This window comes from Colossoma macropomum, unplaced genomic scaffold, assembly GCF_904425465.1.
Source record: "Colossoma macropomum unplaced genomic scaffold, Colossoma_macropomum, whole genome shotgun sequence".
Lineage (NCBI taxonomy): Eukaryota > Metazoa > Chordata > Actinopteri > Characiformes > Serrasalmidae > Colossoma > Colossoma macropomum.
Window position 1 is genome coordinate 1,179,526 of NW_023495818.1, and position 60,948 is coordinate 1,240,473.

Genomic DNA, 60,948 nt, shown 5'->3' on the forward strand with positions numbered 1-60,948 from the left:
TTTCTTATCTGAACTCCAGATAAGAAAACAGTAATACAGAAACATTCTAACTAGACACAATTATTCTCTTATTACCTTTGTGTATTAATGTTGATGAAAACTCATCAGGTAAAATATTACAGTGAATAATGAAGAAAAAGACTTGAACGTGTGTGTTTTATTAGGAGGAATAAAGTTAGCAAGGTCGGCTAAAGCATTTGGGAAATGGAAATTGAAAATGGGGAATGGCAACACTCTGGTAAACAGCACAAAGTGCTTTCACGGTATTCTTAATCTCCAGTTCATTGCACTTTAGTTTTGTTTTGACCTTTTTTACATCAGTAACGGTGGATGTAACTTACATTTTTAACATTATTTTGATTACATATTTATGCTCAGATGTGCGCTCTAGTAACAGATATGACAGTTGATTGTCGATTTCGATCGAGTAGGTAAAGATTTCCTACCTTCAGATAAGATGCTGTAAGATAAGATAAAAAAATAAATAAATAAAATTTGTTTCTGTAATACAAATTTGTGAAAAATCTTCTCTTAACCTGTCAGATCTTAATTTAGGAGAAGAAGATAGGAAGTTAGGAAGTTTTTGGAGGGCTGGAGTCCAGCACAGAGGGGTGATTTTCCAACACAAACACACTCAATTCAACTCAGTACCTAATTGCCAAGTTCAGTGGGTGTGTTTAGAGCAGGAAAATCACCAAACAGTCTTGACACCAGCTCCCTAGTACCTCAGCTCACCACCCCTGATGTAATACAGAACTTAAACCTATAAAAGACCAACAAATGACAGAGCTTCTGTCTTCCCTGAAGAAAGTTAATGTTCAGGAAAGGCTAAGGTCATTGATAGTTGGCCCTTCATAGCTCTCTGACCACAGAAGACCCTGGGGTGTTTTCAAAATTGAAGTCTATTATCTGAATCTGTTCTCGGAGTCTGTTTGCTCCAAGAGTTTGGTCAAGTGTGAAAGATGAACTGTGGTCCACCTGAAAACGGCAGACTGAGGATTGTTTCAACTGAACTCAAGTGAAGCTCACAGCTGGGGGAACAGTGGAATGATTACCTAGGGCTCCTAAGTGATGGGATTCCCTGAAGAGGTCTTGACTACGTTTGCTTTGGTGTACAATTTTAAATTTAGAAAGCTCATAGAGACTGCAGTTGAACAGGGCCCAGTCATCTGTGCAGCATCCCTGGCGGCCTGTGCCACATGTGAAAGCTTTGCTGGGTGTCAAATAATGTGATTGCTTTATGTTTATCATACTGCATGCTGTTTGAGGCTTTTCTCCTTCACGGTTGAAAGTACTATTATTTTTTTCAGTAGATGCACATTAACATGAAACCATCATGTCTTCAGTAAGTGCATAATTTTCTAATTTGCTACAATTTTGCTGCTGAGAGCGTCGCTCAAAACACATGTCTGCATGGTTAAAAGTCTTCTCAAGCAAGAAATTCAGAAGTGCATATAAATGATTTTATGTATATATATATATATATATATATATATATAGAGAGAGAGAGAGAGAGAGAGAGAGAGAGAGAGAGAGAGAGAGAGAGAGATAGAGAGAGAGAGAGAGAGAGGAAGACAGATATATAAAGTATAAAACAAAGTTATGACAAGTAAAATGAAAAAGAAATATTCAAGATTCTGCATCATTTCTAGCTCACTACTCAAACTTAAGCAAATTTGTGAATTGATCACATTCAGACCCTAAGGCCAGATTTTTTTGTCTTATCTCTTCCAGTGAAGCCTTGCGTTCAGACGATTCTCAAGTGGATTTGATCTACTCATCAAAGACTTTTGCACAAACTTGTGGAGTCAGTGCCAGCTTGAGTGCACCCTGTCATTAACCCCTTAAAATCCCAGGCTTATTAAATACTAAAGCTTATTATGCAGTAACTACAGGCACTTCAGTGCAAACTAGTCGAGCTATTCTTAGGTTATAGAAGTGTATAAAAAAAGAAGGACATTTTAAATACTGAGAATTCACATTGGAAAGGAATGCAAAATAGAAGACTTTTGGACCCTACTATATATGTAATAATGATTTGTCCTATATATAAAATCTCTTTACAAGAAAGAACCTACTCTTTGTTAATATGGACCTGCCTTTAATATTGCCTACATATGTTTTGACCCCTGCCTGTATGGACTTTGAGTATTGGACTGCAACTGAGTACTGAGTATTAAGTATTGCACCTGCAACCTTCAAGCTTCCTATATTACATACATTTAAAAACATGTCTTATATTATCATCATTGCTTGGCTGTTGGTCCCGAAGGAACATTTAGCTGTGTTGGAACCAAAGAAAGCATTAAGCATAAAAAATTAAAGAGTTGGCTCCTGTCTGTCGCAACTGTCATTACATCCTATCATCGGGAAATTGTGAGTTCAGTCTCTGAAGATGCCACCGCCATCCGTAGCTAGGAGTCCAAGAGATTGGCCTCATTCTCTCTGCTTGGGCAGACTGGGCCTCCCGATGCTAGCCAACATGGGTGTCTGTTGGCAAACGTGACAGAATTAGTGTTCTCCTCTTAGCATGTTGAGCTGTCCAATGACATTTTGTTAGCGGCACTTTGAGAAAGCACATGCTAGACTTCAACCTCCGAGCTTGACTGTGTGACTGGGGGAGACTTTGCTAGAGGGTGATAAAAAATAAGACAAACCTATTGTCTACCATTTTGTAATAGTGTGACATACATATAGAAATGCGCAGTTGATTCATGGTTCTGACGAAACGTTCCTGTTTCAAAAGGAGCACCTCCTCCAAACGAGCCCTGAATCAGCCCTAGGTGTGGACTGAAGCATTCAGCCCATCCTAAGATTGCGGGCCTTTGTTGGATGAGAGAGATCTGTTATAAACCTTGAAGAGCTTAGAGGTGAAGCATTAGGTTTACACAGCTCAGTTACCAGGAAGAACTCCAAATTGGGCTTGTGAATTCTGATCCTTCACCCAACCTGAGCTGCATACTCCATCGATTAGGAATGACACCAGTTCTCTTCCTGTACTCTGGATGAAACTAACTCTTTGGAGCACTTTCTTTCTCTCTTTCTCTCTATCCACTAAAGTTAACTTTGCTGTGCCATTGTTTTGCATGCGTTGTGCCTTCAGAATACCGACTTGCAACTCTATTGTTTCTAATCAGCTAAAATCTGGACTAAAAGTAAAGGTAGGTGTGCATAATCAGGTTATTAACATAACATATAATTAACATTTAACTTCCTGTCAAGGACTAAATGAGAAATACTCACAGTTTAGTCTGTTTTTTGTTCGCTGTAATCCCTTCCATGCCTCCGTCAGATTATTTTAATCATCCTCATATCCTTCCTCAGTACCAGGTCCAACTAATTAGGTGCTTTGGAACTGTCAAGTTTTCAGCTGTATTATTGACCCTGTCAAACTGTGAACTATGGAAATGTGACTGAATCATGAATGCTTGAGCCCACAGAGAAACATGCGGAGAGCTCTGCTTAAACCATGACAGTTTCCCGACTCTCTTCTATTCAGAAAATAGAAAAAAGCTTGAACTCTTTAAGCATCATATTAAACAGCATTATGAATCACATGCTCATGACATTGAGTGAGCTCATCCAGTCCAAAAATATGATAGACTCTTCTTTCACTACTTCAGCTCCCATATACTGGTCTTGAAGGGTCAGCCTCTGCAGATAACAGGGGGGACACATACACCACACTCACAAAAATGATGAAGAGCTCTTTTCATGCCATTGAAGAACCATTTTTGATTCCCTAAAGATTCTTTCAATGGATGCTTTTTTAGACAAACGTTTTGTAAATCAGATGCTTAAGAACATTTCTGAATGATTAGGAATTAAGGTAGAACCTTTAGAACCCTTTGTTTATATGGTTACTTTCACATTACAAGCCTGCATGGTTAATTGCTTAATTCAGAGTTTTGGCTCAGGTCTAACATTTTTGCCTTGGCAGTTCATCTTCAATGTTCTGAGGTAACTCACCCAACACACATGAAAGTGAACTAAAAAAAGATCTGAAAGAATCAGATCTGCGTAACATCAAGGCAAAATCCGATTTGTGCCACTTTAACTTGGTAATGTGAACACAGCCTAAGTATGAACCGAACTCAGTCTGGTTAAAGTGAACCTGAATGGTAACCAACAGACACCAGTGCTTGTTGTGTTCACAATGATAGGGCACTTGAAAAGGGACTCATTTCTCTTTCTGGTCCATTTAAAGGGGACAGCTCTTTCTAACTCCTACAGATCTAAGACCATAGCAGGGTAATGACTGAATTATGCATAGTGTGGTTCAAGCTCATCATATACAGTGAGGATCATATATTCTAGATTTTAGACTTGCTTATATTCTCATGCTCACCTATGCACTTCTCCCTTAACCTTTTCGCTTTCACAGATTCTAAAGTTAGGCTCTAATGTCTGATTGGCTAAGCCATGCCTGAAGCTGTTGCAAAATAATGTTCTGATGCTTATTCACTGCAATTGGTATTACCAGTTTGGATCATGCCTTAACCATATGAGAAAACAGTGTAGAACGGAAGCAGCGGAGAGAACTCCGAGAACTTGGACTGAAATTCTGGGAGGCTTCTGCTATGAGCTAGAAGGCTGCACCCCCTCTTTTAATAAACAGAGCCTTGCAGGGCAAGAAAATATCATAAAAATGTTATTTGTAATGAATGAGTCACAGAATTCAAACATAATAAAACATGAAAGTAAGGAAGCAGAAAGAAAAGAAGGAAGGAAGAGAGGAAGGAAGGAAGGATGGAAGGAATTAAATAAAAAACAGAGACAAAGGAAAAAAGAATGGCTGTAGTAAGGACAAGACAAAAAAAACAAAGGAAAGAAAGAAAGAAAGAGAGAGAGAAAGAAAGAAAAACATAGGAACAAAAAAAGAATGGATATGAGAAAAATGTCTGGAGAAAAACAGGTGAAAAGCTATCAGCCCATAGCCTGTGCTTTAGAAAACATCAGATGAGTTCATGTTTAATAAATAAATGCGAGGATGCAGGAATGAAAAAAAGGAATGAAGAGAAGTGAGGAGGCTGAAAAGGCTGAATGGGAGCGCAGAGAGCGGCAGCAGCATGTGAAACAAGCACAGCCAATCAGCTTCAAGGCCACTGTGACATCACCGGCAGCAGTGGGGGTTGAAACTGTTTCAAGAATCCATCATACAGATGAACAACTTCAACTAAAATATGTTAAAAACCACAAAAGTTATGAAAGAGAAAAATTTCAATGTAAATTATCTACTGAGTGGTTAAATGTTAAACTCTATATTAATTGCTGTACTGTCATGTTGCTGGTTTTAAAATTCAGATACTCAAGTAGCAAAAAAGTGATACAGCTCTGCTACCTGCATCGGCACTGAAAATTGCTGACGGCAAAGGGAAACACCACACTAACTACATGCGATGGTCGGTGGCGGCCTGACGGCAGCCGGCTTGGTATGTCAAGGCCTTTATATGGATTCTTGCTGTTCAGATGTTGCAGAGCAGATACAGCATATTTCTACAGAGAAATGCGGTAAATATCACAGCATGTCCTGTACAAGCATTCCTTCTAATAAATAAGTCGTTCACAGACAAGGGGACAAATGTTGACCTTGGGGAGGCCCTTTAAATGTTAGTGAAGCATCTCCTCTCTTTTTCCAGTAAAGAGATCAATAAAATTATCCAATTCATAGAAACAGTCAGCATCAGTGTCTGGAGCGATGTCTTCATTGATCTTCTTGTAAACGGCAAAGCGCTGCTCTCAGGGACGAACCAAATGATTTGTACTCTGAAAAAAAAAATCCTCAGACACCAGGACGGTTCGATTATATACTTTTTTCAAGTAGGTGGTGAAAACAGCAGATGACTTTATTTAGCACATTTTGGAGGGATTTGACAACACTTCTAACAAGTGCGAACAAGAATCAGATTAACACGCTGCTGCAACGGTACATGAGAGGGTATGTGCATGTGTGCCTGTGTGTGGTAATATAGCCCACTGAGCAATAAGCTTTGCATTATCAGACTGTTCCTATTTAAGGAAAAGGAAATCACGGCCTACAGCGTTACACCTCTTAAAGTGTTATATTAATATAATCCCTAAAGCTGGCTGAGACGTTCCTCATGGCAGCCCACCTGCAGGCAGCGATGCTGAACAGTTAATGCAGATCACAAGAAAGTTCCAGCAAAATCCTTTATCTAAAACAGGCAAATCAAATGCAGTGGCTTTACATGTAAGGAGAGCAGGGAATTCTGGTTTTGGCTAAATAATTTTAAAGTTTACAACTTTTTAACCCACTGACAGTGTTAAATGTAACAGCAAGATAGGCAAGTTGTAGCATTTGTTAGAAAAGCCTAACACAGTTCTATGTTGTTTGAACCAGACAAGCTTTCCCTCCTAAATGCATACAAATATATGCATAAAAATAAACATGAATAGTGAAAAGAGGCAAACGTATTCTTCCCTACAAAGCAGAGCAATAGATATCAGTGTCTGTTCTGATTTTATATGAAATAAAGTACATCACTCTTGTTGGACCAAAACCTCATATCTCCAAAATGGTAACTTTACAGGAGAAGGAAAAAAAAAACATACTTCACTTTTAATGTAAGTCAATGGAACCAGGCTTTTTTCCAAGTCATCAAATTTACACACAATGTAAAGGACAACATGTACTTGGAGATTTGTTCCAACAGCAGCGATGCTTCCTTTTGGTGGCTTCAATTCACTAGCATACCTGGTTTAACATAATGAAGTAATGATTAGATAAACCAGGTGTTGGATGAAGTCTACACATAATACTGGGCTTCCTTAAGGAGAGGTTTGGGATTGTTTAACCCCGTCATGGGCCCAAAGTTTTATTACCCACTTCTATAACCTAAGAATAGCTCAGCCAGTTTGCACTGAAGTCCCTGTAGTTACTGAATAATAAGCTATTATAATAACAAGCCTGGAATTTTAATTAAAAAAAAATACACCTCTGGACTGTGAGGAATCTTGTCTGTGAGCAGAGAAGGAGCAGAGTGGATCTTTATGGGCACCGTTATAGGAAATTCAACACCACACTTCACATTAAATGAATAGACTAAAGAAATTAGCACTTATTCCACGTCCTTTTGAGGACACGCTACAGCAGTGGGGGGTGTGTATCGTCTATTTCTCAAGGTCTTTTAGCAAACCTCAGTGATAGGAATGCAGAGAATGGTACGCGTGCCAGTGAATGAATAACTATCTTTGAGCCATACTGTACAGCCCCATTTGCACTCTCTGGTTCATTTTTTCCCCACCCACTCAGATTTATCAAAATTTCTGCATAATTAAACGGTTAGGATATAAACAAAGCCATTCAGAGTGGTTTTATATGAAATGTTCTAGGCCATGTCAGAATTGTTCACAGTGGTAGTGATGGGAATCAGATGCCTGAGAAGTTTAATTCATCTAAAAGCTCCCTCACAGACAGCAATTTATTGAAATGAACACATTACCTGATGCTTGAGACATTAATTTATAATAGTTTTAAGATAAGGTTTCAGCCTAAAATGTATTTTTAAAAAATGTGCTCATGGCAGAGAAGTACATGCAGGGCGTTGTAAGACAAAATAGTTGAAACTTATATTTGCAGATTTATAAATATTTTACTATTATCAATATTACATATAAGAACTCAGAAGACGTGTAGGTTGCCTGGTGGTTTTGGACAGTAAATAAAATGCACTACAATATTCAAAAGAAAAAAAAAAACATCAATGCTTGTTTATTAAATATTTTTAAATCAGCTCATGGCTGCAAACATGCTTGTTAGACAAATTCTAAAGAGGACTTCAATTCAGAGCTTATTTACATACACTGAAGGCCCTGCTAAAGACTGAGTAGACTGATAGATCAACGTGATGATCAGTTATTAATCTTTGTTACTGAGCTCTTTTGAGGGATGATCAAACTAGTAAATCTCCTCAGTAGTGAATATGTTTGCAAGTGATAAGCATCGGTGTTGTACTGGACTCTGGAGACTGTGGAAGCAACAGTGAAAGACCAAAAAAGCTGAGAATTTCTAGAAGTTATTTATTTATTTAAATGTAAAAAGAAACTATTTTCCCGTATGCATTCCCAAGATGTATTATAAATGTATTCTAAATGTTTCTGAATACATATTTATACTTTTTTATATATTGTAATGGAATACGTTACTGAATACATTTTGGACAGTGTATTCAGTTTGCAGCCGTCACTTCTGTTTCAAAGTATTTTGCCCGACCCTGGCTATATTTGTGTTGTGGTCATCGTGATCCCTTGTTCCTATCACCACCAAAATAAAGAAATCTGAGTTGTAAGTTTCTCTCCAGTGAACCACTTCACATCAAACCACTCTGATTGACTTTGTTTACATTTGACAGACTGAATTATGCTGAAATTTAGTAAAGTCAGTGGAATTCCCCTTTACCCTTAGCTTGTGCGCCATGCTGCACTATACTATCAATAATATACTGCAACATAACCAATGTAAACTGATTACTTTTGATTACAGTAGACAGCACCAACCAACATTCTGTGTCAACAAGAATTCCAGGGTTTCAGTCAATGCACATGCTGTTAGAAGCCTAGTCTGTTATAAATAACCCAGCATAAGGAGGATGGAACAACACAACGCAGAAGGAAGAAAGGGATTAAATGGAGAGAGCAGAGGGAGGGGTACATGTGGCGTAATTGAAGACACATCAAACACCGAGGGGAAGACAAGTGAGTAATTGACACAGTCATCAAAGCAGCACACCTCGCTGTGCCTAACACTCATTGGGAGTAGTAAACACACTTAAGCCCATTAGATGAATATGTGTCCGCTTCCGACAAATTCTCCCTCTCTCTCTTCCTCGCTCTCTCTCATTCATTCCATATGTTTCGGTTCACCAGGTTAATGACACCAAGGCGTGGGGAAAGAAAGCACAGGCCATTCGATTCTCAACGCCTCTCTAAATGGATTTAGCTAATATAGTGCCAAGTAATTGGGTTCATTTTGAACCAGGCTAATAGAGCACAGTGCTTAGCTGCAAAGGAGCAGATGAACTGAGGTCTACATGTCTTTAGAACAACAAAAAACAATCAATGACACTGAAACGCCTATACGTATGTGTTTGTATGGTGAACAGATTAATCTACTGCTTTAAGTGCATGTTGTTTTAGAACTGCTGACCTGGACGTTTGCTATAAGAAGATGGACAGCGTTTGAGCTATTGCATTCTCCTTCACAAGCTCTACACACACTTTAAACAAATGCAGTCAAATGCAGTCAAACTATTAATTTTGGCATTACTGATTTGACTAATAATAAAGTACAAGTGTAGGTTTTGAAGCACTGTAGAGAAAATCCTCAAGAGCAAATTTGTAGAATGCCACAGAACTGACAAGATGGATTTTAATGGCACATCAAGACATCAAGTGTGTAAGTGAGGTAGTCTTTAAAGCCACAATAAATCACTAATGTGTGATGTCATGCAGCCACAGCCTAATATGATTGACTACTTGACAATGCTTACTTATAAACAGCCTACAACAAAGGCCTATTAACCAAATGGGCTTCAGAGGCAGCAGTGCATGATTGAGAATGAACTAATAGTAAAAAGCAACTGGAAATGATCTTACAGTGATGAAAATTTGTCCTTTTACATTTTCCATTACTAATGTTACTTTTATGACGTACATTCAATCATAGACACACATAGTTAAGTAACATAAGCCAATGTTAATATAGAATTAGCCTGGTCTTAGACTAAATTACAGTGCCAATGCTGAAAATATAGTCTATGTTTAGGCTTAATCTGGGTCTGGGAAACTGGCCCTATGTGTATTTTACTTTACTTACCTCACTTTACCATTGGAAAATAGCAAGCAGTAATATGCAACAGCACTTTCATCTTTTTTCTGTTTGTTTTGCTGTCAAGAAATGACAAAAATGTGGCTATATATACATATGTGGTCTCCATTCTTGTTGTTTTTCATGTTTTAAAATCACCAGTTGCCTTTTACATTGTGTCAGCATTTCATAATAATTACTTGGAATTAATAATTTCCCCATAAACTTCCATTAAAAGTTGAGAAAAAGTAAGTTTTTTTACTTTAAATTTAAATTTACCTTCACCATAAATTTACCTTTCTGGAAATAGGTTTTGTGACATATATTTTACTTATGAACACAAATGTTGCATCAAGTAAAATCCAAACAAATTCAAATACAATCTCTCTGCTTGTTTCGGTGAGCTATGCATGAAACATAATAAATAAAATTACATCATGCTTTTGTTATCGGTGATAATCGCTACTCCTGAGGGCTAAAGTAATTGATATGTTTTATACGTGTTAATCAAATTGTGTTTGTAGGCTGCCTTTATGTAGTTGACGTGGTGCTGCTTGTTGTAAGTTGGCTGATCTATTGCCTCATTCAAAAAGAAGCTTGAAACTGCAGAGCTGAAATACTCCTTATATCCTCAGTGAGTGGGATAAAACGCCAGTCTGCATCATGCTGAATTTGATATGCTAACCTCTCGAGGCTTCAGTTAGCTTCTTATTCGAAATTCTGTTACCTCTAAATAGCATAGCAGTTACACATTTTTTTTTACCAATACCAAAACATCTGTTGCTAAACCTGAGTGTCAAAAAACAGTGATGTATATAAATATATAAATAACACCAATCTATGAAAATGATCTCTGACCTGTATTCTACTTCATTCAATAGACTGAAATAGTCTGAAGTAGTCTGCAGGGCAGAAACACTCCTTATAACTTTAGTGTGAACGGGTGGAGCTAAACTGCTTCAGGCCAAATAGCAGGATATATGTAAATGTGTTGGTTGTCACGACAAAAAACAATCAAAACAGGTGGTTTTTGAAACTTATTTGCCAATTATAGACTGTATGGACTGGGGATTGTACAATACTGTTTACACCAAACTCTTTTATTTCAAAATAGCAAGTAAAATTCAGTTTTCTGCGACATGGGGCTCTTGATAGTGGTATGGTAGGGTTCTCAAGATTGAATTGAAGTTTGAAACGGAACGCCTTAATATGAGCCTGACAATAACTGCCAAAAAATATTACTAGTTCTTGCAATATCTGAGAATTTGTGCCAAATAAGACGCTATGAGATTGAATCGTGTGATACATAGAACTGCATAATAATAAGGCAGCCGTGGGGAGAATCTGGGCTGGTGGTTGCTTACAGTTAGGCTGGCACTTTCATAAAGCCAGATCTTTTCAATAACATTTATGTATCTGTGTTAATTTGCCGGCATGAGTCGGCGTGCTTTCTCCCTCAACGCCGAGCAGATGTCCTGCGTCTGGAGTGCATAACAGGCAGCGACGGATCATCTGAATTTCAGAACTACGTGCGCCAGTGTATTTTTGGAAACAAAGATTAATATTTGATCAGGTCAAACACCACAGCCAAGAACACAGAGCCACACCACGAGGCTCCATGTTTGGGTTATGCATAATTCATTCACTTTTTATTTTTTTTCTTCTGTTTTCTCGCTGTAGTTATTTATGAAGGCATGGGAGAAGAACGAGAGGGGGAGAAAATACAAACAGAAATGTTTAAATGATGGCCTGTGTGCTCCATCTCACAGCTATGAATTAAAAACCTGTTCTAAATGTGGTCTCAGCTTACCTCGTCTGTCTGCGTTCTGCGCATGTTCTGGTTTTCCCCTCCTAAATGCTACTGTGATACCGCCATGGCAGTACTAAAGGTGTGACTCTGATGTTCTGCTGTTATCAACCTCCCAGTTATCCTTATTTGAATGAATTTGAGAGGCATTATGTGATTTGCCTGTAATTGTGTGCACGATGGTCCACATACAAAGGGTTAGAAGGGCATATAAAAGCCTTTGCATACCAAATCTAGTCTATTCTTTTCATTTAATGGATGGCATGTTCACAAGGATATTTTGGTATCTGTCAAAAATCTGCCTCACTCCACTGATTTCAGTGAGAACAGTACATTGATGGACAGACACCAGTGCATGGCAATGCGCAAAATTACACTCAAGCCCATTAAACTTTTAATGGAATGGGCAATGATGAAACCACACATTAGCCAATAGATCTCTGAAGCTGCATCATCCTGTAGACACTGACATGCTCATATTAGTAATTCTAATCAGATCTAAGCAGATTTTTTCTTTGGAAAAAATCAATGGCATTTTTGAAAATAGCTGTCAAAACCCTTATAGGACCCTAGTAGTACGTGAGCTCTTAAGGCAACAGTGAATCACATGAATTTAGGTACAAACAATGTAAGTGTACCCTCAAAGGTACAACAGTGGTTTTAAGGTCCAATTCTGTACCTTAAATACATTTTTCCTGGTGGAAAAGTATATATTTGTATCTCTTCATTACCTCATGTTTTAAAACCAAAAATAAAAAATAAAATAAAAAGCCTGGAGATAAGATGGGGTGTGTGGAGTCAATACAACTTTGAAAATATAATTTAAATGAATTATGGTACAGTTATGTTCCCTGACTAAAGGTATTGAGATGTACCTTTGAGGGTACCAACCCAGTGACTAGAGGGGTACTGACCCAGTGACAGATGCATACCTTTTTTTCTGAAACTGTAGTAAAGAACCCTGGCACTGAATAACTGACTGAAATGCAGTTAGGCTACCACTGATATTCACAGTCTGTGATGTATGTTGGACTTCCAGAAGGGCTAGCATGATTGGTTGATTTCGCTGTCAGTTCATAATTATTTTGCTGGTTAATCTGACATATTAGGCCTTCAGTTCAGCTCCTGAAGTCCTAGCCAGTGTTAGATCTTGCTTGGCTGCATCTATGTAGATACTATGGAGAAAAAAGTCTTGAATGTACTTTTCATTGGGTGTTTCAAGAATTTGTGTGTTATTGCGAATGCCATCATGGCTGTGATGATCTGAGGTACTCACCGTTGGCTCATGCCTGCAACCAAATCACAGTCATGATGTTACTCATGATTCACGCTCCTTCTTGTGTTCTATTGCTGAAATGAGCTACAACAGTCCCACAATCCCCATTAACCACATGATTATGACCAAATCAGGTGAGCAAGTTCTTCCACTAAGAAAATTACCCAGTTTGCACTTCAGTCAACCCTTATTTAACCCAGGAGTACATTGAGGGTGACCTTCATTTGTAATGTAGTGGAGCATTAGAACAGAGATCAAAGGAAAAGAATTAAGGAGCATGAGCTGTTTTTCAATTGGCCAGTCAGTTTTCATCCAAGATTAGTGCTGCAGATTGACATTTTTGGATGTGCAAGTTGTTGTAGTGTAGTGCATGTTCATCTAACATTTTTTGAAGTTTTCATCTTTTAATTTATTTGTCTGCAAAATTCTGAGAAGGCCCCTTAGTTACTGTTGCTACATCCATCAGGCTGCACAGCAGCCTTCCCAACACCTGTATTAACAGGCTAAAAAGGTTTAGAGAAAATTTAGAAGCTCACTTGAAACATCTGAAACATTTTTCAGCCCAAAAAAAAATAGGCTTTACAAAATATTCACATGTCTGAAATGTTTCATTACTAATATGCAGGAGGTTTGAGTGATGCAAGCTACCCCTTTAGCTGGGCTAAAGCTTTATATGCTTTAAAAACTTTTCTAGGCTCAGGAGGACTCGTCACCTTTAATGCAAAGCCTTTCCGCAAACAATGAAAAAAAATACAAAGAATTCCATATGTACAAATGAATGAATACTTAGCTTTACACAACATTTTCAATCACAAATGTGTGTGCTGGACAGACTGTAATTTATGCTGATTTTCATTGTCAGCAGCTGAGCTAACTACTTAGCTAACTGATCTTAACATTGTTCTGTAATGTTATTTATCATTAGACATCTTGTTGAAAATGTTTCCCAGCAAGTGAAGCAACCCAGATAAAGTTTACTTTACTATTGTAGCCAGCATAAGTCTGTCTGTTGATGGCATTGACATTGACCAGCGAGTGATCTTCCATAGAGTTTAGTCCAAAACTTTTTCAGCTTCAGGAATGAAACAAAAACACCTCCCACTATCCGGATGATCAGGATGACATATGTCAGACATTACAGGTTCCTCAGTAACACTTTTCCATTTTTTTTAGTCTAACAATTCTGACTGATTTACTGCCACAGCTGCTCTTACTGCAGGACTGCTTTGTGTATGGGGAAAGGAACGTTTAGAGATGATTGTGATTGGCTGAGAGGCATGTCAATCATATAAATGGTCAATTACTCAGCCAGTGTGCAAAGGTCTTAAGTTGCAGGACTGTGTCTGATCCCAGCATGTAAGTTGTATGCAATATAAATGAGGAGAAATGTGCGAAGAAAAAGGAACTGTCAGAGCCACACTCACACATATATATATAAACACACAAAAAGCCATTTCAGGACAGCAGAACAAATAGCATGGACAGGTTCGCAGCTTTCCACTCCGTCTAAACATCTCTTGGTAGCAAGATCAGGGGAAAAAGGTCGAGGGATGGACAAAACTGTACAGAGGAGTTTCCAATAACATCCATTTACAGCACAACCTCAAGGTCTTGCAGGAAGAAAGAAGCACTGGCTTCACTGGCGAGCTCTGTTCCTGGACTCAAGAGCAGCAAGGGAAGCAGACACACTTTGCTCCAATAGGAGGGAAAGATAAGGTAGAACATCCAGTTTTTGTGGCCTTGATGTGTGATGTCTGCCATGCTGATGTCTGTGAATCTGTTTGTGTAAAAGGGTGGTTTATCCATAAAGATGGTAGTTCAGCATTAATCACTGCATGGCAAGGATGTGCATTCTGACTAGTGTTGTTGATGTTTGAGCAGAGACCCTGCCCCCAGGGGGAGACATCGATCCTTGGTCTAAAAGGTATAATGGGGTGTGAGCAGGGAGACCAGAGGTTCAACCAAAGATTCTCTAACATAAGGGAGAGATAGCAGTCCTCTGCTATTTGGCAATGGGGAGCAGTGTAACACTCGAATTGGCCAATCAAATCAGATCTCATAAGTTGTAAGCCAATCATATCTGACCTTGATGTCAGTGAAGCACTTCCAAGTGTTACCACAGTTCTATTCAGCAGGCGATGGGCTGAGTACTGAGTCATTAAAGTTAGAACTTTGGAAAAGTTAGTTGTGAAGAAATCATTACTTATCACTGCTATTATAATCAATTTAAGTACTGATGGTTACAAACTACAGGCCTTTAGTCCTGCATATGCTTGCACTACAAAGGAGTGCTACTTCTGTTTAGCATTTAGAGTCACTGTTAGAGACCCTTTTCCGGGTTACTGTCCATTAATAGCTATTGTGTAATGTGAACATACCTTTGTTGTATAAAATTTGGTATATAAAATTGAGTTAGCAGGAAAAGAGTACAGTTTGGATGTGTGCTGACTTGCCAGTGAGTTAAACATTAGCTCATTTTTCTGGTATAAACAATGGAAATTGCAGTCAGTAAAGCTGATGAACATGACATGAACAAGCCGATGGGCTAATGTCTGAGAAATGACCCAGCATTCCAGCATACCAAAGTACCAGTCTTTTCCACAGTATTTAATCTTTTGTTGGTCAGACCATCACCATTTGGCGATGCAAGAAAGTGAGTGCTGAAAATAAGCCCCAACTGTTGCATCATCATTTGCCTCTGTACTTGTCTCAAAACTTGGCTTTGCTTTTTCACATTAGACACATTGTAACAAGTTAAAATGGACATGTGATAGAAAACCTGTTAATGAAAAAGGTCAGGACAGTCAGACTGTTATACTACTAACTATGTCCACAAAATCAGCAGTTTGATCATAAGTTTGATCCCTGATGATTGGCCCCGCTCCCTTTGAGTGGGTCGGATGGCCCTCCCTCTCCCCCCACCCCCCCATCACTCAACACGAAGCTAGCCAGTACAGGCATCTGTTAGCTGACATAACACACCTGGTGGTTAGTGTTCTCCTCCAATTGCATTCTCTTTCAAGCTGTTGCGTCAATTCGAAAAGATGTGAACGCTGGCTTCACATGACTCTGAGGAAGCTTGTGTTTGCCTTCACCCTCCTACTGCTGGTGGGATCATGTGATGGAGGAGTCCTAACTAGTGGGTGGAATTGGATATGACTAAATTGGGGAGAAAATTGGAAATAAATATCCCAAAATTAAAAAAAAACAACAAAAACAACAACAACAAAAAGAAAAACAGCAGTTTGTTGAGGGTTCTCCGGTATTTCCTCGGTTCACTGCTGTTCACTCACTCAGAGCCTCTGCTCGCACTCTATTATGCTCTTTTTTCTCCCACTGGTTCAACTGAGTGCATGGAAGTAAACCTAGGAAATACTTAAGCACCCTGAACAAACTGCTGTTTTGTGGACATACATTGCAATATAACAAACTGACCGTCCTCCCGTTCATCTTCTACATATTTCTACCACACGTCCATCTTTTTTATTGCACTTTGAGAGGCCTAATATGAAAAAAAAAAAACACTCTTTCCGAGATCAGTAATAGTAGGTCATGTTGCAACAGTTAGGGTTCTTTTACAGAACTGCACCAGTGTCTTGGAAAACTTTCTTTCTTAAATCTTTTCTTACATCATCAAATGTAATAAAGTATGGTATTGGCTGGTACATACCTGCATACTGTTCTTTTACCCCTTAAAATCCCAGGATTATTACATATTAAGGCTTATTATTCACTAACTACAGGGACTTCAATGCAAAGTGTCTGAGCCATTCTTAGGTTATAGAAGTGTGTAAAAAATGTTGGCCGCGCTCGTGGGACCTGGCTGTTTAAGGGCTGAAAAAAGTAAAATACTAAAATGTTACCTTGTGTGGACATTAGTCCATCATTGCTAAAGATGATTATAAATACATTGATGGCATTCGGAACAAATGAACGTCATGAATCTTCCAAGATTTAACTTACGCTGGCTCACACTATAAAATTTCCTATCCTAATTCTAATTAATGTTGAAAATGTGAAAGACTCCACAAATAATTATATTTTTCACTGATTTTTTTTGTCCTTGATCGTTGTTAGTCATCACACAACACAATCTACCCTAAATGAAACACCACACACTCAGATTGTGCACATGAACAAGAGCACTAGGACTGGACTAATGGTTCCGATCCTCAAAACCTCGCAGGAGTTTCTCGCAAACTAACGTGACTGTAGATCTAAACAAACACGACAGGTGACAGCAAGGCTATTACTTTGCTGGTGATGTGTAGCCAAGCCAAGCGTAAGAAAAAAATGGATGAAGCCATGGCTGACAAGCAGGGGTCAACAGGGCTTATACATACTGCCAACTCAAGCTTGAGGTGAATACATATATACGTACATACATGCATATACATACACACACGAGGTGAATAGTTCTCGTTTTAGCCACCATGCTTACAACTTCCTCTGCGCACACTGACAAGTTCAGTTCAGCTCGGCCCTCATTGGTTGACGGTCTTTCAGGCATGATGTTAACACTGTGTTTCACTACAGAGAATCGGCATCCACCTCACACTACAGGATACTGAGTCATAAATACTGAACATGTTTAATTTTTACAATTCACAATCGGGATGGCCCTGATAGCACTGGGAGTAGATCAGAGACGAAAGGTTGGATTATAGACATGTCACACCACAGGATGATCTGGGAAGATCATCGTTGAACATCACCTTGATATCTTTGGCAATTGTCAGGAGGAGCAAATCAGCCTAAAAAATCAACTTACCGACGATTATCCTGTATTGTGGACTAGGCATTAGCTAGCTAAGATGCGCTTACTCATGTCAAATCAGCATTACTAATAGCAATTTCCATTGATTTATATACAAAAATTGAGCTAAAACAGCAAAAATGTAACTGTAGGCTAACTGGTAAGCTAGTAAATATTCAAACTGTACTCTTTTCCCCTCTCATTAAATTTTATTCCACAACCTTCTGATGATAAAAACTGTATTCACGTTACACAGCAGCTTGTGGAATACAGTAAGAAAAGCAGTAACATTAACCCAGAAAATCATCTCAAACAGTGGCTCTGTCAAATACTATTAAGGTTAGCTTTAACAGCAGTACCAATACTTACTTATAGAGCAAGTGTTTGCAGAAAAAAAACGGCTGTAGTTTGTAAGCATTTCAGTAAATTCTAATAGCAGTGATACATATTTCTTTAAAACTAGCTTTAATAACTATGTTTGTGACATGTTTTGCATTGCTGAAGAGAACTGTTGTAAAACTTGGAAGACTTTCACTGATGTCAAGGTTGGATATGATTGGCTTAAAGTCCACAGAGTCTGAACTGATTGGCCAAGCTAGGCATTACGCTTTTCCCCAGAGCCAAACAGCAAGTACAGTAACCCAGGTAGAGATCAGCTGACCTCTGAGCCAGAGTAGGTCTGTTAATAGTTTTGCTATTGAGCTGAGTGTGGTCTTCCATACAGATCCAAACTGTTTTCATTTTCAGGAATTAAATAAAAAGAGCACCACATCCCCCTGATTAGCATAGCGTGTATTTTACATTCCTCTGTAATTATGCATTATAGGTTCCTAACACCTTTCCATCATTTCTTAGCCTAATAATTTAACTGAAGAATTATTTGGTAACAGATCCTATGAATCCTGTACTCATAATGCCTGATAAATGCATTCGTAAGGCATTATATATTATACTTTATAATACCAGTAATACAATATGAATGACATGTTATAATGTTAGGTATTATAGGTTTGGTTTTATAATGTATTATAATAAGTACTGTGAGTACACGTAAACATAAATGTTGTAATGCACTGTAACAAGGGTCTGGTATAACTGTATAACACCCAGACCCATCAAAAGTTATTAACTGTGACACGCACTTGAGCTTTTTTTAAAATATTCGTTAAAAGAAACATAACTTCTATATGTAGTGTGATAGAGTAATTTATTTTTAGCTAACTGGTAACTGAACAGATATTATAGTGCATTATGGAACCTGACTTTAGAAAGCCATATGCTCTTGCTTTATAAAGTGTTATGTATGTAATTATAACTTCTTATAAGCAATTGTACAGGCTTATGTGAGGCATTCTAAGGTATCATACATGCCATATAACACCAGAATTGTTCCCAGTTATTCTTCATCTGATGGGGGAAGGAACTGTTGTAGAAGTTAGATGAGTCAGAAGAGTTTGTGAGGTCTGATTTGATTGACCATGCCAGGTTTTGCGCTTTTCTTCAATACCAAACATGAGTGCCATCTCCCATTATTTAGAGAAATTCTGATTCCCAGATCTAAGGGGTTAAAGATGAATTCTACTGATGCACAATTAAATCATTAAGATGTAAGTCATTCAGAGTGGTTTGATATGAAACCATTCTAGAGAAACATGCAGAATTGTTTACAGTGGAGGTGATAGGAACTGGACATCTGAAGAGTTAAAGCTACCTCACAGAAGTAGGTTTAATCAAACTCGTCTCCTATTCTCTTGCTGCATCAGGTGTGGGGACCTCTCCAGCAGAACGAAGCCGTGGGAGTCAGTAAAACACGCACAAGAGAAATGCAGTTTAACAGACTCAGCTTTATTCACAAAGACACAAGGTTTATATATCTCCCACTCCTGGCCTCAGGGGGGCTCAAGGCCCACAGGTGCTGGCACAAACAACATGTGCAGACAATATATGACAGAATGTTCCAAAGCTAGGATGAGGTGGAGACCTCACCCCAACCTTCCCTTATCAACCTCATGGCCTGAAGCCTTCATTTCCCCAAGGAATAACAACTCTATCTAAGCAAAAGACAAGAAACACACTCATTTTTGGTGGTTATTGTATGTTCTAGGTCAAACTCTTAACTCTTTCACTAAATAACACAAAATGGTTCCCAATAATTTACCTGATGCCTGAGACGTTGTTTTACGACAGAGATAAGATTTTGGTGCAAAATGTTTTTTTTCAATGCATGCAGGGGGTTGTAAAGCAAAATTCTCCCCAAAGAAGGTGACGCTTTATTTTGAGTGGTCCTTTCAGATGAAACACTCAACGAACTCTCAGTAACATGTCAGAAACATATGAGGGTTAGGATTAGGGCCAGGGTGAGGGTTAGGTTTTGGGTAGGTTGGCTAAGGTTAGGTTTTATGTAATGGAAGTAACATATTAACAATACATCTACTTAATGTAAGCAATGTATCAACAGAACATTTTCAAGATATTTACTTCAGTGTATTCAGATGCTTCACTACTGCTCCTTCACTGATATGTTGTTGATCTGTAACTGATTTTTTGTCAGATTTATGACTATTTTACCATCATCAACATTACATATAAAAAAAAGTTCTTTTAAAACAAAAGCATTTGGCTTTGGCCTTTGACTTCATGCTTTTCTTTGATGTGTTTCATGCCTTGTAAACAATATAAAATTTTTAAAAAAAAAGCAGAAACAACGAATGTTATTTTCAATTCACAACGGAAGCAGACTCGGCTACATTACTGTGGGAAATGTCCTGAATCTAAATAAAACATTCATCAGTTCATCCTCATTTCAAATCCATCTCTAGGCTAAAAGACAGTCTGCAAAATCAAAAATGACATGAAAATCAAAAAGCGAATCAAATCGAAAACGCTTTGAATCATTACACCCCACACAGGATATAATGTATGTTGCGGGAAGACAAATTAGCAGACACATTTGCTAAATGGACAGGCTTTTGGTTATGTCATAAATGTGGCTCTCTTGTTGATTATCTCCTGAAAGTGTAGCTCCTTTGGATAACGCAGTGAGGACTGCTGTACTTCGAGGCTGAATGGATCCGGTGCATGAAGCCGCCTTCGCAATGGGCTTCTAAGAATTCATTTACAAGAGTTGTGCAGTGAAGTAATAAAAGTGTATGTCTGAATTAATATAAACCATTAAAGTCTGAGTCTATAAGGGATAAATACATGTGTTTGATCCAGAGGCCTCTAGTGCACAGAATACAAGATTGAAGTAAAATACGTCACTGCGTGAGACATGAATGAAGGATGTTCTTTAACATTTGTATAGCATCTTACTGATAATTGCAAGAATTTCAGAGGAAGTGAGCTATTAATGTATGACCAACTTGTGTACAGCATGAGTGCACAGGGTTTTCTGTCCAATTCAGTGTTTCACCTTGAACCGGACCTAAATGTGATACCCTCTCACCCCCCCGTTCTCTCTCTCTCCCCCTCTTTCTGTCTGCTGTCATAACATCCGGCTGTGAGACTCACAGTTACAGTTCCTTCCTTCCTTATCCTCCCTCCTCCGTTTTGGGTAAGATATCCAATTTTCCTCACTTAAATAGTTTGTCCTTGTTTTATTTTGAGGCATTTGCAAAAAACAGACATCAGTGAGGTGAATTATTCACACATTTAATAAGACTTTTTTCATGTTATTCTGCTTATGTAGCACAGGCTGCGGGTGTGGAAGCCCATTCGAGCCAGGTAGCAGAGAAAAAACTCGCCTCTGTTTTCTCTCCTTCTGATTTTGGCAACAGTATGTCGACGTATGTCAAAGACTTTGTCACAAAATGACTTATTCTCTTGAAACTTTTACTTAATTTGTTGAAATAATGATAGATTTTGTCAAAAAACTTGACTCAAATTAATGATAGATTTTCTGTCTTCATTATTTGTCCCAAAACAATGACTTGTTATCTTGAAATAATTATTTTGACACAGTATGTCCGAATTTCAAGATGTCAAAATGAAATTTTGAAAAAATAAACATTTATTTTGACTTAAGTCAAAATCTCAGGAAAATTGAATTGAACTGAATTGAATCAAATTGAATTGAACTGAAATGAATCAATTTTATTTGTCCCCAGGGGGGGCAATTCATTAATGTAAACATTTGCAAAACGTTTTATACAAAGAAAGGGGGAATGGTCATTGATCATGCTGCTGAGTTCAGGCAGAGAAATCACCCTCCATCGGACAGACTGACATCTGGGGCAGCAATAATGGTGACCCAAGGACAACAGCTAAAGGCAGAATCAAGGACATGAGAGCGGTCATTACTGAAATGCCAGTTTCAATATATTAGGTCAAAATATTTACATACTGCTGCCAGACACATTCTTCCCATGTGCCACCCAACACCCAGCATGAATTATGCATGTTCAAATGGGCCTCGTTTGGCTAGAATGGTGTAAAGCACACTGCCTCTGGACTGTGGAAACATGTTTTCTGTAGGGATGAGTTGCACTTCATCATCTGGCAGGGGACAAATATGTGTTTGGTGAAGGCCAGGAAAACACTACTTGCCTAAATACACAGTGGCAACTATAAAGTTTGGTTGAGGAGGAATAATGGTCTGGGGCTGTTTCTCATTAAAAGGAAATCTAAATGCTACAGCTACAACATACTTGAGAACTGTTTGTTTCCAGTTTTGTGGAAGTTTGGGGATGGTTCTTTCTTGTTTACAAAGTCCATATAGAAAAGGTTTGCTGAGTTTTGACCAACTCCATTTTAATGTCCTTTGGTTTTGAAAAGAGAAGGTCATATGGATGTGATGTTTAGGTCTCCAAATTCCTTAGACCACCAGTGCATGTGTGTAACTATGAATACTCTGTTAAAAGCAAAAGCACAACAAAGGCTTTTCCACAGAAGAACCACTTTTGGTTCGATAAAGCACAGCTATATGCATAGTATGTGTTTTATTTTTTTCAATTATTTTAATCTCAGCAAATAAAAAGAAATTGTGCACAAAAGAATGCAGAAAGTTTAAGTTTGTTTCCTGTAGATGGTGAATCTTATTTTTACTTAGAAAATGAACAAAACATGTAATGACTAGGGGTGTCCAAACATGCGACTGCACCTTTCAATCAATCGATGGATGTCTCTTTATAGATGTATTTTGGTAAATGACATGAGTGAGTGTGAAGAACCATTTAAACGCTTAAAAAACCTCCACATAATGTAAATATTCTACGTCAGTTAAAGGATTTTACTAGAACCATACATCTAAATCAAGAACAGTTCAGAAACATTTATATCCAGTACTATGAAGTGTACCCGCACAAAGAAAGCTTCACATCGAACCATAAAGTTGTTTTAGACACCGCAGATCCAAACCTGGAGATAAAAAAGAATGACAATGTCAGTGTACTCCACAGAGTATGACAATGCTCATTGCTTATTCCAACACTGCCGGAGTTCATACGAGCAGAAAGAGAATTTTTTATCTCTCGTGTCCAGTCCGTCCTGCTCTCTAGGTGTGTAGATCCCTATCAGTACAGCCAGGGCCTCTTCACACACACTTGAGATTGAAACGTGTCACCCTTTCTCCCTCTTATCCACTGTCATAGTCGTATACATTTTTTTCTTCTTTTTTCCTCTCATCTGACCTGACCCTCCCCCTCCCTATACACTTCTCCCTCCATGTCTTTGATCCCCCCCCCTTCATTCCTTTGCTTCACGCCTTGGCTTTCCATTCCATCTAAGGGAACCATTTGATCTTTGGCGGTGATTTGCACTATCTACACAGCGCATGACCTTGCTCTGCCTTAGCCTTTGCCATCATCTACGTGAAGACCTTTTTTTCCTCCATCGCTCCTGACGAAGAATAAATCCGCCTTTTCGATAGGTGACAGCTTTGAGGAAGTTTAATTAGCTGCGATTAAGCTTAGCGACGAATATGGAAAAAAGTATCGAGTAGGCGCAGACTCATTTTCTTTCTCTCTCTCACTCTCTCGACATATTTCTTTGAGAAGCTTTGCTCTTTTATGCCTCCGTGCTTATTAACTCCCTATCACGAAACAGTGGACGACTTCATTACGGCGTCATCCCCAAGCCAAATCCCCCAAAAATGAAACCAAATCACAGCCGAAGGAACAGAATGAGAGAAAAATACTACTGCTGCTTGATGGCTTACTGTTGAATTTTAAACAGGGAAACAAAGTGAAGGTGCCTTACCTGCACGATACTAGATTTCCCAAATTTGATACAGTATTTTAAAAGGAACTGGTAATCAATACTATTTGCAATTCAGCTTGGTTGGCCGCAATCTCCAGTAACAGCCAGTCTCATTTCATAACAGTGACTGACTGCACCAAATGCATGTATCCAACTAACCAACAATGGCTTACAACAGATTACATCCAGGGTGTCCAGTCCTGGTCTTGAAGATCTTCCATCCTGCAGAGTTTAACTCCAACTCAAGTCAAAGACACCTGACCTAGGTAATGAAGGCCTGCAGTGGCATCTGAATATTAGCCTGGTGTGCTGGATTGGAATTCTTCAGGGTGGTAGATCTCCAGGACCAGGATTGGGCAACCATGGATTACATACATGAGCAACAAAGCTTTCTGGGGAGGCTGAAAAATCAACATCGATCAAACCTGGCTATTAAAGCTGGGTTCATGTTTTGATATCGATAGCAATACCGATACCTCGATTTCTCTAACTATTCCCGAACGGCACTGTTTCTGATATCTTCCTGAAATTAAAAGTGGGCATGGCTTAAATCAGAAACGAGAAGTTTGGAATATGATTTAGACAGTCAATCACCAGTCTAGATTTTGGAAGAAGCAACCCTTTTGGCTCACATATGCAAATGCACTGAGTACCATAAAAGTATTGAATTTTGATACCCAGCCCTATACTGGCGATAGGCAGGCGCGGTCACATGGTCATGTGAGCTTCTTATTATTAGTGTTACTATAGCATTATTACAAAATACTGTTAAGAAGAAAATACAATGTTATCTATTTAACATGTTCACTATGTGTCCTAGTTGCACACTGATCCTGTTTGCACACTGGTCCTCTTCATGCTCACTGTCGTTTTCTAGGTTCTAGATGTACCTTTTGTTGCCAGCCACGAACATCATTAGATAAAAATGTTTAATACAGGAGCTAAATCATTTCATGAGAGCCATTTGGGTTCACAACAGTGTCTGTTCTGATGTAGATATATTGTAGTTGCCTTGCTAGATTGTATATGTGAAAATTCAGTGCTTCAAGTCCTCCTAGTTCTTTAGTTTTTGGAAGTGCCCTAAGTTTGATTCTAGGTTTTTTGTTTTTCCAATAGAACTTTGTTATTGCAGATTCCAGTGACTTGAACTAGCAAGTGAGTGGTTAAACAGGGTGGTGATAGTAGTTATTTATTTTAGGAAGGATTGACATTTTTGCAGTTGTTATTCTTCCAAGCAGACAAATAGGCAAGTTCATCCACCAGTGTAATTCATCCTCTCAAGTTTTCAATTGTGGCTAAAAATTGGGAGAATATAATTTTGGCATCTTGGAGGATGTGGTGATGTTCGTTAGGTGTTTGATATTGCAACACATTACAACCTTCCCACAGTAATAGGGAAAGTCATAGACATATTTCAATTAGTTGAATAACTAGATATTTTGGAAGATGTATCTGAGAGTCATTGTCTTGTGTAGAGATTTGGATCCTGAAGGTAAACCATTGATTTTTTAAAGAAATACGGTCATTTTTCATTTTTCAACCACTGCCTTCAGAGGAACAAAGATTGAAAGCTGGTAAGTTCTCTGTTCTTGGTAATTTGTTGTTAGCTCTCCCCTGAACTGGTCCACCTACTCTAATGAGGGCAGACTACAGCCCAGTTACAGAGAGTATGGAATACAGGCCAGTTAAAAAGAACCTGTTATCAGTAACCAGCCACAGAGCACTGTCAAATTGTGGGCACCACTTGACAAGCACAGATTTCAAAGCTAACAGCTACACAGTGAAAATTTTTAAGAATAGTGCTTTTAGCACTGCTTGCCAGTAAGACAGAGACACATTCATTCTGCAGCATAAACTATGTTGCCATGTGTAGCCATGAATGTTGCTCTTGCTCTCATCATTTTATTTAAGAATTCTTTTCTTATTGACGTTTAGTTTACTGACCAAGTCATTTATTTACTTTTACATTTTCCTTAAATTCTTGCTAGTTAGGGCCGTTTGGAGTGACAGATTTTGACTCTCTGACAGACAAGTACTACATTATGTTTGTACATCGTAGAAGTGATTCGTCTCCCACAGCAACCAAATTTTTAAATTTCTGAAACAGAATCTGATTGTTTTCAAAATCCACATTTTGACAACACTACTGCACAGAACTGTTGATTAATTGAATGTAATCTCTCTGTAGCCTAGATTAGAGTTTAATCTGGCAGGACATTTTGGTCCAATTCAGCCCGACAAATTTCTGAGCATGACCCAACCTGACCGACAGCACCAAATGTGGAACCCAAGCCCCACAAAACTTTGTCTGCACCCGACCCAAACCACATCATCAAGCTTTAGGTCTGAAACTGGCCCGAGTTCAAGAAAATCCTGTCCGAATCTAACCTCATTATCAAGTGCTGAATGAAACCTGACAGTGACAATCAAAAAGTCATTAAATCATTAATAAATATGATACAAACTAATCTAAAGTAATATGATCTAATAATCAGCTGTTCAATATTAAGTATAAATCCCAATTTAACACATTTATACATCAAACAATGCTAAATGCTTAGTGCTAAATTCTGATAACAACATGAGTGGGTGACCCCAGCTTTCCAAACATGAGATCTTTAGATCAGATCTAGACTAAAAACTGTTTAAAAGGTACTGAAAATATGGAGGAAGAATAAAGTAACAAGAAAAACTACAGTTGGGGGAATACAGGGTAAAATCTGGGAGGTGGGCTGTGAGAACCCAAATGTGACATTTAAAGCCAGACATTAGAGGAACAATATGTAGCGCTGACAGGAACCATTTAATGCAGTCCAAATTCAGAATACTGGAGAGAGTTGTCTGTCCCGTTCCCTCCTCTCCAGACTTGAAGCTAACATGGGTTGCGAAGAAGAGTACACTGAACCTACACAAACAAGTACAAGGCAAGCGCAACATTAAAATTTGACAATGACAAGCCACCATGAGTCCTACACTTTAAATTATGTAATGTTTTTATTGTCTGCAAATTATAAACCAGTGCATGTGGATTCTTCATGTGACTCATCCATACCTCTGGTGTGACTGATAGCAGGTGATGGCGTTAGCCAGCTCTAGTCGGGATCCCTTCACCAGCTGTGTCTCAAATACTCGCTGCCTTGATAACCCATCTGCACACAGACCCCAGAGCATGAATGCGAGTACTTAAATGATGAAATTCATCAAAATACCCATCCCTGCTAGAAGCCACTATAAATTAGGTAAGGTTAGCTAATTTTAGATGAAGCTCAATACTTACTTGTTCAGAAGAAAATTAGCAAACTCTGCATCCGTCTTTGGGCTCCATCTTTCAAATGCACCAATATTTAGTCTCATTTTACTAAGTCTCCAGTCATGGAGCTTTGAGAAGGATGCCGAGGCCTTTTACGTTGTGTAGAACCAACATTATCTCTGTTGATCCTGTTCGTTTGCTTGCTTCCATGACTGCAACACGCTGTGTTTGCCGGACAGTTTGTTTCATATCTGGCAACCCGGGGTGTGGAAACGGTAGTGGGAAATGGGCAGTGGGCATGATCAAAGGCCAAAACAGAAACAGATCTTCTGCTCCGGAACAGAAATGAGAACATACAGGCTGTAGCATTTTGTTCAAAGAAGCCTGTATTTCAATTTAGCATGTCTCCCTTATCTCTGATGAGATATCATTATCATTTTATGATTTAGTAGAGTAAATATATGACATTTTGTTTCTTTATTTTTGGGAAATGACTTCAGACCAAAGTTGGCATTAGTAGCCGAGTCCCTTTGGGTTCAGGTACAAATGTTCCAAGCTCTAGCCTAGATAAACCACGAGCATCACTTAATTTTAGTCAGGCTTATGTATTCAGCCAACAAGTAAATCTATCATTATCAGAATCATACAAAACAGCAGGTAACTCATCCAAGCGGCATATCTCTGAATGAATTAGCCAAGCCTAGCATCAATCAGGTCTGTCATAAATAAGCAGTGCTTAAGGGCACAATGTCAGTAAGTGGTGTTGATGTGGTTTTATCCACCTTAAATTCAAAGCAAATACAAAGGGATTGTGAAGGTATGCTCACAGAAAGGCTTCAAAGCATGTCGGAAATCATTTCAGTCAGGATCTCGTCTCTTGGTGCCTGAAGCCCAATAGCAACAACAACAGAAACGATGTTTACCGCCACGCGAGCGTTATTAACCACACGTCCACGCTCCATCACCTTAAACACACTTTCTCGTCTCTAGTATTTAGTCGAACACACACACACACACACACACACACACACACACACAAGATTGTATTTCCCCGCAGAGTCTGTAACCTCTCTTAGCCACACTCCATAGAACAATAAGGAAGAGTAAAGAAGCGGCAAATTTGTGGTGACACGCCGGGGGGCTGTGCGCTGAGCATGCTGGGAAACACTGAGTTGACTTGGAGGGTTAGCATGACTGAGCTGCAGGAGTCTGAAGTTAAAGTCACAAAACAAATCCAATGTGGAAGAGGTGCCCAGACAGAAGTTTGAGGAGGAAATGTATGTAAATAGGGATGTGAATTTTAGCAAATTCTATTGACCAGTAACTGACTGTGGTTAGTCAGTAATTATTCATTAAATGACAACCCTAAAATCATGGAAACAACCTTTAAAAAGCTCAATCACAATGCTGAGTCTTATATAAACAAGGCTTCATGTTGTTGTTTGAAAACAGTCTACTGTAACCGAAATGACAGTAACATAGTCTACTTGCGATACTACATGTATCACATATTAGCCCAAGCTAACAAACATGAGTTCATTTGCAAAATGATATCTCCATTTTAATGCATTTTCATAAATCATGCTTTTTTTATTGCGCATTCCAAGTAATATCAAACAAACTGCAGTTGGGGTGTTTTGATCAAGTAAAAATAACTCAACAAAATGCAGGTAACTCACAGAATTAATCTTCATTGAAAATTAGTTTTTATTTTATTTTATTTTGAACTCCAAGAACTCCAATGGTCATTTCTTGTTTCAAAGTTAACAATGTTTCTGTGCAATATTTAACATTCTTGCACATAAAACAAGTCGGTAAAGTGCTGAAAAGTGCAACAAAAACAGCTCAATAATGGGCAATATTAAACATCTATAAGATCATACTTCAGAAAATCTAAAGCTGAATCTCAAATGGCTCACTGCTACCTCTATAGTGCACTGAGTTATGAAATTTTGGCTTTTACACTTTATGTCCAGTATGAATTGTGCACACATGGCTGAATGCACAGTGGTTCTTTGTTAGACACGCTGTGCACTGTTTAGATGCAGTAGCCTTCAATTTTTGACCTATGTAGTGCACTTTGTTGGAAGAAGGAAGCCATTTGAGATTCTGCCTAAAACAGTTCATGGCAGTGTTGTGTCACCTGACCCAAATACTGCGCACTGATTGGCTGAACGGATTTACTGGGTTCTGCTCAAGAACAACGCTGGTGTTTGACCATAATACATGAAGTAGCAATGCCTTAACGGCTTTTGTGACAAAACGTATTTAGAGTTCAGAATGTGCTGTGTGTTAAGAATGACTCAAGACAGACAGCTTGTTCTTTGTAAAGCATGGCGTTTATCGTTTTTTGCAAACAAACTCTTCATATATAGCCTCACCGGGGCTAGCCTGAAGTTTATCCCTGCTAGAAAAAACAGCAAAGACTAGCACAACAGGTCACCAGCAAAACCAGCACACGTCGTGTTTTGGATGCTGTTGTGCTGATAAGCAGCATGGCCGTGCCGACTGACCAGATAATCCAGCAGCAGACTAGCATAAAGCAACACAGACCAACACAGACCAGCAAGGAACTCATGCTGATGTGCTGCTTTTTTTCCCCAGCAGAGATATACACAGTTTAAACAACAACCAACATGAAGTTGGGAGCTCTTTATGCTTTTTTGTCATGGGACCAGGATAACTACACAGGATAACTGTGTTAGCTAACAAACACATGTAGGCTATAGCTTAAGGCTACACTCAACAGAAGCAACAGGATGTCTAAAAAAAATCAGCTGTAGTCAACCTTAGCACTGTGTCCTGAAAATACAGTTGTGACAGTGCTGTAAACTACATTTAGGATGGCTTAATCTCTGCTAGACCCCTTTATCAGTTGCTCTGGCACTACTGGTTGAAATTAAGTGGAGTTGAGGAGTCGACTCTTTTGGGAGGCTGTCTCTTGGTTTGCCAACACTCAGTCTGCTACTATGTAACCTTGCAAGCTAAAGCTAGTGTTCTTTAGTCCAAATCTTGGAGGGCCATAGCACTGTTACTGTTTACTTAGTTGCAGCAGATCTGATTCAACCTGTGAAATGGTTGGTCTTTAGTCTTAAAGGGTTTTTATGGATTTATGAACCAAAAACATAATCATTACATAGTCGTAATCCATTTTTCTAATCAATTTCCAGCCTCTCTTTAAACCTTTAGAAATGTGCTCTTTTTGCTATCGCACCTTTAAGACTAATGTATGTACATAACCTCTGTTCTGACTGGCTGTCCTGTATTGTGCCTCATTCAAAAAGCAGTCTAGGCCGAAACACTCCATAATTTTACATGAACGGGCGGAGCTAAACTGCTATAAGTCGAACAGGTGGATATATATAAATATGTATTTTTTTGTTGTTTTGTTACATCCCTACAACTATGAAAAAAAATCTGGATGCTTTCCCAGTCAGTTTCCATGAATGAAACTGAAAACAGTGACCTCATGGCCTCATGTTTTGAAACATTATCATTGTTTGCATACTACATTATACTCTTTTATTAAAAGAAAATCACAGCTCCAGCAGCACACACTGCTGTAGACTTGCCTAGATACTTGCTTGATTTTTTTTGTTTGTTTGTATGTTTTTATTTTTTCGCTTGTCTTTCAGATACACATGACCAAATCAGAGTTTTTTTTTACCTACAGAGAACAACTGATTTTCTTAATATAATGCATTTTCCAATTTCCTCAGAAAACCTTACCATTTGAGCTATAATACAGGCCAACTGTGATCTGTAGTCTCTTATGACTCGACTGTATCTCTGAAATGTCAACAATGCTATGTAAAACTGCTAGTCAAAGAAAAAATTATGTAGACATGTTTTCTAGTGCTTAGTCACTAAAATTCAAGACAACCAACATCATATAATAAAATAATGGAGCACATAACTTAGATTAGTCTATATTAAATGGGCAAAATGAAAAACGTAACCATTGATACATCTGTTGTAAACACGCCTATGTGCAGCCTACAGTGACCCCACAATAAACCAGAGAACACAATTTTCCAGTTTAACAAATAGGAAAACCCCCATCTGATGATGATCTTGGAAGGAGGAAAACTTTTTTTTTTGAAAAAGTACAGATGCTTTCAGGCAGGCGCTTTGAAACTTTTCTTTCTTTTCTTTCCCTACCAGTTGATGAAAGTGCAGACGGAAACCAGATAGCTGACCTTACTGCTGGTGTTAAAGTGAGAGAACAAAGATGGTCAAAAACACAACAAGGATACAAAATGGTGAATTCTGTGAAACCTAACGATCCTGATGGATACAGTGTTGCACTACAGTATATTACACAACATGACAAACACCATATGAAATGCTAGTTTTAGGCCAGTATGCCTTTTTAAGTAATTAGTAACGCTCGTAACCTTTAAAGCAATCAATAAAACTTTCTGACAGATACTTATATGTCTTGCTTACAGCTCTTAAATTGGGTATTGTTGCAGGAAAGTGCAGCACAATTCAGCATTTTCATTATATCTGCATTTATAGAGACATTAAGTTCATAGACAGCCATTCATTTACTGCACAAAGAGGGAGAACCAGTGTGTAAACATGAAGAATCATGTCCTAGGCTACTGGAAGGTATGGTACAGGACAGTTGTAGGTAAAAAAATGGACTCTAGGTCTGTAATATGTACTGTATATCTACAGTAAGGGCAGGCAAAAGACTAAAACTGTTCTGTACAGTAATTCTCTTCTAATCTGAGTGCAGACATACAATGAATCGTGTTCCATACGTTCTCCAGGGCCTTGCCTTCTCCACAGATGATGTTGAGGCATTAAGCTTCAGCCCAGTCAGGGTAAGAACAATTAGGGCCAAACCACGGAGGGCTAATGGATCTTTAGTGGGGCCATGTTTCTTAATAACGGATGTCTTGTCGTGGCCTCATGGGCTGCGCTGAGCATTGCAGTAATACGTCTGTTTATTGCATGCCCAAGAGTGACACAGGGGTAATTTAGAGAAGACGTTTAGACTGATCGTGAGGAAAGGCTATTCGCTGTTGGTGGTGCTCTACTGAGCTTGAAGTTGTACTTGGCATGTTTTTAAGCATACTTTTCTCAGACGGGTCCCATGTGAACTGACTGTTATTGAATTGCCACTGGCACTAAATCCTCAACAACTGCGCTTGAACATTCATATCTTACATATATTTGGGCCCTCTGGAATAGTGATAATGAGAGAAAAAGACCATCAAATTAAGTGATAATGACACAGGGGATATAAAGACTTGCTCTCAACATTCCTGGGAGATCTTTTTTTTCCTATGTCTAGACGAAAATAGAGATGATTATTTAAACAAACAATTTTTAAACAATATTCCCACATTGTTCTGCTTTGGAAATGTACTTTAAACTGATCATGTCACTATGGAAAGCTGTTTTAGCTTATAATTTAGATATTCTTCGTATATAAAAATTAATCTGAACAAGCAAAAACAGGATTAATACTAATAAGAATTACATTTTTGCATTTAGCATTACATTTTTCATTAGTAAGAATTCATGGCTTTTTCCCAGTTTATTCTGATGAAAGGAACAATGTTTACTTATTGCATTTTATCCTATGGTGATTACATTTTCATGGGTAAAAATGACACATGTTGAAATTCTAACTGATACATGTTTGAATTGGTTTCTTACAAGTAAAAAATTGTTACATGTGCAAAATTCAGTTCTTACATGTGAGAATTTCTCAAAGAAGAAATTTTTGTCACAAAGCAGCTTTACAGAAATCCAAGTCTAATCTGCAAGTGAGCAAGACAAAACTGCCTGACAACAAGGCTGAGGAACCCATTCTCCATCAGACAGCAAACAATAACACAAAAAAAAAAATTAATCATTAGACAAAAACTTTCAGATTAACCACGAAAAAAAGAATGACTAAAATTACAAGAACCATCGAATAATTTACAAAGACGTAGAAAGCAAATTAAGTTGTGTGAACTGGCAAACAAATCAATTTGAATATGTAATAAATTTTGAGATTCAAGATTTTGACATTATGAGAGTAAAAATTTAATTACTTACGGCAAGGCTTTTTAGCTTATAGCATGCTGACTTAGCATATGTTAAAAAATCCCTTCCATTAAAATGAACTGGGAAAAGCCATGAAGGCTTACAAGTGAGAAGTGAAATCTTAGATGCCATTTTGGATTTCTAACATGTTAGCTGTTTTTATTTACTAATAATAATACTTTGTATCAATTAATACTTTATCTATTCAAATTAACTTCTGATATTAAAAAATTGTGGACTTAAAGCTAAAACCGCTCTCCATATGGATCTCCCAAAAGCCCGCTTCATTCGCTTTCAGGTCAGAGGACTTTTATTTTGAAAAAGGTTCCTACAGGAAGCACGTTCTCGTTCTCGGGTGGTTGTTTTGCCTGTGAGGGCTGCGGTGGGTGATTAAATGCAGTAAACAGGTCAGTGACAGCCGGACACTGTTAGACAGTTACAAAGTTCAAGAAAACAAGAGTCAATAAAGCCTAGGCTGCATGTTTACAAATGTCAAAAGTTCAAAAACGGCCCCTCACCTGGCTGTGTGAGCTGAATGTTATTCAAAACCGAAACTATAAGTCTGTTTACACCAAGTACGATTCGGACGAAGAAACGGATGCGATTTTTAACGTAGTGGGCCCTTCACACCTGGTCCGTAGACGACGAAAGAGGACTACAACTAAGCGACACACACACTCAGAGTTCACCCCACTCTGAGGCTGTGCTTCTGCTTACAGCCCCTCTTATTTAATGTGCTCGGTGGGCGTGAACAGCCTCGAATGCACCTGGATAATAAAGTGATTAAAATGTTTCTGAGAACTAAAACAGGCTGTATGCAGTCACTGTAACATACTCACCGCCATTTCCCAGCCTCTTCGTTCTGGTCTGTCACATATTTTCTTTAGCCTCCGCGTTTTTATAGTCAGTTATAGAGCTCCGCTACAAGCGAGATGAGTTCAGCCGCCGTCCTGGCGCACGTTCGTTAGGGCTGTAACCATGACAACGGGACTCTGATTGGTCAGCCTGATTCGGTTGGGCTGTAACCATGACAGCGGAATGATCGGTTAGCCTAATTTTGAACGCATCAGTACGAGTTAGAAATTCTAGCAGGCGCAAAAACTTCCGCAGCGCCGCATTCGGTCAGTTTTGGAGTCAAATAAACTGCTGAGCTCTTCTACAAGCAAGATGAGTTCTGCCAGCATCCTGGCGCACGTTCGTTAGGGCTGTAACCATGACAATGGAACTCTGATTGGTCAGTCTGATTCGGTTGGGTTGGGTTGGGTAACCATGACAACGGAATGATCGGTTAGCCCAGAGCAACGGAAAGTTTACAGTAGTCATCAAATCATTACAATGATCTAGGCCTTGGAATTACTGAAACAACCATTAATTAAAGATGTATTTGTGTTAATTATATTTATTTATGTTGAAAATTAATCTGATCTTGAAACATTCTTTCTCTTCCCCTCCCTCTAAGTATATAAATAAACATTAGGATATGACCTATCTTAACTACCATACAAGTTTAAGAACATAATATCTATAATACTGAAAAGTCAAAGCAATGAAACAACGAAAACACACTCTGACACCATGTTCACATTAACCTAACATGTCAACAAGGCAGGTAGCGACAGCTGTTTAATCCTCAAATAGTGCGAATTTGACATAAAATATATCAGATTGTTGTAACTATATATACATGTTGGTTTTCTATATAAATATTGTAAATCAGTGCATTTATTGATTTTAAAGTACCAAAAGACGCAGTTCTGTCGCTGAGTGTTTATGGGTTTAAATTGCCTGCAAAGAACTTCCTGGAACTATCTGAAGTCTACGTGAATCACGTGACCATCAAGCATTTTGAACTTCCGTTACTATTGAGAGGCTCCACGATCCGCCATTGCTGTAAAAAATGATCCATTGGAGTGAACGGAGTTGACGCAACTCTCTCTCTATACAGCTCTGAGTTAGCCTAATTTTTAAAGCATCAGTACGACTTAGAAATTCTAGCAGGTGCAAAAACGTCCGCAGCGCCGCATTCAGTCAGTTTTGGAGTCAGTGTGAAAGACCACGTTAACAAACATGACGTGCGTTTATTTCGTCCGTAAAGATCGGATTTAGTGTGAAGAAGCCTTAACTCTCCATGGCCACTTTATCAGTAAGCGAGCTATGGGGTCATCTGTGGATGCACAGTTTGTGTTCTAGCCCGGTGGTCTTCAGCCCTCCCCCTGGAGATCTACTTTCCTGCAGAGTTTCGTTCCAAACTGCATCTGTCCTCCTCTTTTAAAGCATCTGATCTAGCCAGTCACTAACTTCATTATGTGAAGCAATCGTGGCAGATTATGGTTGGAACAAGACTGCAGGAAGGAGGATCTCCAGGAGCAGGATTAGTGACCACTTCTATAGCCCTTCATTAGTGGTCAGCTAGTGTTTCTGCCTAGCCTTGTAAAAATTCAGCACACTATCAGTGACTGACTTATTTATTTATTTAGTTCAACAGTCTATGTTCACAATGTTAAGTGACCCTGATTAGTCCCACAACGGGGAAGTTTCACCTCTGCATTTTGACCCATCCATGCAGTGAAACACCACATACACTAGGGGCAGTGAGCCCAGGGAGCAGGTGGGGGTTAGATGTCTTGCTCAAGGGCACTTCAGTCACGTACTGTCAGCTCAGGGGATCAAACCGACGACCTTCCGGTCACAGGACTGGTTCCCTGACCTCCTGCCCGTGACTGTTCCCTGGCTAAGTTAGACACGTCAGTTCAGCTACAGAACCTAATCTTCCCAGTCACTCAGAAACTGACCAATGATGAATGGGGCAGAGGGGGCTGATCGACTGTGCAACAACACTCGGACTATAGCTTGTAGTTGTACTTATGTATAGAGGACCTGAGCTCAAAAAGTGGTCAGTGAGTGAAAACACAAGCTAGCTGTTAATAGTGTGGATGGAGAAGGTATTTTAAAGAGGAATTACAGCAATTTTTAAAACTTCTGCATAATTAAATCTTGACAATGTAAACAAAGTCATTCAGAGTGGACTGATGTGAAATTGTTCGCTGTAGAGAGACTTACTGACTTTTTTTTTCTTTTTTTTTTTTTAAAGTGGTGGTGATAGGAACCAGGGGTCATGATGTTTACAACGCGATTATAGTCATTTTAATTACTATTTAAAATGACCGGTGTAATCAATCAACGAAATATTTTTTTCGTTGGGTGCTATTTTGCCTTACAATGCCCTGCATGTACCTCTCTGCCATGAATCAAATTTAAACATATTTTAGGCAAAATCTCATCTCACAACTATCACAAAACAGTGTCTCAGATAGACAGTGTATTTGCAATCATTTCATGTAATAACTTTCTGTAAGGGAGCTTTTGGAGGCATTAAAAACTTCAGACGTCTGGTTCCTATCACCACCACTGTGAACAATTCTGACTCAGCAAGTTTCTTGGAGAATGGAGCATTTCACATCAAACCACTCTGAATTACTGTTACTGTTAATTACAGAATTACCGCAGGAATTCCCCTATAAGCAGTTTCCCAGCATTACTACACCCACTTAGAGATTTCTGCGATTCAGTTGCGCAACACTTCCCACAGATGTAGCCTCCATCATCTTTTCGATTGTTTTCCCTCCAAAAAGTGACATATCTAGCTGTGCAGCAGTCTAACTAATCAATAATCAATAAGTAAATTCTTTTCCAAACATTCTTACTATTGGTGTTCCTGGCTTCATTGACTGGTTGCTACAGGCTCATTTTAAACTCAGAGAAAATAACACTTTTAACCTCCAAACAGAGACTCTGTAGGTCAGTATTGCTTGTATTAAGCTTTATTTCTCAATCTGCACTGCACTGCACAATTTGTTGTTTCTCAACTCTCATACACCTAAGTGAACTCACGAAAAGGCTTAACGGTGAGCTAACCAGCTGATTCAGGACTTTTGGAAAAGTTGCAGTGAAGCACTCATTGAGAGGCATTGGGGAAAACAAACACACTAAATGTGCAACTTTAAACAGGATGTCAGTCCTGTATTGCTCAATTTATTTGGCTCTTTGAACTATTGACACAGCATTACTATTAAATTCAGAGACTTGGAAAGTTACCCGACAGCATACATTAGTAGGGCTGTTGTGATTAATCAATTAGACTGATCATTAGATAAAAAAAGAAGATAAACTGACTAAAAATCACCTTTGCAATGAATTGGTAGTGATTAGATGGTCATTTGCCTGATGATAATTCATATTTAAGACTGACATGAAAATTTTAATGCCATTTTTGCCAGATAATGTTTTTATATCTTACTTTTTAAAGGCTTTTTTCTTTGAATGGTTGGCTTTTTTTTAAACCTCAATTAATCTTCAAAATAGTATATTGGTACATCAATTGATTATGAATGTATTTAAAATTGTTACATCACTTGATTGGATTGGCAGCCCTATACCGTACAAAATCTGTTCTTTTTTGTCATTTACATCCCAGGCCTATGGGTTGCAGTGATGACAGTGGTGAACTTGTCGTTCTCTGCCTGTGGCTTTATGGGTATCTACCAGCTTGGTGCAGTGGGAGCGTTCCTCAGACACGGCGACAGGCTGCTGGCTTCTATGAGAGCATGTGCAGGGGCTTCAGCTGGAGCTTTGGTTGCCACTGTAGTCATCACAGCCCCTGACAAGCTGGAGGTAAAGTATGACAGAGGACATGGATTTAGGAGTGGGCAATACGATGATATTATTAATATGATAAATTATGGCACAATAAGCTTTGCTGAGTATGGGTATCGTCAAAGCACTGAACAACTGCATTAACCATTCAAAAAGACCGATTATAGAGAGCCCATAAACAACATGAACAAGTCTCTAGTAACTGCATAAACTACATACAACCTCTTTTACCTGATTTTTCCTATAATTTTCTTATTTTCATTATTTTATTATTTATTTGTTTGTTTGTTTATTATTATTCAGATTCTTATTCTTAATTTTAAAGTTATGTTTTAATCTTATTCTCCTTTTATTTTGATTTTATATGATTTTATTAACTTTTACATTTTAGCTGTTTTAATTATTGTTTTATATTTTCTACAGTATTTTTATGTATTTTTATTATTAATGTTTCATTTTTTATACTTACCTGATTCGAGTCATTTCTTTTATTAAATTTATTTATTATTTGATATGTCCTTACACATTATCAATCTCTTGTCCTGTATCAACTCGGCAACATTGTAAATGAGGGTCACCCTCAATGTTCTCCGAAGTTAAACAAAGATTGATAGATTGATTGATTGATTTCTGAAAAAGTTGAGATGCTGTGCCAAATGTAAATTAAAAACAGAATGCAATGATGTGCAAATCATTTAAACCATTATATTTAATTAAAAATAGTACAAAGACAACATACCAAATGTTGAAACTGAGTTAATTAACTTAAAATTTTATTGTTTTTTGAAAAATTCATGCTCATTTTAAATTTGATGCCAGCAACATCTTTCAAGTAATTCATGTTTACCACTATGTTAGATCAACACTCTACGCATTTTGGAACTGAGGAGGCCAATTACTGTTGTTTTGAAAGTGAAATGTTTTCCCATTCCTGCTTGATATAGGATTTCAGCTGCAGTTCGAGGTCTCTGTCGTAATTTTTATTTTATAAAGTTTTTAATTGGTGACAAGTCTAGACCGCAGGCAGGCCACTTTAGCACCTGGACTCTTTTACTACAGAGCCATGCTGTTTTAATACGTACAGAATATGATTTGACATTATCTTGCTGAAATAAGCAAAGCCTTCCCTGAAAAAGACGGCATCTGGATGGCAACATATGTTGCTCCAAAACCTGTATATATATCGTTCAGCTTTAATTAGCATTAATGCACCCCCATACCATCACGCATGCTGGATTTTGAACTGTGTGCTAATAATAGGCCAATGGTCCCTCTCCTCTTTAGCCTGGAGGACATGGCATCCATGATTTCCAAAAAGAATTTCAAATTTTGAAAGTTCTGATGGTTTTTCAACAATATAGAGGAGATGTTTAGCTATAGATGCCTTTGCGAAACCATGAAGTATTTTATACTCATAATTTCACAACTTAATTAATATTAATGTTTAAATTATTTAGCAAGCTGTTAAAAATTAAATTTGTCCTCAACTTTTCTAGTAGGAGTAGGAGAAATAATCGATTCTTAGATGTATCACAATTCTTTTTTGTAATATTCTGAATTGATTCATAAAACATTGTAATTAGATTTATATATAGGCTCTGTGTTTCCCTACTGTAAAATAAACTCAGGCACAGCCAGAGACTTTATAATGTAGGATACTTTTAGTGCAGCCAAGCTTGGAGGAGAAAAGAAAATTCAGGATCCCACAAATGCATATATTTGTAGTTACAGATTGGTCACAAATTTTGTGCATATGGGGTGGTTGAAATATAATTGACAATCCCAGTTTTTCACCAAGAAAATATTGTGCTATTTTTTTTTAGATTTCATCCAGGCCACTAAGAATTTCTGCTAAGAAATGAACACTGTGACACAAAAAAGAAAAAGATCAAATAAAATTTTGTTAGACAGTGAAACAAGAATAGTGAATTTTACGCTACATTCAAGTTTAACCAAGCTAACACTACTTGTTAATGACAAATACAGGAGAAAATCATAAAGTAGATGCTACTGAATTATGAGGTGCCAAGAGATTCCCACTCCTAATACCTACTTTAAACTATGTATATTCTAAGTCTGAATAATGTTTACAGACATAATACAGTGCTGTTACTCATAGAGATACTGCTGTACCACAACTTCCTCTAAAACATTTTAACTCTTCCTTTCTGTCATCCGTCCTTCTGCAGCATTGTAAAGAATTCACCTACAGGTTTGCAGCAACGTCAGAAGACAGAGGTTTGGTCCACTGACCCCAGGATATGACTTCATGATGGAGCTCAGGTAAAGTCAGGGATCTTTTTGGTAGAATGTAAAGAACCATGATAAGTTTACTCAATCCAACACAAAGCCCTCTCAGCAACATCACAACAGAGTACATTTTTAAAGCGCTCGGGGCTGCAGTCATGGGGCAGCATTGGAGTTTCAGGTTAAAGACGTCTTGCCCGTAGCAGCAGTGTATGAGTGAAATGGTGTTAGAATACAGACTTATGCAAATGTTTGGGTCCAAATGACATCTTTTGTTGATTTTCTAAGTGAAACTAAGTGAACACGTCCTCTACAGAGAACACATCTCTGCACATTTTAATGCACAATTACTGTTTGCTGAATTTAACATATTAGGAAAACAGAAAATGTGGCCTGTGTAAACATATGGCACATTTTATATTTTATAATAGCAAATTATAGAAAAGAAATAAAACCAAAAACAAATTAGGCAAGTAAATAGAAAATGGGCACACATATTTGCAGAAAAATGCCATATTTAAGTGTGTTCCATATAGAGGATGGGTTAACTTATTTTCACTTACAGTAAATTGACCAAGGGTGTTTTAGTAGTAAATAGCTTTTAAGCCCTTGTTTCATGAGTGCTCCTTTCGCGGAGGCTGCGGCACAGCTTTATCAGTTTAAAACGCATGACCACAGGTGGCAAAAACTTATCTAACTTGCACTAAAGAATGTTCTAAAGCCAGATATCATATCAGGGCTGATTCAGGACATGAACTAACGTTATATGAAAATCCATTAAAAGAAGACTGATCGCGAGACAGATATTTTTGTGCATACTAAAGCAGTGGGTGGCATGTTTTCAGATATTTAAATAATTCAACTTGACAATCGCAATAGATGTAAACTATTGGTGATAGAGGGTGCTATCGTTAATTAGCTCATGGGTAGTATACCTACATATTATGTCGACTACACCTCTCTCACCACCATCAGCCTTCACTTTAACTGTTCATCAACTCAATATGCGCCATAGTGCAGCAAGCCAAGCCAGGCTGTCTAAACACCTTTGTGTTTCTGGGTCCTTGAAGTTTAATGGCAAAATGGGCGGTCAGCCTCCGTTTATTGTGCAACCATTATTATGCATGTTTTCCCCCTGCTGGCAGAGCCTGGCTCGTAAAACAGATGAATATGCCTGTAAATTAACTTAATCGGCCCAATGAAACTCGCATTCGCACTTCTGCGGCTATCCGTTTTTTCCCTTACCCAGCTTTTTGGCTCGACGGATTTTCCAGAACCATGGGGCGGATAAATGCTGAGCAGGTGTGAGACTCTGTCGAAGAACAGGAGCGAGAAACAGGACGATATTTTAGTGTGAATGTCTTTGGGTGTAGGATTGACGCTATGCGGTTACGAGATAATTGTGTGTGTGTTTGTGAGCAAGAGAGAGAGAGAGAAAGAGAGAGAAAGAGATAGATGGAGAACAAGGCTGTGTTGACCTTGAGGTAACTTGATGCACACCCTCCAGAACGCATTCATTTCATCTCCACATGAAATATGAATCACCATTGCTGTTTCGGGGGCACCACAAGTGTATCTCCTGCTGCAGCCGTATTAGGCCTGTCAGAGGAAGCAGAGATGTTGAAGAAAAAGCTGTCCCTGGCCCTGTGAGAATGAGCCTTGAATGGTTCGAAGATAGTGCCATTCCGATGCTCAAATGTGTCATGGCTGCCTCAGTAATGGGAGATACAGATACAAGCACAGATAGCAGCGGTATGATATTAAACGCCTTGCCGTTTGTTGAGGAGCGAAAAAAGTCATATCTGGGCTCCGCATACACCTCACTTTGGCCTTGTGCTGGCTGTTATTGATAAAATTCAATATCATGATATTTTCCAAATGTATCACAGTATCAGATGGTACTTAAATTTGCAGGTATTTAAATTTCCTGAGTGCTGCTACTCTATGCCTTACACCTGTAGCTTGTTTTGAATAGACCGTTTTGTTTTGTTTACTTAATTGTGCCAAAGGGAGTATTAACCATATTAACCAAGTATAAACCAGACACAAACCACATTTCCATAAAGTGAAATTTACTTTATTTAGTTTTTATGCATTCAGAACCGCAATTAGAAAAATCTGAAGCACTCAGCAAATGACATGCAGTACTGTGCAAAAGACCAACCTTTAATTTATTTTTTTTATTTCCAGTCAAAATGGCCATTAAGTGCAAATCACTCATTTTTCAGGAGATATTTCTGAGTAGATCAGATATAAGATTACATAAGTAAGGGGTCAATGGACAATAAGTGAAATAAAACAGGAGTTTCCAAAGTTTGAGTGATAATAGGACTCCTATCAACCGTGTCACCATCAGTTAAACAGCACTTAAAGCGTTCATCTTTGAGAGATATTGACTCTTGCTTCAGAAAAAAAAACAACAAATGTTTCTGTCCATCCTTCCACTGTGAGAAGACGACTCATCACTATGGATCTAAAAGGATGTGTAACTGACAAGAAGCCATTACTGAGAAAAAATATATATTTTTAAAAAAGGAAAAAATTGCAAATCAATCAAAGAAGCTGCTGCTATTCTCAGAACGAAAGTCCAACTCTCCAGAGTCCAGACCTCAACTTCATTGAATATGTTTGGATTGCTTGGATTGTGAGAAGCAGAAAATGCAACCAACATCTAAGACTGAACTTTGGAGATGTGGAAAAATATATCCCTTCAGACTTCTTTGAAAACCTGAAAGCAAATCTCCTGAAAAGAATGGAAGCTGTAATAAAGGCAAAGAGTGGACACAATAAATACTGAAAAAATTCATATTATATTTAGTTGTTGAGGCTTCTTTGTAATTTTCTGTTAAATACAGTCTTATGCTAAAGTTTGGGCACCCCTGGTCAAATTACATTTTGTTGATTTTCTAAGGAAAAAATTGTTAACACATCCTCTACAGAAAACACACTTCTGCATTCTACATTTTAATGCACAATTATTATTTATTTGCTGAATTTAACGCATTTGGAAAAAATGCTTGTGTGAAAGTTATGGCACATTTTGTGTCTTATGTGTGTTTATTTTTACTCTACAAAACATATAACTCTACTTTTGCATCTGGTTATGTTTTCTGCTTTATTTTTCCTGACACTAAAATAATGGATAACTTGTACTTGAAGGACATTTTGCCTGGAAATGATTTATATAAAGGGTAGTCTCTGACTTTCACTCACGTATTTATCTATCAATATTGCTAAAACTACAAATCAGTATTGTTGTATGGCACCAATACTAATATATTGGGATAGACAGTGTATCCCCAGCTCAACAGTGGCCTCAGATCCTCTCAAAGTGCTGCTGTCGAGGGATAGACAACGGCATGCGTCTAGGTAAAAAATTTCTAGAAATGAATTTCAGGCTGAACGTGCCTCACGTGTCGTTACCTAAGTGGCTCGGCCAAACAGATTGTGTAATTATGAGACGGTGTTTGGGAAAATTTCTTGTCTGCCGAGGTTGTTAATTATGCAGAGATGACAAACGAGCATCTGTCTTGCTGTTGGACTCCAGAGACGGCATAGAAGACATTCTCCCACAGAATGCCCACCTGTTAGCCAACGAGCGCCTCCACATTTCCATAACCAACTCCAGGACGGGGAAGAACAGCATGGTGTCCAACTTCACCTCAAGAGACGACCTCATTAAGGTATTCACACCTCTGCCTAATGCTTAGGAGAGTGATTATTACACAATAATACACAGAGTGCTAAAAGATTAGTAATACTACAGGAATTTCTACAGCTTTCCTGTAATCCTTATTCCTATATCCAGCATTCTTATCTCCTACTTTACTGCTACTCTGGTAAATACAGTATAGTACAACACTAGTAGTGTTGTAGATTACTATAAGACCCTGTTGAAGAATGTTATACAGAGGTGAATATACATATGGGATATTGAAACTGTTGTGCTAAGGTTGAAGGCTGAGTAGATCAGCATATCAGTGGCAACATCTTAGCACAACCTTAGATGTGTAACTGCGATTGTGCTTGTTCCATTATTGATATTTACTATTTAGTCATTTATGACAATGATGACACAAAAATCGATTAACATGAAAGACGTGACATCACAAGCTCAATCCCTGGCAATGTCACAGCTATATGTGGCCGGGAGTGCAAGAGAGCACAATTGGCCTTACTCTCTCTGAGTCAGTAATTCTTACATAACAGAATTGGCGGTCCAAATGTGTTGAGCTGTCCAGTGATGTTGCAGTAGTGACTGTTCAAAAAATTTGGTGGCACTTTATGTGACTCAGAGGAAGCATGTGCTAGCCTTTACCGCCCCATTGTTGGTAGTATTTTGTGACTGGGGGAGTCCTAGAAAGGGGATGCAACTGCACATGACTAAATTGGAGAGAAATTTGGGAAAAATGCAAAATAAATAAATGAAGTAATTCCATCACATGGCTTATATGCTAGCTGCCATTGCTGAATGCTGGGCACTCAGAGACTCTCATCCCTCTTTCCACATTGCGAGGTCAACACATTTAAATTTAAATATGTGATCAGATATTTAATTACATATTGGTGTTATTTGTGTAATTACATTTGCATTGAGTATATATTCTTCATTGCATATTTGAGTCTGTATTTCTGTAAAGATAATAAATTCTCAATAAGGAAGTTTTTTTTCAGTTAGAAACAGCTTAAGCTAAAATCAAGCCTATTCAATAGGAGAGGACATAAGGAGGCTTCTCTTTTGGACAAGCTTCGCTTTAGCTTAAGCTATTTTTTCTATCTGAAAAATGCTGAAGTATGCCCTTGTTCTTTCTTCCTTTCTTTCTGTCTCTCTCTCTTTCTCTCTCTGCTTTGTTCTCTCTCACTTCATACTTCCCACCCTCCAAAAAAGAGAAAGAAAAGCTCTTTGATTTCCTCATGTGATATATGCCTCATGTTTATGTTGTTCTTGAAGGTCCTTTTGGCCAGCAGCTTCGTGCCCATTTATGCTGGAATGAAGCCAGTGGAATTCCAAGGGCAGGTAATGGGCTCTAGTGTACTTGAGTCTTTCAACTCTAAATACTGGCTGGGTGCATGATTCATAGCGAATGGCCATGGAACAGCCTTTTGCAGGCTATTTTTCAGATGTATGGGCAGTGGATGTGGGCCCTGCACTTTAGGAGTTCAACTCGTTCCTTCGTCTGACAGAGTAAGGTTGTTAAAACAACTCAAAACAGATTTTCTAGTGTAACTGATGTTGATCGACATTTAAGCACTGAGTCAGGATACAGTAAATGTATATTTCTGTTGATTTAAACTGTTTGCAATACATAGTTTTATGTATGGGATCCAGTGTTAAAGTTGGGGTGGGAAATACTTTAAACTACAGTTTAAAGGCTGCGAAAACCACCTTTTTGATGGTGTATCTTGAGGATGGGAAGAACTATAACTCCTTTAAAGTGGGGTGGGATTTTTTCTTTTTTTTCATTAGCTGGCAAATGCAGAAGTAAGGCATATAGCTAATGTTACTGCCAAATATCTTATTACACCATATAACTGCAGTAACTATCTTTAAATCATTGTTAGAATAGAGAGAATAGGTTACTGAAACAAGAGAAATGACTTGACAGATGAGGCAGAAAACAAGCCAAAAGCTGAAGTCAGTGAGGTTACCGGGTTATAGATAGCTTACCTCAGTTTGGCTTCTTCTCTCTGGCTGAAAAGGTAAAAAACTTGTTTCTGGTGTCTATTTTGTGTTGAATAAAGACAGAATTACTGTTTTCTGTATGATTTTATTCAACGGCTGAGGTAAGAGTTACACTAGTGCTAGCTTGGTTGTGTTTTCTAGCCTATAGATCAGTGGCTGGGCTAGCAGTCAGAATTGGTTGACACCGCAGGGATTCACAGTGGTTGTGTGATGTATTTGCATGATGCGTGCTGGGTATTGTAGTGAGGGATTGCTGATGAATGAACATCTGAAAGCAATATATAATCATAAATTATGTCAAACTGATGCAAAACATGAAAAATAACCTATTAGACTCTAGTTTTAGTCTGGAATTTCCCTTTAATTCCTCCTACATTTACATATTTAGCAGATGCTTGTATCTATATTGATTTACAGTGGTAAGTGAATACATCATAAGTCGTGAACAAGAACTCTTATTGATATAACCATGATGTTTCACTTTCACAACTTTTACAATTGTTTTATCAAACTTCTATCTTCACTTTTTACTAATAGAGATGGATAGACGGTGGTTTTACAGACAGTCTTCCTATCCTTCCTGTGGGACGTACCATCACTGTGTCCCCATTCAGCGGCTCACAGGATGTCTGCCCACGTCACGCTGGCCACAGGAAGCTGCATCTCAGAGTGGCTAACATGAACATTATAGTGAGTCTGGCCATCTTAGTGTAACCTTTAGAATAGTTATTACTTAATGTAAACAGTTTCCATCTAATGATTTATCACAACCCGAGAAAAAAAATGAAGCTCATTTATTAAAACATCGGTTTGGTTCAGTTTGGTTCAGTTGAGGTGACTGTTAGCTCAGTAACCACACAAGCTGCAAGCCCCTCACTTCAACAAGACCACTATTTAATTTGTCTATTGAACAGCAATCATAATTAACATAGGAAAAAGCATGTTCTACTATTGAATAGTCTGATTCTCCATTTCGATATCTAGATATATAGAAGTTTGTCAGATCTCTAAGAATGCGCTGCCCATCAAAAGCACAGGGATACTTTGCCCTGTAACTTTTCAGATAATATTCAGATTATACTGCATAGTTACAGTTATAGTGTATATGTATTAAAACTTTAGATATATTGCAGCACTAAGCTTCATGTTTATCAAGTGTCTTCCCTGTTATGAAGAGCAAGTTTTTCCTGAGTAAGTTTTCTTTTTTAAACTATTGTTAAAAGCACATACTGAAAATCCTTTGGCCCAAAGATGGTTTAAACAGCTGAAGGGTTTGAGGGATGAGCGCTGACTTCACAACAAGGAGATAAAATGTGGGGGCTTTGGCTTTATTCCCAAGGTAGCACTGCCACAAACAGTTCAACAAATATATTGTGGGGTCCAAAAGTCTGAGACTATACCAAAATTCTGGGATTTTTTTTTCTTTTAAACCTGGAAATAAACAACAAAGCTTTTTAAAAAAAATATTAAAGGAAAGTTATATAGTTAAAATAATACATTAAAATATTTAAGATTCTGCACTAATTCTAGACCACTATTTAAATGTAAGCAATTTAGTGGCATTGACTAGGTTAAGCTCTTTGTACAGAAAGGTCAGACTTTTGGACCCCACTGTAGTTTTTCTCTGAATAAATCTGCTTAGTTTTTAATGTGGTCACTTATTGTAAACTGATAAAGAAAACATCCTCATTTGTATTAAAACCATTTAGAAAAGTGATCCCAAACTTTTGACAGGCTGTATATGCTTGAGGAAAAGGCTTGCGTATTGAAGTCACTGATCTTTTGCTGTTGCTTTGATTCTCTTCTCTCAGTTTTCTAGGGATAACATCAAACGACTGAACCAAGCCCTGTTTCCTCCATCCCTGCCCAGAATGCAAGCCATACATCAGGAAGGTTACGAGGACGCTCTGCGCTTTCTGAGGACTGAGGGCTGGATGCAGTAATAAGCGTTAGAGCCTTATTTTAGTGTTTTTAATTTGCCATAAATGTCAAGTATGAGGTTACTGTAGTAACTGTTTGGCAGACCTGAAGTGTTTTCAACTTTGAAAAAAGCATTTTAAGGGCAGTTTTACAAAATGTTTTACTGGAACCAGGGGCACAGCTATAAGGGGGGCTTGGGGGGGCCTTAGGGAGAAAGCCAATGAAAATATAAAATGAAAGGTGGTTATGAGCTCTTATAATGCAGCATGAACCCTCGTGCCTTTATCCATGTTAAATGAGTAGACATTGCCAAAGCTCTTCTGAGATCATCACTGTTGTCGGTGGCTGCTGTCACCGTGGCCAAGTTTACATGGCTACATGCCACCATCGGCCACTGTTTTACAATCAATTATGAAATAAGGCACGAAACAAGGCTGTTTTTCAATGTCAAAATGTAAACACAGCATTGCCCTGCTTGACTGTTTCTCCAGATTGTGGAAAATTAGCTGAGCTGTGTTCGTTCCTGTAGGTCAGAGGTTCCCAATCACCAGGCTGTGGGCCAGTATTAGGCCGCAGCAATGAGCAGTAAGCAGGGGGTATTTAGTAGCCTGAAGATTTTATCCTTACTATTAATGTAAATAATATTATTATATCAAAATATCTTTATATAAGCCTTAATTCTTGCCATTAAAATGTTTTTAAATTAATTTTATGTCATTTTTTAATATCACATGCATGCACATAGTTTGCTGTTGGCAGCTTTCAGCTAATGACTAAGTGAAAAAGTCAAAAAAGAGGAAACTGACAACATTAACAAAGGACTATTTGCAGCTGCAAACAAAAAGACATCGAAGACAAGAACAAAAACAATACCAAAATAATACATTCATTTGCAAATAATAAAACCATAAAACCATATGGTATGCAAGGAGAAACTAGACAATAAGGCTATAAAGCTGTCCAATTTCTTTACAATTTGGAGACAAAATATTCCTCAACTACAGTAAAACATAGGCTAATCATGTGTATTTCTACATCCAACCCCAGTTCCCTACAAATACATATGGTCTGCAATGTTAACAAGGTTGGGAACCCCTGCTGTATGCTACTTACCTAGCTAGCAAGCTAGTTGACCGTAATAAAGATATACAATAGAACTGGAAGTTTAATATTGTGTAGAAATTACAAGAACATTCCAGTCTTCAATCTTTTTGGCCTAGACATCAATGCCTGCTGTTATAAAAAGTAGGTCTGCGGTTACCAATATCTTCTGCATTACGCTGTAAGTTGTTATAGTGACTAGGCAGTTAAATGTGAGGTAAGCTGTTGTGCATTTAAAACTGTAAATGAATGAATAAATGACTCTGTATGGTTACAGAAGACACGGTGAAACAGGCTAGTTGGTAGTTGTCATCCTCCTTACAGCAGTGTCTCTGGGACATAATGCCCGTAACCAGATCCCCCTTAAATTGACATTCTGAAATTCTGGCTATGCCACTGATTGTAACGTGTTTTATTTTAAATTGACTGTAATTAAGTGTTGACTTGAACCTGTAATATATAATTTCTTCTTAAATGAAACTGCTGATTTGTTTGTATATTTTGTGCCAAACATAGTTTCCTAAATAAAGCAATGTTCTGTGTCTGGAAACTGACTAAGGCTGAAATTACTTGACTTCAAAGTAGCTGCTACTGTGGTTTTTAACCATGCAATGTATATTTGTTCATTTTTCTAGCTAACAGTTCAGTACTGTGCAAATTCAGAGATCACCCTTTCATTTACTTTCAACTTCCAGTCAGAATTGCCTTTAATTTGTTCTTTTTTTAGTGTCAGGAAAAAAAGCCAAAAGCATGCATTAACCAAAAAGCAGTCTCAATTATAAAATAAAATATAATTTCTTCACTATTTAGAGTGCACCCGCTTTGCCTTTATTACAGCTTCCATTCTTTTCAATCGAGACTCGCTTTCAGGTTTTCATAGAAATCTGCAGGGATATTTGTTCACACCTCAAAAGATGACTGTTAGAAGTTGGTTTGTAGCTTTTGCTTCTCATAATTCAAGTAATGCCAAACACATTCAACAATGCTGATGTCTGGACTCAGGGATGGCCAGTCCATTGTTCTGAGAACGCCAGCAGCTTCTTTGTTTGATTTGTAAATGTTCTTTTTTGTCTATTTTCTTTTCTCAGTAACAGCTGTGTTGAGTTGTCTTCTCACAGTGGAAGGATGGACAGAAACACCTGTGGATTTTTTCAGATCTGAAGTAAGAGTGGAGCTTGATTTTCTCCTCTCTCTCAAAGATGAACGCTTTAAGTGCTGTTTATCTGATAGTGACAATTTCAGTGGTCTACCAGGTCTTGCACAATTGAGAAGTCCCATTTTCTCTTTCACTTTCATGATGTTTTCATCTCTTGTTTTACAAATTCCTGTTTATTCGCTATATTTCTTTGACTTTATTTTATTATATATCTATTCTCATAAAGAACCTCTTGAAAGAAGGAATAACTTGTCTTATTTTGACTTAATGAATAAATAAATAAATGATAAGTCTGAGGCTATATCAGCCTCCAGCGCAAAAGTAAAGAAGGAAATTTCAGACACCAAACATGGCTAACTGATTGCATTTGGGCTAAGGGGAAAACTTAATTAGATTTTTTGCTGAATGATAACTTATATTTTCTTGCATGAATATGAAGGGCAGCAGAATTCATTGGACTATAGTTTAGGGAGGATGCTCTCTAGGCCTCTTTCATCACAGAACGTTGTTTATCCAAACACTTGCAGCAGGAGGCCAGGTGCCAGTCTTTTATAAGGCAACACATCATATCAGCCTAGTGTGTCTGCTGGTCCTACAGGATGAGTGTGGAGAACAAGCGTTTGAAGCGCAACCGAGAGAAAATATATTTGAACTCGTCTAACCTCTCAGAGAAACCGTTTTACTCGACCTTGCCGTGATACAAACGTTTCTAGCCAGTTGCAGCCGGAAAGAGAGCAGTGTTTCCCTGGGGAGTGCTGAAAGATTAGCAGAAGGCTGTTGTATTTGTGCTCCGACAGGGGAGGAATGAGAGCAGTGAGGAGACACGAATAAGCTTTCGACTTCGTTTCAAGTTGCCTTCTGTAGCATTCTCTGTGAAAATAAGCTGTACACTAGGCCTGCTCAATATATTGTTTGTAAATTATAATACCGGCCTTTGAAATACTGATTCCATAGCAGGCTTCTATCGGCAAATGAGTTCTCAAATTATATTATATTATAACAATTCCAATACAGTATGGAACAAGCACAATGCTCAGTAATTGTTCAAGTAAATCAATAAAACAGTACAACTATACAGGACTTTTTACAATCATGCTAGGTCATGAATGATTCCATAAAGACTTAGATTTAGCTGCGCTCCAGCTAGGTCTAAATTACAATAACAGACTGTTATTATCTAGTATCACATCTGTCAGACTCTATACATACAGTACCATCACCCAATGCCTAAAGTTACCCAGAATCATGTGTAGAGTCAAGCAAAAAGCACATTTTCTTTCAAAATAGAGCAAAAACGTTTATGCTACAGTGCTAGCATTATAAGTTTAGAGCTAGCTGATGTTAACTTGACAACCTCATTACATAAACGTCTATAATTACTCATCAGCACGTACAGAGTCAAGCTAAATGTGCGATTTCTCTTGGGAGTATAACAATAAAGGCCAAAACAACTTGTATTCTAGCTGCTAGCATATATGCTAATAGTGCTAGCATAACTTCTGTATCAGCTAATGTCCCACTGGCAAATAATGTAACTTTGTAAAGCTATAATTCTAAAAAAGTGATTGACACATCATCAAGCCCATGTATTTCCCGTGGGTTTGTACTAGCGTAGCCCCATTTTGAAAATCTCCCCTAAACACCAGGCTAAAGCAGTGGTCTGTGGCTGGTTATTATGTCAGGCAAACTGCTAGTAGGTAGTTCTTGGTCACGTTGAAGGCCGGAATGCACCAGACTCTCTGACGACAGGCAGAAGTATATTAATATATATTGCCATCGCATTATGGAAATTGGTCCACTTTGTGTAGGACTACTGTGTATCCTAACTCTTTGCACAAGTATATTAGGCCTGTTTTTGTTGCTGCTGTTGTTACCCGAGTTTTGAGTGAAGAGGTTCCTCTGACTGATTCGTCAAAGCTCATCACAAGATTTGAAGAAACACTGCAGCAACTCAGATTAGTCTCCATTAGACAAGAGCTGCATGTTATTTACTGAGCGCCATTAACTTGATGCTGATGGATGAATTTGTGCCATGGATCACTGCCATTGCATGATATAAACATTAGTCTTAAGACATACGATACGGTCAAGCTCAGCCATTAGTCAAGCCATGCGCTCTTTGGAGCAAAGACTCTGGGTCATTGTGAAGCACAAGACATATCTAGATACATTTGTCATTCCAGAGGTGGGTAGTAATTAGTTACATTTACTCTGTTATATGTAATCAAGTAAAATTCTAATAGTTTTTCTTCACCTCAGGTATATTTGCAAGGAAGGGATTTTTTTTACAAAAAGAGATGAACTGAACATACACTTCAGTTTCTCTGCTGATAGATTGTATGTACTAAGAACTTTTACTGTGGTTCTATAAGTTGCTCAGTACTGAAGTACAGTGCACTGTTTTTCCTGTTTTGTTGCATTACAACCTGAAGTTAAAATGGATTTTTATTTAGATCTTATGTAATGGACCTAACAAAATAGTCCAAATTGTTAAAATGGAATGAAAAAATACCTTATTTAAAAAAAATAATAATCCATCCATCCATCCATCATCTAAACCGCTTATCCTTCTGGGTCGCGGTGGGGTGCTGGAGCCTATCCCAGCTGTCATTGGGCGGAAGGCAGGATACACCCTGGACAGGTCGCCAGTCCATCGCAGGGCAGACAGACAGACATACACATTCACACACTCACTCACACCTAGGGGCAATTTAGCACATCCAATTGGCCTGACTGCAGGCCAAAAAAAATAATAATTAATAAAAACTGAAAAGTTGTGAATGCATCTGTGTTAGGGCTGTGTATTGGCAAGAACCTGGTGATACGATATGTATCACGATACAGGAGTTACATTTCAATGCATTGTGATATATTGCAATACTGTAAGCAAAGCCATATATTGCGATTTTTTAAATCTATTTTTTTTAAACACAGTACCATATGCATAATATCTGAGTAAAAGAAAAACTACTTTTTATGCAGTCAAAACAGTGGGATCTGGATTTGCATTCACACAGTCCCTGTAACATCCAACATCATAGCACTACTTTGTGCAGTCTGAACAAAGGAATTAACATTCGCTTATATCAATTTAAAAATATATAAATAAATAATTTGAAAGTTCATTTTTACCTCCTTGTACAACTTGGGCACAGTGATGTCAGTGATGTGTTGTCAGGAGGATATGGTGTAACAAGGCTCCGTTGTATTCACCATATTACGGAAGCCTTGTTCTGACAGATTGTGTTGCCTGGTCGAAATGTCCTACTGCATATTTATAAGTAGCTCCCTACATAAAACCATAGGTAGGACATTTTGATAGCCTAAATAACACAAACCTGAAGTCAGCTTCCTATTCAAACAACTTCAGTCTTGTATAAATCTCCTTATAAGAAAATGTTACTAGCATTAAAAGAATAAGTAGGATGTTTTGATAGCCTAAATCACCTTATTAGGGGGTAAATAGTAATAATAAACTGCACAGTACAATAGACTGGTCAATAGACTTGACGTAAGGCTGAATAACATTAAAAACCCATGTTACTATGTAATAGTAATGACATGGGTCTGCTCACTCGACAAATTGTTTGAGCACTGTTCTAAGTATTTCCAATTCAGCCATTGGTGGTAATGTTACTAGTCACCTAAGTTTGCTAATGCTAATGTTAGCGGTGTACCCTTACACTACATATTTATGTTGAAGTGGTAGATTCTAATGGCTGATTCTAATGGCTAAACATAACATAAAATGACAACACAAAACCACTTTCTGCCACAAATCTTTGCATGTAAACTATTAATTAAAAAATTATCCTGTCCTTGAGAATCGATATAGTATCACCAAACATAATATTGCAATATTCAAGTATATCAATATTTTCTTACACCCCTACTACATACTCAGCCCCTTTGCTTTGAAACCCCTAAATAAGATCTGGTCCAACCAATTAACTTCAGAAGTCACATAATTCATTGATGATTCCTGTGTGCAATCAAAGTCACATAATCTGTCACATCATGTCAGTCTAAATACATCTGCTCTGAAAGGGCCCTGAGCAGCAACACCATTAAGCAAACAACATGAAGACCAAGGAGCTCTTCAAAACAAGTCAGAGACAAAGTTGTGGAGAAGTATAGATCAGGGTTGGGTTATAAAAAATATCCCAAACTTTGAACATCCCATGGGGCATCTCTGGTCAGATGAGACTAAAATTGAACTTTTTGGCCATCATGGGAAACGTTGTGTGGTGCAAACCCAACACTTCTCATCACCCCTTCCCACAGTGAAGCATGGTGGTGGCAGCATTATGCTGTGGGGATGCTTTTCATCAGCAGGGACTGGAAAACTGGTCAGGATTGAAGGAAAGCTGAATAGCAGAAAATACAGGGTAATTCTTGAGGAAAATCTGTTTCATTCTGCCACACATTTGAGACTGGGACAGAGGTTTACCTTCCAGCAGGACAAAGACCCTAAAAATACTGCTTAAAGTACACTGGACTGGTTTAAAGAGAAACACTTAAATGTTATGGAATGGCCTAGTCAAAGCCAGGAGGAGCTGGATCAGTTTTGCCTTGTAGAATGGGCAAAAATCCCAGTGGCTAGATGTGCTATGCTAATAGAGACACACCCCAAGAGACTTGCAGCTGTAATTGCAGCAAAAGATGGCTCTACAAACTACTGACAGGGTGAATACTTATGCACACTAATGTTTTTCTTGTTTTAATTATTGTCTGTCAAAATAAAAATATTTTGAACCTTCAAAGTGGTATGCATGTTGTGTACATGAACTGGTATAACCCCCCCCCCACCCCATCTATTTTAATTCCAGTTTGTAATACAACAAAACACCAAGGGGGTGAATACTTTCGCAAGGCACTGTAGCTTTTTGATCTGATACTTTTGAACTTCTATTGTTTTTTGGAAAGAGGCTTTTTACTTCTGCTTGAGTGATTATTTTATTGAAAAAACAATATTCTTATTTGGGTATGGCTTTACACATCTTTGATGAGTCTGTTTCAGATTATGTTTGCAGACTATCCCACAGGTTTATATGATGGAAATTTCTTTGTCTTTCTGTGTCTCAGGCGAAATAAAGTTGATCTCAATGTTGTATTAATTCATCAATTTCTGAATTCTTTCGCCTAAACCCCCCGTCAAGAGAAAAGAGGAGTTTAACATAATTGTAAGAAGTTTAGGAGACAAATGAGAAAAGCACGAGGCCTCCTTCCAACCTCGGATAGACTGCTGAAAGATTTCTAAGATTTAAAAGAAACCCAGAAAAGACTTGGATTAGTTAAGGCACGTCTGAGACAACATTTTTAAAAAGTGAGAAAATCCCAGGGTTGTTTTTCAGGAGCCGAATTCTAGAAATATGAGAAATCTGCTTAAACTCAACCTAACATCGAAATGTACTTTACTGTTCAGCTTGTGAGTTCATGTGCTTCGTTGATGTCCAAAGAAAACCATGCGTCTCCATTTTTGTCGAATTTTGTTTTCTACATAATTTCAACACACCAGTTGTCTTTTACATTGTGCAAAAATTTAATGATGCATGGACCAATAGAAATGCTCTAAAATCACTTGGAACAAAATCTTTTTACATTGACTTACATTGAAAGGTAAGAGTGTTTTTGCCCTCTTCTGTAAAGTTACTATTTTGGAGATCCTTGTTTTTCATTGGACAGTGATGATATAAAGCATGAGTTATCATTTATCATTTAAAAGACAAAATTAAGTAATTTTTCATCAAACCATAAAGACCTTTGCCCATTTCTGAAACGTCTTCTGATTGATTCTGAGTGACATCACCATGCGCCATTGAGTGGGGAAAATAATATTATCTAATAGTGTTTCACCTCTACCTCCCACCAGCCCAAAACACTCAGCTAGCTCAGAGACATCATAATATGGAAGGAAAATGCATTTTGACCTCCAATTCACGTTAACTTTAAAGGTGTTCTGGCCAAAATTAAAAATGTAAAAGTCACTATAGATGTTGTAAACATGCCAGCTCACATTTACAGCAGTGCTGCAGTAATTTATACAAATTCTCCAGTTTAAAAACTAGGAAAACCACCTTCTGATGATGTATCTTGAAGGTGGAAGGAACTTTTGAAAAATCACAGTTGTTTTGGGGTGGATTTTTGGGGATGGACTTTTTGAAATGTTTATTTATTTGTTTGTTTGTTTTCATTAGCTGACTAAAACCTAAGGAAGCCAGATATCTAATGTTTCTTCTAGGAAGCCAAACATCACATAAGTATTTAGTAGCCTCCACATCAGTGGCTGTGCTAACAATCAGGATTACTTTATCGCAGTAGGAGGGATTCTCAATGGTTGTGAAATGCATGCTGGGTATTGTAGTGAGTGAAAATTGATCACCAAATAAACACACAGAACAGTGAATTCTGTCAAACTGATGAGGCAAAGGACTGAAATACTGCACTATAGAATATTACACAACAAATTACACACACAATGTTAGTTTCAGGCTGCAATATCCCCATAAGTCTCACACCAATTGAGCCCTTGCAATGTAAAACAGTACATGTGACATTTTTTCTTTCATAAAATTCATAAAAGCATGATATGGCATTGTTTGATGCCCTGTATTTAAAATAAAGGGGTCACTAAAACATAAATAAAGCATTGTTTGGCTTTTCAATGTTAACATTTATACAAACTAAAATAGAAAGTAAACTAACTGATAATCTAATGGTTTTTCATCTGAGGGGTTCCATTTAAAATAGACTTAACTCTGTCTAGAAGAAGTAAAAGAATAATTTTTTCCTTTCTGGGACCACAGGTGGTAAAAATACTTGAAGCAAGAAGCAGAAGTTTAGAAGTTTCTTGTGAGATACCCCATGCAGAATTGAATTTATACTCACATTTGGTGTGTTCTTCTTGGAGTTATAAAAACAAGGCCTCTAACTGTCTTTTTTTCGTTCTTTTTTTTCGTAATATAATGAGCTTTACCCAGTTCGGCCAACTCATAATTCATGCACCTGGGGCTAGAGATTCCCTGGCTAATGCTTTTAGTGCTCCTCTTTCTTTCCACTGGAGGAAATGCAGCTTTAATAGTACAAGACACACCAGTGGGCCTGCTTTTCTGGAACCTTTCCCAAGCATGTTCACTTGACTTCATAATGGCACCCTACAGAAATGAGCCGTAGGGTAGTGAGCGTGAGGCAAAAAACACAAAGATAACAGGCTGCTACACTGCGTCCTGAACTTTGTCCTCCAGCATATGTGTAACATCCACTTAGTTCCACAAATGTGACCGAGCCAGAGGGATCCGCGCTGCACACGTTTCTTTAGTAAAGCGAAAGGTTAGCGCTTGGCGACTTTACCAGGGTTTGTTCAGGAAGGGAAAACATTGTAAATGTCAGATGTAGCCCAGCCTGTACTTCTTCGCGCCAGCAGCTAATAAACTGTACCTTGCGCACTAGAAATGGCCATAAAATGGCATTTGACAAAGTCACATTACAAAGGATGGTTATGTTTGCATAATATATGTGATAATAAATGTGCTTTTTAAGCTGAGTGCCTGGAACAGCATGTAAGCAGTATCTTATTCCAGAATGCTTGAACAGGTTCCACTCTAAATGCATAAAAACAACAAAACACTTCAGCATTTCAATTATAATACACAGCATTCATCATGAACATAAATGGTTCATGCTTGTGTGCTAATAGGCAGAGCAAGTAAAAGGGAGCATCATCCTAATGCAGGCATAAAATTATCCGACACTTTATATTTCATTATAGAATCGGGGTCCTGATCACACTGTTGGTTTTTTGTTTTTTGGGTTTTTTTTTGCATTTGTCTCATTAAAGGCCTTTTACACGCTTTTTGACATTTTAGTGAAAAAAGACAATTTAAGACAATTTAAGTTTATAAGTTCAAGTTTTTGTCCAAAGAGCCAAAGTTGGCCCATAAGGACATTTGATTTGGCCCACCAGAAGGTTAGCCTAACCCCACCCTCCTTATGCAATGAGAGAAAATATTTTTTAACTGTAACTTATATACATTCTCTAGTTCTTTAGCAACAAAATGTAATGTAATACATTAAAAAATTGAAGCCTAACTAACTGTTTTGTTTGTGTTTTTGGCTCTCGGGCCACCACAAACATTGCACATTGAAAAAAAGACAAAAAGTCTGGGCACCCCTGCTTTAGACCATCATTCACCACAGCTAGCAACTTAAATATGTTCAGTTACCCTAGATTTAGAGGGCTGCTTTTACTTGAATCACCAGTAACAAACAGGCAGACCTGACGTCTGAATCCTCATCCAGTTTACGCTTTCGGTTTTCTGTCGTCACTGTCACTTATCATTCTCATCTTGCCACAAGATAATCCAAATCAGTGTTGCGCATCTACATTACTCATTGTGTCTGTGCTCTGGAAAGAAAAGACCATTTAGCTTAATAATCAGCACTGCTGTCACAAACCACTTAGAGTATGTTTACATTGCCAAACCAAAGTGACACAGTGTTTTCTGATGTTTTTAGAGAGGTGTGAATGTCAAAATCTGATATTTTCAAATATGAACCACTTTCATATATGCTCCTAGTTCAGTTCGAATGTCAGACATCAAGGCAGAAAGACTGAATTTGAGCACAATAAGGCTTGTAATGTGAATGTTAGGGGTGGGAATCACCAAAGGCCCCATAATACAATATTATTATGATACTTTTTTCAACTGCGAATTATGTCCTCAATGGAAAACTTTGTCAACATCTGTTTTATCTAATGAGATTCATATTCTGTTCATCTCTCTTCATATTTTTATTGCAGCAAAATGGGGATTGTCCAACCAACAAACGGATCAACAGTGCCATAAAAACCAGTCATAAATGTTGCATGCACCTGACAAACTGAACTGTTTGTATTACAGTCTGCATAGTCCAACTTAATGCAAAAGTATGTGAACTACTGTATTATTACAGGTATTGTGAACAATGCAATTTGTACAAAGAAGTGCAGAATGTAGCCCTAGTCTATTAACTAACACTACACTCGAGAGTGAATACTTGTCTTCACAAATTTTAGTCCCCTTGCCAATCCCCACAAATCACCACAAAACTGCCCAATTTGCCATTTTCATATGTGATACTCAAATCCAATACATGACATATGGCAATGTCTGAACAGTCACATCAGGAATACATTTGTCTTGACTTTTAATTTAATCCAACATTAAACTAACATTCATCATAGCTGCATTCTGGCAGGAACAGACCCCTTACAGCAACGTCAAAATACCTGTTACTATGGTTGCGTGTTGCATATTGCATTTTGAAGGATAAGCTAGACAGATGCAGGCAGTGTAAACAAATAAGCACGGTGCTGACAGAAGAAAGCAAACTAACCCCTGCCTCCTGCGCTGGGAGTTAGAGGTTCATACTTGTGAGAATCAACTAACTAGTAATGTAACACAGGATTTGTGGCCTCCTGTAGTGCAGGTGGGGAGCCCTAGCGGTAAAATGCCTATAAATGCTGTTTGCTTGCAAGCAGCTGCTTTTAAAGCAAATTCAAGACTGAAGTAGTCCTTCTCGGAAAAATGTATATACTGTGGGATGCAGAATCGCATCTATGTGTAAAATAAAACAGCCTATGAAACATTCTATTGTCTCATATCTAATACCTGAATTACAGTGAGGGCCCTTAATTTCCTCAGGAAAACAACAGTTAAGGCACAGCAGCTTCAACAGTGATTAGGAAATACACTACAATTCAGTTTATCTTGAACAAAATCTGTTTCAAACTGTGAAACAAGTTGTTTTAAATGTATAGGCCTATACCCTAGCTTTAGATGCACACCTAAACCAGCCCTCTCATTTGGTCTGTAGTAGTCTTCTTACGTTGAGCAAGCTGTGTACCCTGTAATTAGATGCTATTCTTTTGTTTTATGAATTTCTTGAGTGTGTGCATACCTACATCTGCCTCATCTCTGCTGCTCTCTGGACCTAAACTATCTAATCAGTAACTTATGAACTATAATACAGCAGATGTTTCAGACTTTATCACTTTGATTTGATTTACTTATAGACGCGATGGGGGGCAGAGACGTAAACAAATAAGACATTTCGCACAGCAAAACAAAAAAAGGCCAAGGCACATCATTTTCCAGCCATTTCTCCCTGCAACATTTACTCGGGTTAATCACTTTGACACTGCTTTCAGGTTGCAGGTAATACAAATTGGCTCAATCAAAGCAGCTGACAGGACCACAATCAGCAGCTAATTGTTAATTAATAAAGCAAACTGTTTACAAAAACAGAGTGTAATTCAATTATATGCTGACTGGCAAATTGAGCCATGTAGAGAAAAGTAAAGCTTAATTCATAGTTGGTCAGCTGTGAATATGAAAAACAACAATAAAAACAACAACAAAACCTGCATAAATCACATTAATAGTTGATTGGAAGAGGCACGTTTTTGTTCAACAGTAATCCAACACTGGCTCAGTGTCTAATGAAGTTCAAGCCAGTTCAAGTTGAGAAGGGGAGGAAATTGCCTCTAAAAGGTTATCTTACAGAGAGTTATCACATAAAGTGTTTACAAATATTTGGCCTGATTTCTGAGACACTGTTTTACGATAGTTCCAAGATAAAGTTTTGGCCAAAAGTGTAAGAGAGCTTCTGTAAGGCAAAATACCTAAATAAATATATTTTTTTTTAGGCTACTATTTTATCATCATCAACATTACATATAAAAAACTCACAAAACATGTAGGTTATCTGGAGGTTTTGGATAGTAAATAAAATGTCTATATTTGCTCATCTATACAACGATACCACACTGTTATCAGGTTTGGGCTCAATACTGCACTCATTTAATCGTACTTGCTTCTTTTAGTTTCAGTACACAATGTGGTACAAGTTAGCAAAGCCACTGTAGCAGCCTATTTGCTCAGTGTGCAGCATGTTCTTAACTGGGACTGAACCAGCTGGATTGAGAGAGGGAGAAGAAAAGGTGTATTGTGTTTTGTTGGCATAGGTGGCTTTACACTTTAAACAAACCC

The 60,948-nt window shown here is 38.1% G+C and overlaps 1 protein-coding gene across 1 annotated transcript; it reads left to right on the plus strand.

The window, feature by feature from the left end:
- Positions 1–33,277: 33,277 nt before the first annotated feature.
- Positions 33,278–49,312, plus strand: pnpla4 (patatin-like phospholipase domain containing 4). The gene is given in 8 exon segments (XM_036563549.1): positions 33,278–33,565; positions 37,633–37,829; positions 40,001–40,025; positions 40,028–40,094; positions 43,606–43,741; positions 45,010–45,075; positions 46,279–46,431; positions 47,553–49,312. Coding segments are annotated over 7 exon segments (759 nt in total). The 5' UTR covers positions 33,278–33,565; positions 37,633–37,649; the 3' UTR covers positions 47,685–49,312.
- Positions 49,313–60,948: the final 11,636 nt, after the last annotated feature.